Source organism: Chelmon rostratus, chromosome 7 (assembly GCF_017976325.1).
Source record: "Chelmon rostratus isolate fCheRos1 chromosome 7, fCheRos1.pri, whole genome shotgun sequence".
NCBI classification, from domain to species: domain Eukaryota; kingdom Metazoa; phylum Chordata; class Actinopteri; order Chaetodontiformes; family Chaetodontidae; genus Chelmon; species Chelmon rostratus.
In genome coordinates, this window is record NC_055664.1 from 24,838,992 (window position 1) to 24,897,985 (window position 58,994).

Here is a 58,994-nt window from a genome sequence, read left to right on the forward strand (position 1 = left end):
ATTAGGGTAATGTTTAGCTGGGTAGCTGGGTAGTGAGTAAGTGATCATCACACTGACAGCAGAGCATTCATGAAATCACTAACACAAAGGTTTAAATTTTAATTGGGATGGGAGTGAATGGAGTGGTTTTACACATCTCAATACAACAACTAAAGCTAATTGCAAAAAATGAAATAAATCCAATTTTCACCTTTCAGAAAAGCATGATCAGCTCCACGAACTGAAAGATCTGCAAGAGTACTGAGTACGTTGAGCAGGGACAGCGTGCTTAGCAGCAGCTCCAGAGTGACTTAGCTGAACACAAAGCAGAATTAACAGCAGTCCACCACAGGATGTTGACACTACCCAGATGTTAGAGTCTGGTTTTAGATTAACTCCAAGTTTGTACAGAAATAGCTGCTCAGCACTCTTAAATATGATTGCAGTCAGTTTAAAATACTCCACAACACATTATAAAATGTGCCCACTTTTCTGTCATTGTGGAGAATCAGAGCAGACAGTAGATGGCAGTAGAGTTACTCTGATGAATTTTAATCATTGTCACTCACCATTCCCCCCCATCAGAGACAGCCAGTGCTGAGCACAAACACAGGTATGACTCACTGAAAGGCTGAAGAAGAAGAAAACATTGGTGAAGATTTTTTTCATCAGACTCCAGATGTCTTTCAAAAGCAGGCAAATGCCAGATTTTGTATAAACTGCCATTTGGGTGGCATGTTGGCAGTCGGACCCAGCACAAAATTGTTTAGTCTTATGTTAGTGCTCGAACATATTTCTCCTCTGTGGCTAAATCCAATAGCTCGTCCACAAAAACATAAAATATTCAATTAATATCAGCATTAAATCATTTTAGAACAACCTAAGTGAAAAGGTGAAACATTTGTAAAATCAACAAGTTATAATTAGGATGGACGAACACTGATGCTAAACACAACAAGAAATGGAATAAAGTGGAAGAGCGAGAGAAGGAAAAGATTAAAAGTATGAAGTACCGACAGTATAAACGTCATCCTGTCCTCTATAATCAACAGGTTTAATGGCAGATACTGCATAGTTGATTTGGAGGTGTGTTTATCATTTATATTAACTAATCACACTAATAAATTGTTTCATTTGAACTCAGTTCACATTAATCTGACTAATCTGATGCTTCATGTAAGATATTGTACAATGAGTTGTGACAAGTGTGTGTGTTTACACTCTGAGGGTAACAGGAGACACAGAGCAGACCCTGCCTATGCGGTTTAATGGGGCCACATGAGGTGAGGTCCTGCACTATTTGTGAATTGTAGCTTGACCCTAAAAAGGTTATGAGGACTGGAGGTGTTGCTGTGACCTTTAGTAAAGCTCTGAACGCCTGCCCCCGCCCACTCAGCTCTCCCACAAACACAGCCAGTGTCGATGTACGTACATATGGCAGCGTCTCCCTTTGAAACGGCGAGAGCTCAAAACAGTCTGGATCCTATTAAATCCTTTTGTCTTTCTCCCATTCTCCCCTCCTGGTCGTGCTGTCTGTTTTTACTTTGTGTTATTCATATTCATTGCGTTACGACCCTCCTCCCCTCTTTCTTAAGCATCCCACAATGCATTTCGTTGAGGCTGCTGGGCAGATGTTTTCACGGTGCTGAACCATGTGAATTCTGGGTACAGAAATGTACAAACGTGGGCATTGAACCCAAAGCTGGGAAATTATCCTAAAAATGTAAATAGTTAACATGTTTTTTGAGATTTTTTAGACTATAAAACTACACAGAGACGTAAAGGAGACAACCAGCACATTCTATTGATCCTCGGAGAGATCCTTGCCCCAGCCCACATGACAGAGCAGCTGTCTGAGCGTGGCCTCATCTGGAACTGCCATCAGTCGCTTGTTAAATGCAGTGTGCGAGTGGGGCGGGAACATGGCAGCATGTGGTCTCAGCCAATCCATAACCAGACACTGGGAACTGTGCACACAGGCTGCAGGTCACAGAGCAGTTTGTTTAGTGTGTGTGTGTGTGTGCGTATGTATGTGGGCTACATGCCTGCGCTGGACCAGACCATGATATAGAATGTGCGCTCCCCCCTCCTCTCTCTCTGAATCCTGTCTGTGTAATTGATCCCAGACTGGACATTTGAGTTGCCAGCAGCGATTCATATCGTTTTTATCTTTTAGACAAGCCCTCTACTGCTTCCAGATGGGGAAGGCACTCCAGGGTTCAAGTTTGTTTTTGAAAAAAATGTAATGCTTTAATGTCTTTACCTTACAAAAGCCACGCAGCATGAAAGGAAACCTGCATGACAGCGATGCAGACTGGTGTCACTCTGTGAAACTCAGAGGCCATGTGGTGTAGATAGTTTGTTGTTTGCATCTGTTGCTGTTTGTTTGCATGGCTGCTGTTTGTGTGAATGGAATAGTCAGGGCTTTAATGTTAAATGTAAAAGGTATGAGCTTGTGGAAATGCACAGATGTCCTGAGTATGACTTCATCTTGTCATACGTGTGCAATCGTGAGCCGGTGATGAAATTACTTCCACAGTAACCACATCTATTACATCTTTTATATTTCACCTTTAGGGCACTTTCAACACAGAAGATGACACCCAGTCAGTCCAGTGTGCATGTCTGTATTTATTGTGCTGCCACCATGTATGATTTTAACTCCATCGTTCTTAATTTAACACTTCATACATGGCTAACATCACATAACACATCTACATGTAATCCACACTGGGAAACACTGATGTTATCTATAGATCTTCCTTATGTTCGGTCTTTAAAAGAGCTAATACACAGAGTTTATTTTTCAACTGTGCCGACACACGTCTCTTTCGACTCATAATATTCATAGGGTCCAAATAATGAGAGGAGGAACAAAAGCAACAGTTACTTGGACAAAATTACAGACCTCTTTACAGTCACCTTTCCCACCTTAAAAGCTCTCATGACCTCCTTCACATAAATGGCAGAAAGCACTTCAGAATGAGCGAGTATCCGTTTAAGTAGCTTGTAAAGTAGCTGAAGGGAACTGAAAGACGGGAAGAATTAGTCTCATGCTGGTGGTGGGCTTTACCGTTGTCTTACCTGGAAACATCTGTCACATGTTACGCTGGAGTGTTTGAGATTACAAGAAACCGTCCAGCCACGTCATAAAAGTTTGCAATAAAGTTTGTTGTTCGTCATTTTTTAAAGTATAAAGAACCCTTTTGTAATGCAAACCTAAATGATTATTCTCAGGCCATTTATTGTGTACAGGTCTTGAGTAAGATCACAGTCTCCTGTTCTCCTGTGTGCTGGCAAGATTTCTTAGAAACGTGGTGTGTGTTCTTCATCCTGCCTTCACTGCTCATTCAAAGTGACTCTGAAGCTTCAAAGTTAAAGATCCTTTTCTTTTGTCCCCTCTGTTCCACAGAAGTGATTTCATCAGCTGCCTTTCGTGAATACGTGTGCATGACAGCAGTTGTAGTGGTTCGGGCCGAGCCAACAGACTGGTAATAGACGATAATTCAGATTAGCAGCTAGCAGCATAGTAGCTATGATCTGACTTGATGTTAACTGAGATCATACTTGGTTCCAAGAAGTCACTTCAGATTATAGATATGTTTATCCCTCTGAGGTTTTTGCACTTTCTGGCCTGAAGACTTGCTGTTAGGTCCAGAAACTCACATGAACCCACAATTAGTGTGAATTTGAATGTGGCATCCTACTTATTCCATTTAAGAGAATGGAATAAGTTTTTATGATCTTCATTGATCCTGATCAGGGCTACGAAACTGCTGGAAGGACTATGAGACTTCCTCTCCAGCTGTGATCTCTGCCACTCTTGAAGGAGCGAATGCCAACCGGCATCATGCACGTCACACCCCCGCTCGCACAAACTAGTGTCGCTCATAAATTACACACAGGATGTGTTTTTTTTTCTAGTGGACGAAGGAGTTAAACCATGTTTGACAACTCCATTACACCAGTGGAAACAAAATAGTAATTTCACTGTCATGTCTGAAGCATTTTTGAAGCTAATTTCTGGTTTTAGGGAAACGTCTCAACATTTAAATTGTCGACATGCCACAGCGTTGGCTTCTGTTGAGAGAGTAAGATAATTTACTGTCACACATCTGGTGATAAATTGGATAATACGAAGTGCTCCCCAAATGCTGCAGTATAAACAGTTTTAAAACAAGGGTCAACAAAACCATGTCGGCATCTGCCCGAAGCAGTTTAAACACCTGTGTTTCTGTATGTTTCAGCCCATTTTCTACCCATCACATTCTGCACACTTCAGAGCATGGTGAAACTCAATATGCAAAGGCTTTTAACTCCCCAACAACCATGGTATGGCCCTTTAAATGACCCTCATACCCACCTGACTCGGGACAGTTCAGCATCAAGGTGCTTCACTATATTAAAACAGAATAAGTAGTCTTTTGTGTCAACCTGGTCTGGCTCAAATCCAAACGACAACATTTGTGACACAAAAAAAAAAAAAAAGGTAAATAACTGATGTTCATCTGATTCTTTAACATCTTGTGATGATGCACAGGTATTTGGTGTCTGAGACATAATTAAGAGTTTTTCGAGCTCCTTGAAACTGACCTATGAACCATAAAACCCTAAAATGACAGCTGTTACAGAACATGCTCAAAGATCATGAGGAATATGTTAAAATCAGTTGTGTTGTCCCTTTTTACAAAACATTCGCTTGATTTTGTCGGAGCGAAGCAGAACTTTATAAAACAAGTATGCAAATGGAATATTTATTGAGCAAACCACTGTGTCGGCCTCACTCTCCCAACCTGATTTGATGATATACTCATGAAGTAAATCAAACCAGAGAAAGCACAGCCAAAAAGGCCTAAAGAGCTGGATTATTGCATGCTCCTCCTGTTCTGTGCCCTCAGCTGCCATGGGGAGACTCTGCAAAACAAAGAGGCCTATGACAGACCACCTGCTCAGAGAGGATTGTGGGTATGAGCTACTGTACACTAAACAGCTGAACCAGGAGCAGTGTAAGGGTCCCATGGGGAGAAAGGCTGGAGAAGGGGGCGGTGCTGGGGGAGGCTGGGGGTAGGCTGGTCCAGACGAGGTGGTCTTGTGGAAGTGGTTGCAAAGCTGGTGGCTGTATGTGGCATATCTGTTTCCCGGATCCTGATGGACAGTGGTCAAGTCAGCACTCAGTACATAAATACTTCATGCTACATTAGCCACCAAAGCCTTTCCATATGTTGTTTGCAGAAGGCCTCTGTGGTGCTTAAACCCCAATCCCCATCTGGTTCTTTCCAGGTCAGCTCGTCCAGGACTTCACACACGTTCCCTGACATGGACCTGTTTTCTGCCAGGCCTCCTGTGTACTCCTGTGGTTTACATACCCAACCTAGCATGTCGCAAGCTCCTCTCAGACCAACACACAGTAAAAAATGACCACAGTCAGACCCTGTTTAACATTACACTGAGTCTGAACATCGTATCCTTCTGAAACCAAAATAAAACCTCTGTCAGTGGACTGAGACGCTCCTGTTCGATCCAGTGCGGGTTCTCTCGTTACAGGACTCTGTGAGTGTAAACATCTTGAAACAAGGCAGAATAAGCAGATCTTTCCACTAGTCTCAAGAGAACAACACTTGATTCAAGTAAATTGTTTACACAAGTTGATTTTAATTGGGAACAAGTTAAATAATCTTGCGCCACTGTCAGGTTTCCTTCTGGTTTTAAGAAAAACAAGATGTCAACAATAAATATGAAACTAAAAGACTTGCTATAATGTAAGTTTTGTGCAGTGGAAGTGATCATCGAATCCTCTGTAGTTTGGCTGTGAGAGCAAATGTATCTACAGGGCTGTGAAAAGCAGTTCAGCTCATCCATTCAAAGCCTTCTCAGTTATTATAAAGTCATTTAATAATGTACAGAGCAGCATTTTACTTTTCAGCCATTAACATGTATCTTATTATTTCGAGTGTTTGATGTCTGTCACCTTTCTGCATTCTTTATTTGGGCACTAATTAAAGGATGATTTACATACAGACTGTCTGTCTTCATTGGAGGCCTCAGTCTCAAGGCCTGTATGGCAAATATGTAGCTATAGACAGCTAGCTTAGTTTAGGATAAAGACAGGAAGTTATCAGATATACCATTGTCACAATATCATATAGAACAACTATCATTGAGCTTTAGAAGTGGTGGTAGGCGGATTTTTGTACCATTGGATTAGTCCAGGCTAGCTGTCCCCTCCATTTCCAGTGTTTATGCTAAGCTAAGCTAACCGGCTGCTGGTTGTAGCTATAAATTTATTGGACAGAGAGTGATATCAATCTTCTTATCAAAGTCTCTGCAACAAAGCAATTAAGCATGTTTAACAAATGCTGAACTATCTTTAACCATATGAGTGCGTGAAGCTCTACTTTGGATACTTGCCTCCACTCGCAGTACCACACTAAAACTACATTATATATCAGGAAAACAATGTGTGCACGGCTGCAGGACTGCAAAGGTTTTCTGTAGCTTTTCCGGAAAACAATATTTTGTGCCTGTGTCCTCCTGGGGCCCAGCTGAGGACAGGGGCCCCATCCTGCTGCCCTTGTCCCAAGGCCAGTCATCTGTGGCTGTGCTCTGCGTTTCAGGTAGAGGCCCAACAGGGAGCCCTCTGCAGAGGGGGCCAGCATGGTGAGGTCTGAGGCTATGAGATGAGTGAGCCAGGAGGGAAATGGAGGTCATGCGGGTGGGCCCCTGTGCTTTACGAGCACCAGCCTCTGCACAGCCTAGCTTACCTCCGTTCTGCCTGCCTGGCAGATAAATGATGATAGAGCAGAAATATACGGTAGGCTGGCTAATATATGTTAGCCTGTCTACCAGAATAGCACAACAGCCTTGCTCCACCTCCTCAATGTGTGGTCCCTGACACAACTGTCAACTGAAGAAAAAGCAGGGAGGAGGAGGAGGAGGAGAAAACCTCCCAGCTGCAGCCAGCTTGGGATGTAAGGGACTAAAATCTGTGGACACCAGGGTACAGAGGACAACAACACATAAAAATAAGAGGAAGTCAACAATGCTGGACTCTGGACAACTCTGATAACACCTGAGAAAAAACAGACACAGTGGCTGTACAGCATTGTGAAAATAAAGCGAAAGAAAAGAAAATCAGAATCTCATTAGATGATAAGTGGAAACACACATCCTCGCTGTATGCCAACACATACTATTTTTCTCATCCAGAGACTGAATCATCTGCTGTTAAGCTTAAGTAACACATTCCAATACAGGTGGTCCTCGAAATGAGAGGTTAGCTTTGCTTTCAACAATGCCAGTGGTAATGACTGATCTAATCATAGGGCACGCTCGCGGAAACCCACCTGTTTTGCTAGCTTTACTCTCACATAAAGTGTAGCGTTGCCAAGTGCTCTGTCTGGGCGGGTGGCACATGTTGGGGTGGCAGTAATGTGTTACCCAGATCCCTGTATAGTCCTAGCTATCTGGGTCTGATTCTGTTCTTTCATCTGCTGCCAAGAACAAAAAAAGTTGCTCGAGCTTGGCCTGGCCGGATCTGCTCTATGGGGCACTGCACCTGCAAGCTTTTACAGGGCTAAGAGGGTCCAGATAAGATGCAACCTTCCCTTTGTCGCTAACTCTCCCTCACGCTGACCACCATCCAAAACATTTCGTTTTTCAGCGACTCACATTTTCCAGTCGCCTGGTCTTCTTCCTTCCCAACTTTTTTTTTTTTTTAAACGTTGCAAGCAGCCAGGCAGCAAATCAGGCAGGCAGCCAGCAGATGTGGCAGGCCCTTGTGTGCAGGACTGCAGTGCTTAGAAAGGATGTGCTTCACCAGTAAAGAATTTGGTCAGTTCTTACTCCAACAGAACAGGACTTACTGGTCCCATTAATGACAAATCACAATCCCTCTCTCCGTAGCTTGGACATTATGGCTTGGTGGAGCAGCTGCAGGACGGTTGTCTCATGGCTGTGTCAGCGGTCGAGTTGCACTGGCATGGGCTTCAGTTCTTACTGTGCACAAAATGAATGTATTATATTGAAGACAATTATATTGCTTTAAGGCCTAATTCAGATCAGATACAATATACTCACTGTGCTGACGTGACAAATGCAAAAACTAAACAAATTTCTGTCCATAATGCAAGATCAACTTACTTAGCTATTCCCAGAGCTTTCGATTATATTTAATATCCCTCTTAAGCCAATGAGACTTTTGCAGGCATAGTCACATGACCTCGGATAACAGGTGGTTGTGGTATAAAACTTAGTTGCTTTCTTTTGTCAGTTTAAAAATATGATACTATTTTTGTACTGTTTTCAAGTTATAAAGGAGAGACACATTTTTATTCTTCTCTGGCATTTCTAATGGATTTCTGGCCTAATGCTGCCCCTTTGACAGTTAATGCATGTATTGTGAGCCATGCCTATTATGTAACAACTGGCGTGCCAGTAACTTCAAACTGCCTTCCAACAAGATGATGGCTCTTTCCAAAAGAATGAATTTTCATCTCCTCATACACTTGTCTTTCTTTGCTCTGTTTTGCTGCACACTGATTGGACTACCACAGTGGTACACACCGCTCTTAACCTCTCCTCTCCTGACTACCTCTCTTCTGTCTTTGGTGCTGTCATGCAAACATTTTGGTCTTCACGTCAATACTTTCCATTGCAATATATTTCTTGGCGCTTTTTCCAGAAACACCGTTGTGCAATGTGTTTACTGGCTCGTCAGTGTTTCTCTGACACATCTTTGAACTTCATCTGCCAGTCCGCTCTGCCCTCAGAAACCATGTTGTTTTATACTGCATTTTTATTACATCTGTCTGTCTTCCAGCAGCCGTCTAAATATAGTTTACCACTCCCCCCCAAAAGAGCTGAACACTAAGTCCTTACTAATTAGAGCCTTCTCTTCAGTCTGAGGCTGCCTCCAGTAAGAGCAGGTTTATGGGCTGCTTGCAGGGCAGCGCTGCTCAGCTTCAGCCTCTTCTGTTGCAGCTAGCAGGCCCAAATATCAGCCAGAGGCTCTGGGAAGCAGACTTTTTACTGGCAGCTGCTGCGTGGCACTACTAATGATGCTCACTGTTTGTCTCATCTTGAATCTAGTCTAAACAGATCCGTTTTTGTTAGAACAGAGAAACCTGTCTGAGTGTCCTACTTCTACAAGCATTTAAGGATTTTGGGACCGATATCTATGCATGAATTATGTAAAAACCCATGCATTTTTAAGTGTCCATGTGCACTGCTTCCATGATTCACACTGTCTTTAGCTTGGAGATGACACAATGCTCTCCACTGAGTCATGAGAAAACTAGTTATCAGGCGATGACATGAATCAGCTCATTCTGGCTGCATGCCTCTCATAGGATAAATAATAACATGCAGGTGTTAGCGTGGGAGCATCTGTGCTGATTTTCCGACCTTGCCGATCCCAGGTTTTCATTTCTCATTGGCAGTGATGGAATTTCTAAAAAGGCTGTCTCCACCGGTTGATTCAATAATATATGAAGCGATGGCATCATCCTGACACCCTACACCTTTCATTCTCAGGTCCAGCCATTAGCCCAGTCATGAGCGGAGAGCTGGAGAGACAGGCAAAATGGAGCGACACTGGGGAGGTGGAAGCATCGATGAATAATTCAAAGTGAATCCAGTGTAGTTTGAAAGAAATCTCCCTGTCAGTCCTCCAGCCTCGCTCAGTCACTCTCAGAGTGTACAGCAGACGGGAGAGGAGACACGCTTTCACCACTGTACAGGCTTTAAATAGCTTCTTGACTTGAGATTTCCAGCTGAAGCTCTGTGGCACCGCAGGGAGTCTGAGGATGACTCCTTTTTTCTGCTTGCTCCTCTGCTGGCTGGCTCTCCCTCTACAAGGTAAAGACTCGTTGCACTTTAGCTTATTTTAACAACAAACATGTTGAGTTGGAGACAAGTTGGGGCGAGTCGACCTTCTCTTTATCACAAACTGCTGTCATTATTATGTCAAACTGCTAACGCAGCCAGAGCTAGGTCTATAAAATTTGATCCATCAAATAGGCCAGAGGAAGATAAACTACGAGTGTGTTTAATTATATGTTGTTCATGCTGAAGAGCTGACGCGGTCCTTTCCCAACAAACTGTGAGGTCTTATAAAACTTTTCTGAAGACATTTCCTAATAAACATCTGTCAATAATTTTTTAGGCCGATGCGCAGAAGAAGTTTTCTCTCCTTACAGTAATAGCAACTGACTTCAGCAGTCTTGTGTTACAGGTCTGGAGATAATTGACCCCGAGGAGGTGGAGTACATTCTCTCCCATGCTACAGTGACAGCAGGAGGCTCAGTCACCTTGGACTGTGGTTCCACCATGCCCACCATCTTCATCTGGGGCTTCACCAAACCAGGAACTGATAACAATGTACCAGTGGCTTACAACTATGGACAGGGCCCGAAGGTGCATTCTCAGTCCAGCAGCCTGAGCCATATGCTGGTCCCCGTCAACACCTCTGCTTTAGTCATAGAGGAGCTCCAGAAGGACGCAGAGGGGATGTACACCTGCCAGGCTTTGTATGATACAGACGATGGAAACCGGATAACTTTCTACTTCACCCGGCTGGATGTGGAGGACTGATGATCACTTTCAGTCTCATCACTACAGAAGTGTCCTGCATTAATGTCTACTTATAAAATTCATAACCACGGTGTGCATCTTCAAACTATCTGCTTTAAAGAGTTGCTTCATACAAATAACATCCTCTCAAACTTATCTCTAAAAGCATCCAGCCATGCAGATCTTTTTGGTTTTATTTACCCAATGATTTGAGATATCTGTTTCTAAGTTTTCCCCCCACCACAGCACAGTGAAGGCGAATGGGAAAATGTAGCTGTCACCTGTCACCTGAGAAAATGTGCAGTTAAATAGAAACGTCACCAATCTGACACACGTGTTGACTCGTCCTGGGAAGTGCTGCTCAACCTGTAAACAGCTGTCACATGACTCTGAGGGGAGATTTATCAAGTCTGAGAGAGTCCGAGCGATAGCTAACTCGGGAAAGATGGGGGTGAGTGTGCTACTGAGTTTCATTATGGGAAGTGTAGGATCAAGCATTCTTCATAGTTTTGCCCATAAAAGGGACTAAAAATGGGGTTATTTCAGCCTCTGCTGCATTGATTTTGACCCTTTCTTCCACCAACCTTACAGACAAAGTTGCTGGAGCGCCTACATATGAACCTGGCAACAAAGTTCTGGTCTGTGGATGATCCGGTGTAACAGGGAGGCTGAGACCGGACTGGCACCTTGCTGAACATTTTCTAAATGTGTTTTTTTTAATTCTGTAAGCATCACAAATACAGCTCCTCTCACCTCCATTGCATTGGTGTGGAGGCAGAAAACTCAGGTCACAGGTCACTCACAGCCTGGGCAAATAAACCACAAATTACCGGGCTAAAAACCAGAAGAGTCAAGTGAGACATTATGTTTCGGTTGAATGGACTCTTCAGCAGCAGACTGGACTGTAATGCACACTCAAACGCTTTGATCACTGAAAGACTGCTATTGTGTCCTGCAATCTTTGCAGCCATATAAACTTATGAAGCGTGACACAATGCAGACCTGAGGTTGTGGTTTCCATTTCAAATACTTAACCAGCCTTGTGTTGTGTTAATTATTAAAGCCATCTGGATAGCGGGTTCATCAGACAAGACTATTTTTTTGTTTGTTTTTCTTGAAATATATTGTTCATTACTGTTTCTGTTTAATTCTAATTGCCACCCTGCTGTGTTGTTTTTCTTTCGTGCATTAGACTGCACTCATTACTGAACTACTGTGTGTTGTCACTTTGGATGGAGAGAGAGACATGCCGACATTTTAAAGCACATCACTGGAGACCACGAGCTCTCATTCCTGAATCACTTCTTTGAACTGACAGACACCTTGACAGAAATCCTTGCACATTCAACAAATGTCCCTGAAATTGATGTAAATAAACTGAACATTACCCATATCCGTGCACTGATATCCTCGAGTGATTGGTGAATAAAAACGACTGCATAGCTGATTTATTTATCAGAAAGTGTGGCTCTCAGAATATCTTCTGACTCATGTGAATACCGGTAACGTCTGTCTGAAAGTTTGATTCTATTGACGGGGAGAAAATGGGGCAGTTAAATGGATGCAGCTGGTTTAAAGGCCAGACAGTGTTTCTGTTTTTCCCCTGATTATATCCAACAGGTGCAGTGTACAAATATTACGGTTACATCAGCATGAAAACCTGAAAGCTGAATGTTTGCTGTGTGACATCTTCATGCATCAAGACTTGAGCCTGCTAATAAATAAATAAATAAATAAATAAATAAATAAATAAATAAATGGTGGATATACTTCAGCGAACATATAGATTGTTAGTCGTATGAGCTCATCTTTTGCAGGGACCCACTGGAATGCTGTTGGAGTTCATCCAACCACAACATGCTTCACTTGTGGTTTGTGACATCTCAAGGATAAAACCGCCCGGGGCTGAATCAAGCGAGTTAACAACACACTGCCCGATTCATAAGAATTGCATTCATTCAGGGTGTGCTGGAGAGGGGAGAGAGAGGAAGAATGGTGGGCGGAGGGGAGAGGGACTGGCGTTAACAGGTCGGCTCTGCAGCAAGGGGCAGAAATTCCAGGGCGGACAATGAGCTTTCTTGTTCCCATGGGCTCCTTAATGAAGGGGTGTAGCTGCGTGGGTAGAGGGTGCAGGGCAGGGCTGAGGGAGAGTGCCGACTGATAGACGTGGGAGATGGAGAAGCAGCTCATTTAGAGACAACCCTGCCCTTATCTTCTCCTCATCAGCCCAGCCTGCATCTGTCAGCATCCCCTCTTCCTCCCCGGACCATTTCTCTTTCGTTTCCAGCTTCATTTCCTCCCCATTGTTTTGCTCCTTTCTCTTCCTAATGGCAGCGAGGGAATCATAGCGGACAGTCGAATGACACAAAATAAAAGATGAAAGGAAACTTAATGAGATCGTGCAGAGAATGGCCGGTTCTTCCACTAATTCAGCAGTCAAGACACTTTTTGTTTTGGATTCACACATCAGAAACAAAATCATCTAAAACATTTCAATGTTTCAAGGCTGCGAAACACAGGCAGGCTATTCCTGGAAAAGAACCGAGTTTGAGTCAAGTCAACTGAGCGAATGCCGCCAGTCTCCATCGAGACTAAAAATAACAGCCGGAAGAGGCTGTGCCACGCCTCAGCAGCAGGCGAGTAAATCCGGGTGCCAGGAATATCCCGTATACCATCAGGGGGAGGAGAGATGCCAGGCGAGCCGGGGCCTGAGGACTGGCAGCCGACTCTGGCACAAACACAGGCAGACAGGCACCAGGCATGGAAAGCCTGTACCAGTCATCCTCAGCGAAGCACGGCCAGCCCTGTCATCTGCCCGCTGCAATCCTATCAACTCCAATCAGCCAGCACACCATGGAGATTATTTTAAAACCAACGGAGGGTTTAAGGCTTCAGAAGAAGGGTTTGGCCAGCAAAGACTGAAACCTGAGATGTATTACAAGTGTTTTACAGAGGAGTTATCTGCAGAGTGCTCACACATCAGGAGCATCACACAACAACTCCTGATGACAGAACTTCTCGTTTTCACTTCTAACTTCTAACATACCGCTTTCCATTTCGCTCTATACAGTTAGATATAAAGCTACACCAGACTACTTTGCATATTAGCAGCTCCATCTGGCAATTCAACCCTCAGTTCCCAGAAATCATGGACTGTAATGTCATTAACTGAGACAACTTTTACCAACTTTCCTACATTGTGATCACAAAATAATCACAAAATAATATATTTTCCCTCTTGGCCCCGGCGGTACCCAGCTTTGCAGTTTCGGTCTCATGTGATTAAGTTTTGAGTTTCTGAGATTTCTCCTCCAAGCTTGAGTGAAACAGCCTTGTGTCTCTCTGGAAACAATGTCCCTCAAAGTAATGTTCACTACGATGAAATGAAACAATCTACTTGTGAAAAATGTTTTCTTATCTGACTCTTACATACCATGCATGCCATATTGATGTGCGAGGATGAAGTTTTCTCTGGATGGAGCATTAATTATGCAAAGATTTGTGTGAGAGGGCTGCTCATGCTTAACAATTTTTGTTCCGATGTAACTACTCCGCTTCTCCAGCAGATTGGGGCCAGTAGGTCAACAGTGCTCTCAAAGCGACGGTGCGTTCTGCGCAAAGCGACAAGCTATCAAGTATTCACTGAAGCAAAGAGCAGCAGCCTTAATCTGAACAGTGCAGGGAGTGTTCACCCCGTTCAGGGGTCACTGCAGTGGAACAGCCCATCACAGAGCCACATCAAAGGCCTGCCAGAAATATCGATGGGTTTGGACCGGGGCTGGGAAATTCACTACGGCAATCACTCATTGGGCCCATGAAGGAGGGCAGGAAAGACATTGGAAATAGACTGCTGTTTACTCTTCCATAGCTTCTCTTTATATTATTACAAAACTTTACACGGACAATTGCTAAGGGACAAAACAACAAAAAATAAAAAGTATTTCTCATCCAAAAGGCATAAATAATATAAAAGACAAACTTTTTTTCCTTTAAAAACAGATACATTCATATGAAATAATATTTTACTACTACAAAAAATAAATAAGTCATCTAAAGAGTTTTTGATCTTTTACAAGAGTCTTCCCTCCAGTGGGATACAGTTTCTGTCTTCGAGCAACGTTTCTTTTGCTCTTTGTGTTTCGCTCCATCTGGCTTTGTTCTCAGTCTCTTGTGGTCGCTCGCTTGTCCCACGCCGCTCTTCTCAGCTCAGTCCATCGAGAGTTTTGTGTCCTTGTCACCGTAGCTTGCAGTGTCTCTGACTATCCCGTCGCAGGAACTCTTCCTTCCTCTGTCACATTTCCACCAGTCTCTCAGTCGGTCTCCTCGTTTCGCTAAACTCTCCAAGCTGCAGGAGAGCCTGTTTGTGTGTGGGCTGCGTTCAGACCTCCTGTGGGCTGGGCTGGATCAGCTCTCCCGCCAGGCTGCTGCTGGAGATCCACCCAGGCTTTTCGTCACAGTCCAAGTCTGGCAGGCCGAGACTCTCCCAGCACACCACAGGCCCCTCCGTGTCCACGCACTCCAGCTCCTCCTCAGCTGCATGGGGGGAGAGAGAGAGGAGAGAGTCTTTGGTTTATACTTCATATTAAGAAAGACAAGAACAGATTCTGCAGAGGCCCACAGTGTAATTTGTGGTGATGCTGCATAGCCGTCTGCATACAACATGCGGATCGGTAATGATATAAAAACTTACACATAAGAAGAACTGTCAGAGTTTGAGTTTACAATAGTTTGTAACCATCAGGGTTTGTACATGAATATAGTCACTAATTCTCTGGGAATTTGTTTTATGGCTCTGAAAGAAGTAGTTTGACATTCTGGGAAAATATACTTATTCGCTTTCTTGCCCAGAGTTGGGTGAAAAGGTTGATGTCATGCAGGTGCTGTAAATATGAAGCTATAGCCAGGCGCAGGCTAGCTTAGCTTAGCTTAGCACAGAGACAGGAAACAGAGGCGAACAGCTAGCCTGCTTCTATCACTGATGTTATATTTGTTTAATCTGGACAAAAAAACAAAGTTTAAAAATGGCACTTGCTGGTTGTAGCCTTATATTTCCTGGACAGATGTGAGAGTGGTGTCAATCTTCTCAACTGTGTTTTGCCAAGAAAGCATATAAGCATACTTCCCAAAATGCTGAAGTATGCCTGTAATTGCCAGGGCTGAATGTGCCAGTATACTCATATAGATTGCTGTGGAGGCGATCTGATGTAATTATGTCATTCTCTGTTACTCCTACATTTATCATGAAATACTTCACTGGCCACAAGCCACAACTAAAAGATGCTACTATCATCTTACCGTTAAAAGGCGTCTTAAATTGACAAAGATTTAAAAACATTATGTAGGTATTACTGCATGAGCTTTTCTATGATCATATTCCATTCTCATATTGAATAGTATCACTCTACTGGTTCTGTGTAACAGAGAAGTGAGAGAACAGCAGAAAGAGAGAGGAGGAAGAGAAAGAATAAAGTGGAAAATACTTGGAAAGATTTTGTGGGCATTCAGTATAAAAATGTGTCTCACCAGTGTTGTCTGCTGGACAGTTTTCATTGTTCCCGACCAGACAGCAGGAATGCTGTGAGGGCGAGGACTCCTTGTGCTCGTCTGGCCGGTACCCTGCGTCGGCCCCCTGGTCACCAGAGTGCATCTGGCCGTCGGGGCCGTGGCACTGGGATGAAACCTGGCCCAGAGGCACCATCTCCAGGCCGTCCTGCTGGCAAGGCGCCACGCGATGCATTAGAGGCAGAGTGCCGCTGGAGAAAGTGCCATTGGTCTTGTTGTAACATCTGCACAGAGACAGAGGGAGACGGAAAGAAAAGCGGGACACGTTCGTTTATAAGGTGCCCGTTCGCTGCTGAGTGCTCACCCACTGACAACTCTCAGCATGGCGCTTCACATACCACGCTGGTTCTTCCTCTCTACAGATATCTGTGGGTTTCCACCAGACACAGAAAAGCCTTGTCTTAATACTCCTAACAGCGTACAAAACAATGACAGCTCCAACACAACTGGAGCACTCTAGCACAGCTGCAAAAAGCGTTTTCAACAGTTGAGCTGCAGATGAAAGGTCCAGCCTCGCTGCCTCTGACTAACTCTGACACATTGTGGTTTTTCTCTCCAGTGGAGTTCCCAAACGCAGACAGTTGCATGTAGCGAGCTTCCCCATGTTTCTCTGAACTCAGCTTCCCTCCATCGGTACATGATTGGATTGTGACCACGCCCCCTCTTTTCCCAGCAGCCGGAGGTAAATAAACACAGGGCTCATTAGGTCTGCTGGCTGGGTGCACACAGGGTAAACTGTGATGCTGGAGACCCTTAAGTACATAAACAGGAGTAGCAGGAGGGGGAATGTGTGTGTGCTTGTGTGTGTGTGTGCGTGTGTTTTGCTCAGCTGCATCTGATGAAACGGGAATAATCTGCATTTCCTTGTGATACTCATAAGGCGTTTGTTTTTCCGTGTTTTCCAATTTTCACCCCAAGAAATGCAGATTTTTTTAAGAGGAGCAGGTTGATTTGCAACACGTTTCACCAAGAAGTTATGTTTATGTCATGTAACCTAAAAGTTCAGGTGCTTCAGGAAGACACTAACAGTAACAGACACTAACAGTAAATTCTCTGGAGTGAAACAGCTCAGAAAATCTTCTGATAATAGATATCAAGGTGCGGATCACACACCAGAATCCCTTTCAAAAAAGGATAAATTATTCAAAGGTAGATTATCAGGCGTCTTCTCTTACCTGTTGTTGTTGCAGAGGTTCTGACAGCTCATACAGTCAGATGAGTCTGTTTGGGGAAGAGCTGTGTACAAGCCTCCACCCTGACAAGAGAACACAAGAGAACAAGAGAATCATTTAATACTTGAACATCATGGTGTCCAGTGTAGGTTTTCCAGAATACTGTGTCTGCGTCTGGGCTGCAGGACTCACGTTATGGTGGTGGTGTGGGTGCGAGTGCTCGCAGTCCCGGGTGCTGTGGGGCAGGGTGCCATCGTGGCTGTGCGGGTGTCCGGGTGAGAACAGGCTGCCGGTGCCGTTGAGCAGGGCCAAGCCGTTGGGGAGCTTGTGATGGAGGTGATGGCACCCCTGGGGTAAGATGGGACCACTGTGTCCGTAGCCGCCGTGGACGCCGCCGTTGATGCGGCTGGAGCCGGGCAACGTTGTGTACTCGAGAACATGGCCGTTCATCTCTGCTGGCTGGTACAGGTAGCCGGGGGGGTCGTACTCTACAGAGACAGAGGAGGCGATGGAGAGGCAGGTGAGGATAAAGGTAGAAACCAGCCTGATCTAGTTTATCTAAATGAATAATTCATCACAACAAGAAAAAATACTTATTTTAGACACAGAATTAAGTGGTAAACGTATCTGACAATGTTCCTATGAACAAATTGTCCACTTGTTTTTTCCACACTTTTTAACCGGTTGGATAGGAAATAAACATATTTCTTTTGTGCATCAGAAGAGCCACTTTAACTATTTGTCAGTGTGAAGCCTTTTTATGTATCAAGTACTGAAATTTTGCACTGGAACAACTGTATATATATATTTTTTTTATCTTTATCAAATATTTTAGTTGGCTCTCTATATATCAGAATTTCACAAAAACTACAAAAACAATTACTGTAGAAATGCTCTCATTAGCAGCTTGTGTTAAGAATCATCGTGGTGTCAGTGCTGAAACTCATTTTGCAGAAAAAAAGAAAATCACTCTGAATCATCTCACAGAGAGTTAGCACCTGTGACTCGATCAGCTTTTCCACAAAACCTATAAGCTATAAAACCTCAACTATTTACAGATCCAAAAGCTCTGGAAAAGAGTCCATCCAACAAACATTTTTGCAAGCGCTGTGGGATCGGTGTATGCACTACGAACACTTGGAATATGCTGCACAAGCTGTCTTGGGGCCAACTAGCTTTATATATGAGACAGCTAAAATGGAGTTAACTCTTTGTGTGTGTGCCTGTGCTACAGATTCATTTTGATGTGAACTACAGTAAAAGTTGGTTCGAAGACAACATGCACGATATGATGGATGGTTTTCAAACACATTATCCCAAACCTCACAGCAGCTACACTTCTTCTTTATGCTAGCTCTGGGTTTAGCTCGTCTCCAGACTCACTGTGCATGTTGTTCTGCTGCCGATTCCTCCACAGGCACATGGCGATAAAAGCCAGCAGGATGAGCACCATCACTCCCAAAACACAGCCCACAATCAGGTACAGCAGTCCTCCAGGTGGGCTGGGCGGCTCCTGCGGGTGGGGGCCGGGTGGGGTGATGGGGTGCTGGCTGGGCGCCCCCGGGGACTGACGTGCTGCAGCAGAGGGAGGAGGAACAGCTTTTTACTCGCTAGCAACAAAAAAAATAAGCAAACTATAAAATGCAAACCATTGTTGTTAGCCTCATAAAACTCAGTCCATTTATGCTGTGTAATTATGGCGATCATACCCGTCATTAAAGCTACAGCCTTGGCAGAAACATGCCTGGACTTCTGATGAAGTGGAGGTTTGCTCGATGCATGAGTCATGTCTTATGCAGCGCAGTTTGTGTTTTCTTACCTCTGGTCTCACAGATCATGACGTTACTGTATTCGCTCTCTCCGCCATCATTAAAGCACTGCATCTTGATATCATAGGAGGTCTCGGGCTGGAGATGTCCAATCATGTGCCAGTGTTTCACACCTGAGAATGCGAGAGAGAGGAGGGAGGAGGAGAAAGAAGCGTGAGAAATCACTTCCTCTCGGAGCCGGCGTTGATCGCGCTGCTTTAAATCCTGTGTAAACCCACTTCTCCTCCTTCTCTTCGTGTCTCACACTTTCGTGGAGGTCATGTTCCTTCATGCTCGCTCTCTCATTCACCCCCCCCCCCCCTCTCTCTCTCTGCTTCAGCCCACCCCACACCCTCCTCTCTTACTCCGTCAGCCCCACGAGGCTCCAGACAGTTGCTTTACTCTAGACGAGCTCCATATATGGCAGCTTCATGTTTGTCCTGGCTTGCCTCCAGTATTCACACACACACACACACACACACACACACACACACACACACACACACACACACACACACACACACACACACACACACACACACACACCACTGCCGCACTACCACACACAATCACACTGCTACGTGCTCTGAAATCACAGATGAGACGACAATCTACGACATGGAAATGCTACATTTCCAACAAATGAGGCTGAAACGAGCTGCTGCTCTTGCTGTGTTTTGTTCAGTATGAAGTAGAATAAATCACGGCACGTGTGCTACGTGGATGTTGTTGTTGTGAGTGCGAACGACGAAAGAAAGATGCTGCTGAAGTTAAAGCTACGCGCTGCTATGATTCAGAAGCTCAAATGCGCAGTTTTAAACAAGACACATGAAGATTATCTGAAGGGAAAGTGACTCCAGCAGGCATGTAGGGCAGCTATTGAACCTCAGGACGACGCACTGAGAATCAAACCGCTGGCTCCTGATAGTTTGTCTTGTATGATAAGCTCTTATACGGATACGATTGTTAAGACAATAGATTGTGATGCATTTGGAAACTTTCATCTATACACGAACATAAAAAGTAAATCGTGTTGGTAGTGAAACTTAGGTACCATACCGGCACTTATATAGGATAAAATAAGCACAGATTTGGTGATTTGCAGGCAAAAAAAAAACATCTGGACTTTTATTATTATCATCAAATCATACGTTTTAGTTGGATAATTGTTGGATAGTTCGTCATAATTGGTAAATTTTACAAAGTTTATCTCACACTGGACTAGTTAACATGTTTCTAGATGTCTAAGTTACTTATTACTGTTTTTTCAATGGTACCTAAATACTATCAAATCATAAATACTATTGAAATACAATCATTTTTAACCAAGATGTGGGACATATTTGACCTTGGAATCACCGTAACACCGCTCGCTGGGTGCTGGCTCTGCAGACGTGTGTCCCTGACAGTGAGGAGTTTGAGGAAATGTAGATGCTCAGATGTTAAAGAGCTGGGCGGAGTGAAAGGACGTCCCGCCTTCCCTTCCTGTACCAGGCTCCACTGTTAGCATTCCACGCAGCAACCTGAGCCCCTCTCCTCTGGCCGGCCTCATATTTCAGCTCTGGCAACCATTTATTAAAAACAGATTTCAGAAAGCCCTGCTGCCCAGCGACGGCACTCTCTATAAATCAAACGGCAGAAACGTCCCTCTTCACTACACCCCACTCTTGACACTGAGTATCCATTACCCTCCCAGCTCCTAGTTTATCTGCAGAGCGCGAGCTTGACGTCGGGGACAGGACGGGGCTGTCGACAAACAATCTACACACTCAATCTGCAGAGGAAACACAAACACACAAACATAAAAATCCGCATCTCCACTCACCTTCGACCACGTCTCTTTTGTAGTCGCTGTCGTTGTCGCTGTCTGTGGGCCGGTAGTAAATGTAGAAGCCCTGGATTGGAGTGTTGTTGTTACTCGAGGGACTATACTGGAAGGGGGTGGAAAAAAGATTACGTTAGCTGCGATCTGGTGGGCAATTATTATACAAAGAGAGGAAATTTTCCAGCAACTAATGGCAGGGCTTGTTATCAGCAGATGTGCAGGACTGGAAGTAAGACTGTGATTGCACTGTCCGTCTGAAGTTCAGGAAATAATGAGCCTGTCTGAGGTGAGGTAAATGTGGGGAACTATCGGCATCCATCTGAGGCCCAAACTGCCGTGAGGAGGAGAAACAGCTTTGAAGAGAGGCGAATCAAAAACCGAGAAGGACAGGGCCTCTTAGTCTCTGTTACAGCAGAGCTCCAATCAGCACAGGCGCTCAATTAAAGGGCTGATTGAGTCTCAAGCGGCCAAAGAACCACCAGAAGTGAGCGCACCCACATGTCTGTAATAATCCCTCATTGCACAGGAAAGCAACTGCGACTCATGTGGGTTTGGGTTTTCTTTCTCCTCCAAATAAGTGTGACTGCTCATGTCTGTTTTTTACAGGTGCAGCAGTGAAGTAGATGAGCAGCAGAGGACATAAAATGACATTCTGCTGCATGAAAGTCTTCCTCCACTGGTGCTACGGCTGTTGCACTGCATGTCAGCGGCGTACTCACAGTCCAGCGCAGCATGATCTGCGTGTCGCTGATGGCGTCTGTGGATGAGATGTGAGGTCCGACCACAGGGCGGTCTGCGATACGCGGGCTGGCCTGAGGCACCTGGTACAGCTTCGAGGGGATGCTGTGAGGACTCTCGCCGTACATGTTCATGGCCACGACGCGAAACTTGTAGGTGGAGCCTGAGACAGAAACGCAATGTTACAGTACAGTGGTGGTGAGCAGCGGCCGAATATCACCCTGTGCCATCAATTTCATCAAATCTGTGTTTCTAATGATTCATTTTTAGTCTGAGCTCAAGCAGCCTTATTTTATTTAATAGAATGTTTTATTCTATTAGAGGTTTATTCTATATGTTATCTACTTTTTTTCAAATATTATGATACAGTAATTACCAAGTTGCAAAAAATCTATTATTGTTGTACCACAAAACAATGATCGCATGTCTTTAACACTTTGGGCCAAACACACTTATACTGCAAGTGTTGCTGGAGACTTTTTCCTTCTCCATGCATCGTGCAGCATCATGCTTCGGCTACTAAATAAACTAAAATAATCAAATATTATCAGTCTGGATTAAGGTCAACTGGTAACACTCTTTAGAAAAATACAGCTAAGACAAATAAGCAGTGAGCTGTGTGTTTTTTCCAGGATCAGGAGACCCTTATCTGAGCGGAGGAATCGCGTTCTGCTTCAGCGGACTGAAGAGAAGAGTTTTGATCTGTGTGAAAGCTCACCGGGCTCCAGATTGCGAACTTCCACGGACAGTTTGAGAGGTGAGATATTATCCGCAGCAACGACCCACTCTGCGCTGCGGCCACGCCTGTACTCCACACGGAACGCTGTGATCGGAGAGCCGCCGTTGGCTCTCGGGATCCAGGTGACGTACACCGAACTTTCAGTCGCCATGGAGATGGTGGGGCGATCGGGAGCCTCGGGGACTGGGACGGAAACAAATGAGGGAATAAACGTTTGGTTCGTGCGAAGGGGCAGAGAGAGCCAGTCATCGCTGCATCCCGACTCATGTACGAGTGGAACAAGTTCACAGAGGAAGCAAAAAACGAAAAGAATACACATCACAGTGAAGCAGCATGCCATGGTGTAATGTGTACTTACTGCCTGGGCTCTTAGCCACAAAGTTAGAGAGGGCAGGAGAGAGCGAGAGAGAAAAGAGGGTTAGTAAAAACACACACACACACACACACACACACACACACACACAGGTCTGACCCGAAAGCCGTGCGCAATCTCACAGTTTTCTGCTTACAGCATTCTTCATCCAGAGAGTCATTACAGGGTGTCAACTATCGTTTCACTGTTTGTACTCCGAGGCAGAAAGAAGCAAAGCAGACCACATCTAAACATTAAGCTCTGAGATCTATTCAGCACGGCCCGGTCATGAACCCCACAGTAACCACCTCCACGACAGGACGCCTCATAACTTCCACGACGTCCCGCCATCGGCGTCTGCACAGCAGCTGCAGCAGACGCCCGGGGGGGCGCGTCTACACCTACCTCTGTCATGTATGACGACGCCAAAGTGCGTGTTGGGGGTTTTGTCCTCCGGAGCCTTCGGGGGCACGGAGATGACGGGAGGCTTGGACGGATTCTTGTTGGAGGTGGTGCTCTTCTCTGAGGGAGGACAAAGAAACACTGGGAATCAGAAAAAAACAAGGTCCAACAGGTCTTCAGGGCTATCAGTTCCACCAACAGCACACGGAGCAGCTCCGGATGGGATGGTGGCTCTGAAATCTTACGTTTCCTCCTGGTTTCCGGAGCTGTTCGGGTTTTATCAGGGTGGGTTTCAGGTTTCCATCTGACAGCTCCGCACTTACACAGAACAACACACTCGTCCTGTGCTGCTGCTCAGATGAAACCTCAGGCTAACTGCATTACATTGAAGCTTAAACAATAATTGTGTGGTTTCTATGTTTCTAAAGAAGGATGCAGCCGTCGCTGAGGTCTGTTATGTCTTTCAGGTTACTGAAGGTTAGGTGATTTTGATATATTTTGGACTCTCTATGCCTTTGAATTAAGTATTTTTTCTCACCAGAATAATATTTCTAGCAGTGTGGAGGAAGGAGGTACTTTTTACATATAATTCAAACATGACTGAACAGTTAAATGAATAAATAAGAAGATTCCCAGACATTGAGAGGAAGTCAAATATTCCTCAGGGAGGTGGCGATGTTTTGGTGAGTTTGGAGCTGTAACTGGACATAAGTTGGAACATAAGTTGGCATTTTTTGGTCCGGGATCATTTTGTGAAGGAACCACCCTTTGGATACAGTCATCTGTGTGGGTTTTGGCAGTATTTCACATATTTCTGACCGGGAACATTTTGTCAACCCTGCTGTGGTAGAGCATTATTGTTAGTTTTTGGAACAGTTGCGGTTGTTCTTATTTTTATTTGTCTCAAAAACCCAGAAAACATGCTCACAGTCATTCACTGTGATTATGATACCGATCATTATGATGGTACGTAGGATTATAATTGGACGATGTGGTAAAAGCAGTCATTTAAAGGAATAATCCACCCTCAGGAGAGTGAATGGCTGTATAGGAAACATTTTTAATATCCAGCACGTTAATGAAGCGTCATCACTTCATGTTCTGGTGTATTCACTTATCCTCAGTCTGTCTCGTCTGCTTTTACTTCAGTTATTAATTCCACACATCCCACACAAACTGAACTCATTTAATTCTGCTGGAGCCAAAACTTTGCTTGGTTGGAAATACTTCTTCTTCCAGAAATCACAAACATAATGTGATTACATGGGTTCGCTCTGAAGGTAGAAACACAGATATCACCACAGAAAGCCGTAGTGCATTTTCTTACACCCCGACTCGAAAACACAGTGTGCTTTGCATTCTTTTTAGCTCCCACGAGACGACGGAGAAAGAGATGCATGTGTCTGCTTCTTCTTTCCGACTGTCTGTTGAATGTCAGAGCAAAATCTCCAGTCCAGAAACAAGCAGATGCTCTTTAACTCAGAGGAGCTGACACCAAGACCTGACATTTACTGCTGATGCTTTAGGCAGCTGAAAACGTTCCTCTTTCTATTCTTGCTGATGCAAAATGGGGTAAAGTGATGTCTTCCAGTGGTCAATTATTCCCACGAATATGACAAGAAACACTAAACAGCATAATAGACATAGCTAACAACAACTGTTGAACAGGCGGAGGTTGGACTGACCCTTGCCGGTGCGGAAGGTGAGCATGGCTGGCTGGCCCTCGCCCGCTGAACTTCGAGCCACCATCAGCACCTCATAGAGACTGGAGGACTCCAGCTCCGACAGCCGCAGGGTCTTCTCACTGCCAGGGACACGAACCGTATGCCAGCTCCCCACCACTGTTCCCATTTCATCGACCTGACGCACAAACAGACAGGCCACACACACAGACAAACACAAACACATGACTAAGAGTGACGGAGAGAAAAACCGAATCATCTGTCTGTCTACCGTCCCTCATCGCTCAGCGTCTTTCCGGGTCTGACTAACGACAGGGAACGGCCTCGGAAACGATCCCTGCGAGATTTCTGTCACAATTTCCAACTCCAGCGAAACTCAATCCTGCTGCCAACAGTCTTAACTAGTACCGCTGCAGTTTTATAGTCAGAGTGAGCTTATTACTGAAGCAAACACAGGAAAATCACCAACCTTTGAGTGAGTTCAGGTCCTGGCCTGAACTTCTTTAAGTAATGAGCAAATTAAATTCACCCATTCTCAGTTGGTTTAGGCCTTTTTACGACAATGGCAAGAAAGAAGTGAAACATGGCAGCCTGTTTTTTTTCCCCTCACCTTACGGTATTTGACAAAATAGGCGTTGATTGGACTCCCTCCATCGCGGCCAGCCCTCCACTCCAGGTCGTACATGTCGGGCTTGTGGGTCTGAGGCGGGCTGATGATGATCGGCGCCTCTGGAGTAGGACGGTCAGCGCCTCTATCGGCCGGCAGGTTGACCGCGCCGCCTTCGTCTTCGGTCAGGAAGCGCTCGTGGCCCTCGTCGCTCTGCATGGGGTTGAGCGATGGTGAGGCCTCCAGCAGCACACCGGCAGTGGAGCCCAGCTGAGGATCTGTCATGGAGAGAAAATCTTTTAACATTAAGTCACTTTTATACTTAAATTAGAAAAAAAAATTCTATGTGTGAACTTCGTTGCCTCCAAGCTACTTTACTTTAGATTTCCATTTCTTTTTAAACTTAATCTCAAAATTTTCAGGCAGCAGCTCAGACTTCAGAAAGCCATTTCATTTTTGGGATTATGCAAACAAAACTTACTGCCTTTAGGGAGTCACACCCAATCAGATTTAGCGAATACTGTAATCAATTTTTCAGCTCTAAATTCATATTGTCACCTTTTTGCAACACAATACATTGCACTATAATATGTTGTTGCATTCCTACGTGTAGTCAATCAAATATGAACACTGAAAGATAAAAGAAAATACTCTAATTAACATACTGCACTTCCAGTATAAGATGACAGCATGCATTGGTATATTTTGGTTTTCAGATTTTATGGTGTATATGTAGTTTCTTAATTAAAAGCCCGGATCTAAGCTGTGCACAATGTAATAGAAGCTGAAGCAATGGCAACACTGATGAGTGGCCAACAGAGGTGGCCCTACAAATTCACAGAGGACAACCAGCGCTGGAAAGTTCTACATTTTAAAGAAGCCTTTTAATCTACATAAAATAACATGAAAGACCTGGATCTCTGCAGCACTGCACAATCACGCTTTGTTTGTTTTTTTCATTAAATCTTTGCCAGGGCCAGAGCAGTCCACCTGGACAAATCATGCACGCTGGGAGCCTTATTATGGTTGACACCGGCTTGGCAGAGCCTGGGCGGAATATTTCACAGACATTTGGAGGACACTGGGCACAGCCCACAAGAGCAGGAACCGCTCGACTCTGAGCCACACCACTGAGGTCAAAGAGCTCCATAATTGAATATAAAAACCTAAACAAGTGGATGGGGAGGTTAAAGCAGCGAGGCTTGCCACAGGGGCACGCTGTAGGGTATTGGGTCCAGTTTCGGCCTGTTTAGTGTGCGGCACCGGTTCATTTTGTAAAACAAACAAGCCCGGAGCTGGTAACACTAAACCTGATCCTGGGACTGTGGCCAGCTGCCACACATTCCACACGCCAACCATTAAAATACCGGAGAGAATCAGACCCCAGCACTACATCCAGTCCTACTCACTCTCCTGTGTTCCCTCCCTCTGCCCTTCACCACCCTCCACAGCTCTGACTCAGAGTTTAACCACAGCCGCAGCTCCTCCTCCAACACGCCGCTACTGGAGGAGGCAATTCAGGCCACAGCGGCCTCGCCATCCTGATGGAGAGGAGTCAGTGATATATCTTCAGTAAGTGCTCCTACACCTGGACAGAGACTCGCTGCCAGGGCCTTCCCAGAAAAAGGTCGCTCCATTAGAAGGATGGATCAACACCTGGGAGTAAATGTGACAGTAAATCACAAAGGATTACCAGCAGAGACGAGAGCCTCACTTTGGACAGAGCCCAGCTTACTGGAGGACAAGTGAATGTCTTTTTTAATCCTAACTGACTGCCTTGACGTCACAATAGCTCCTTCCTGATGTGGCAGTTGTGAGTTGGGCTGCAACTAACGATTATTTTCATTACCGTCATTTATCTGCTGGCTGTTTTTCGTTTAATATGTGAATCATTTACTTTATAAAATGGCAGACACTAGTAAGAAAAGTGCAAGGCAGCGTCTCACTCCTTAAATAACACATTAATGAGCAGCGGAGCACAGTGGCCGCCGATGGGAACGACACGAGGAAACAGCCAATCGCATGACAGAATAAGGACACCACGTCTCCCACGTGGTACATCCCACTTAACAGATGAAAGCAGGGAGTTGTCATGGCGATGCAAACAACGATACCAAACCAAAAACCAAACATATAGATTGCTCTCTGCGCTGGATTACAATAGCAGCCTACACACATCAATGACTCTGTTTACCGTGAAGGCAAAAGGCATTCGATAAGCTCCCGTTCCTGGTACCTAAAAAAACAAGTGAACACAAACTGACCTCAGAGTGTTTACCTCTGCTGGGCATATCCCGCTTATCACCTTATCATTATGTTCTGTGTGGAAACATGGTCTGCGGCAAAAGATATTAAATCTCATTCTTCTTCCCGTGGTCTGAGGAAGGGGAGCAAACGTTTCGCAGTGAACTCTCCTGATCCTGTCTGATTTGTACTCCCAATGTACGGAACGGGGCTGTATTAATCATTCTGCAGATAGAGGGGTGAGCTGAGGAATGGGGCCATGGCGTACAGCGGCTGGGGAGGGAGAAGAGGGGAGGCCTGGGGGAGAGTGGTGGAGGAGGGGGAGGGTTGTGATGTGTTAATAAATAAAAGGCAGTTGTGTATGATGTTGACAGCTGGGTGGTCTGGTCCTCGTCATAACCCTCCGCGGCTACTCCTTACATTCCAGCGTCCGGGGGCTTATCCCCGACGGCGTGCACAAAGCTCACTCTCACGCTCAAGCTCAGTTCAAGGCTCAGGAGGAGGGCGGCCTTGGCTAAGCCTCTCCTACCAGCTCTCAGAAAAACACACGCACACATTCACACTCAGAGCGAGGACTCCCTGCAGATACTGTATGTGCAGGCCCTCAGAGATCCCGCCCGGTAAGATGCCTTTACCCTTTCCAACACCAGCAAGATTTTTTTTTGTAACAGCTTGCAGTAATGTGGCATTTCTCAAACTGCTCCCTTTTGTATCTATAAACTCCGGAGCTCTGCGAGCCCTCCAGTGTCACCATACAAACTCATGTTGTTAGGGTAGTCATGATCTAAAAGTGCTGCACAGCGGCGATGCAGCACTAGACCCAGTTCTATCTTGCTTCAAGTGTTCTGAAAGGGAAATGTTGGGAACAGCAGGGATGAATAACTCATTTTATCAAGCAAAATAGCCACATATTCTCCGGTTCCAGCAGCTCAAATGTGAGGATTTGCTGATTTTCTGAGTTTTATATCGCTGTAATTTGAGTAGCTGAATGGTTACAGTGCAGGCCACATGGTTGCAAAAGACGCATTTCATTCTTTGTTGCCTGCACTCATTGGGTTTGAGCCATTCAGATATTTACTCATACACGCTGTGCTGAAATAGCTCCATATTAAGGCCAAGAAGCATTAGTTTAACTGAGACACACCTGACTGCGTCGTAAGTATCCCGTATGACTGTGCAGAGCTGATCCCATTGTCCAGCAGACACTGAAACACGCCCTCATCCTGTGGTGTCACGTCTGTAATAACGAGTGAGGATCCAGAGATCTGAACACGATGCGACGGGGTGACGGGGTTAGCGTTGAACAGCCAGGTGATGTTTGGGGAAGGGTTTCCTTTCGCTGCGCAGGTAAAACGCACGGAGGAGCCAGGAGGGATATGCTGGTTGGTCGGACCCTCTGTTATAGACACAGGCTCTGTGGGGGAGAGGCCGAAAGGTTAACATCGCCATCAGGTCTGCTGCAGGCAGTCCCCACACCCCCAACAGCCTTTCATGCCCTTTTCTTACCAAGAACTTTCACAGTATAGTTAGCGGAGGTCACAGTGCCCTGCTCGCTCCCAGCAGCACAGGTGTAGCTCCCTTCATCTCCCCTCGCCACCGCGCCAAAGGCCAGGTTGTTGTGCCGTCGCTGGTGAGAAGGCCCCGGCGTGACCTCCTTACCGTTCTTAAACCATCTGGCTGCCGGTGCAGGACTACCAGACACAGCGCACTCCAGTATCAGCGGCTGTGACTGCTGCACCAAAACAGTCCTTGGGGCGGTGGGGTAAACTATCCGCACAGGGGCCGAGGAGTCCGAATCTAAACAAACAAGTCAACCAAATTACATAACAGAAAACACAGCGTGCATTCACAAAAAAATAATGCTGAATCTTAAATTAAGTGTCACCAGACTTACGCTTCACTGAAAGTTTAGTGCCATGAGGCTGCATGACGGTTTCCCCGGTAACAGGGTTGAACGCACCACATTTATACATGCCCTGGTTTTGGGCCGACACAGAGATAATCTGAAGATTTCCAGATGGAAGAACTAAATATTCATCTGAAAAGAGACGGAAGCGACATTATGAAAGTCACCACTCAACATACAGAAGGAACCCTTCACATGTATTTGCTGGTTGGAAACAAACCTGTGGACACTTCTATCCGCTCCCCTCGAACTCTTAGTCTGGGAAGGGCTGGAGGGACGCTGTGCGGCAGAGGACACTCTATAAGAACAGTGCTGCCTTCCTGCACTGATAACGACCGCCGTCTGCCATCTCCATACTCTGAGATTTCTGCAGTGACAGAGAACAAGAAGTTAAAATCACTTTCACATGTGCTGAGTATCGCAGTGAAGAATGAAGGCGAACCGCGCTACTTGAGTCGAGCTGTTTGTGTTGGATCACTGGGTTTGTTTATTGTTGCACTGAGTGATTCTATTCATGCCTGATACAGTTCCAGATCAGGGTCAACCACTTAGTGTAGTGTCCAACAGCAAGCAGCATCCCAGCAGGAACATAACACACTACACAGGAAAGCCCAAGGCTCATTAAGGATACCGGTCAAGAGGCATCTGGAAGGGCGCCCGAGTAAAAACTCCTACTGCTTCCTTCCCCTCCGCCACTCAGCAGCAGGCCGCCGAGGACAGGCATTCTTTCTAAGTGTTCAACATTCACAAAATGGCCTTCCGTTTCTCAAGGCAACTTCCGCTCTTTCTCTACCCCCTGCTTTGAAATGAGCAGAAGTATGCACAGAGGGGTAATTCTCCGTATCCGTACCTGCTATGGCCACGCGTGCGAGGCGGCTGGCGATGGCCAGCCCGCGGTCGGACTGTGCCACACACTGATAGACGCCTGCATGGCTGGGCTTAAGGGAGGAGATGGTGAGGGAGCCCTCGCTGAGCTCCACACCAGGCAGGGCGTCCTGATCCAGGGGAAGACCTCTAAAGCGCCAGGAAACCACTGCTGACGGAGGACTTACTAAGCAGTGCAGACGAGCGACGGAGCCTCGACTCTGAACCAGGGAGGCGGGTTCAGAGCGGAAATAAGGATACTGAGCTGTGAGGAGACAGGAGCAGAGGACAGCAGGGTCAGAAATCTAAATCACTAACTTTGTTACAGGTGGCTGTTTTACAAAATCAGAAAAATACATGAAGAGTACTTTGCCAGCAGACAAATATGTCCTAGACTAAAAACTGCACGGCTTTGAGGTTTGTCTGGATCCATTATCAGTGCATCCATGTGACGAGCGCTGACGTCTTCATCCTTTTTCCCGAGGCACAAAGCCTTGTGTTGCCTGCTGCGCTGGTTATCATCTGCTTCTTTAGCATTCTAGTGTATGAAAGGACAGACCTACCCCAGCTCCAGATGTTTCAAACCAACAAGAGTCCTAAAAAGCTCCCAAATTATTACTTTAAAGTTGCAATAATCTAATTTTTTGGACACTCTGGAGCAGGAAGCTCAAAGACAAGCGAGAAACATCACGCTAACACATTCAGCAGACATGAATCATGTTTAAGTTTTATAATATTTAACCTCCTTTTTGCTCTGTTCTGGTCTCCAACATCTCTAAATTAAAAAAATCTGTCTCTTCAGGTTGTCTGCTGTTTGGTGCTGGGCAGGTAACGTACATTAGATTTATCAGAGATTTTTTTGCTAAGAACAGCTGCCGCGCTGCTCAGTAAAGCTGCAGAGTTGGAAATCTTTGCATGTCATCACTATAAGGGACACTTGGTGGTTTGTGGTTTCTCGCCACCTCTATCAGTGTTAAGCTGAGAGGAGGACAACAACTTACATGAGCAGCTGATAATCAGGGACTGGCTGAGACACAGCACAGTGGACAGGAGGACCCTTAGGCCACTGTCCATGGTGCACTTTGACCCCTGCCAGCAGCCGTGTTGCCCAGCGCAAACACTCCCGTCTGTTCAGCAAACCTGCAACACAGAGGAGAGAGGAAAAACACATCAGACCAGAGCTCTGCATGGAAACACGACAGCATCTGCACGAGCAAAAGAAGTGACAAAAGAAGCTGGAGGACGATCTCAGAGGTGGATCTGAGTGGGAAAAATAATCTATTAGCTTCCAAATGAATCCTGTACGACAATCCTTCTAATCTTCATGACACATCCTCTTTACACACTCCTTGATCTCCACGTCTCCACCCTCTCCTCTGACCCCTCTTCTCACCCACTTCAGGGTCTCCACGGAGGCTGGAATGTCCAGCCTCTTTGCCCCCCTGCCTCTCTCTCCCACTGGGCCGCTGAGATCTCCCGCTAATGGAGTGGCTGTGGAGAGACTGTCGCCTCACTCTTAATATCACTCTCTTGTCACACTGTGTTGCTTCCTCATAGGTTCACTGTAGCCTGAAGTGCAGGCCCAGACACACTGGAGGGCACGTAATTAGGAGCATTCCTCTATCCTTTTCAACTCGACCCCCTCCGACTGCGGCACCTCCTCCTCCTTTTTCTAAGAGTAATCCGGGCCAGCTTTGATCCCAGGTTCCTGGTTTGGTAACCAGGGTTTGAGCCTGAGGCCGGAGGGACAATGGCCGTCCAGCTGTGATATTCACACTAGCGCTTCGGTGGCTCGCAGACGTTAGCGGAAGGGCCGACCGGGGCTGAAGGGTGGGTCAAATTAAAAGGATGATGTCTGGGTGGGATCGGTGAAGCTGAACAGGTTTCTAACCCTCACTCTCCAACCTAAACATTGTTTGACACTCAAGCAGGTCAATTTGTTTCGCCTCCTCTCGAGGTGGTAATATGGCAAGAAAGTGACAAGCAGGTGGTTACAGTTCTCTCTAGTGTTGCAATGAACAATTATTTTCATCTGTTGATTAATTCTGTAAAGATAATTGCTCATCACAATTTCTTAGATTCCAGGGTGACCTCTTCAAATTGCTGTTTTGTTGTCCAACAGTTATGAACTCAATTTCATTCATTCATTCATTTCTGCTGACTAATTCTTTCAGAAGCAGCTGTGAGTGATGCTGGTGGGACGTTTGTTCCTCTGAGATCTAACCAATGAGACACAGATGCTTTAGATGTACTCATTCTAGCTTTCTTCATCTTCCTCTCTCTCTCTCAGAGGGCATCCTGAGAGGAAGAGGAGGAGGAGAGAAGAGGCAGGAAATAATAAACTCTCCCAGCTCCTGGCTCACGCCCCCTTCTCACCCCGAGGTCAAAGGTCAGGGAAGAGCAGAGAGAGAGGGTGAACCAGCGGGTGTCTGGTGGCCCTGGACCAGCCCCCAGAGGTCACCTCCAGCTCTCTGTGTCACACACACACACACACACACACACACACACACACACACACACACACACAGCTTAATGTGTGTCTTAATGCTGCTTTTTCAATACTTCAAATTTGCTTGATTCTGACAGAACTGCGACAACAATAAACACAACCTGTGCTTGTGACTTTAGGACTGAATGTAATATATTATGTACGCAGCGTTCCCCCTGCATCTCAGGCTCCAGTTTAAGCGCATGCATGCTCATTCAGGCAGATCAAACCCACATCGTGCCGGCTAGCGTTTCTCCATCCCACGAGTTGCAACAGGCTCTGCACACTGCCCCCATGTCATCAGTGGAAACTATCTTTCTCTCTCTGCCGGAATAATGATATATAATTACAATAATAACAACAGCGCTATAAAAACGCACAGCCAAGCGCAGGCACATTGGCACACGGTATGATGAGAAACCCGAGCCGATTCTGTAACTCGCTCTGCATCCACCTTTGTTTCTCCTTCTTATTTTAACCAATTACTTCCTCCAAGTGGGCGTAGCAGTCGGGCACTACAGCTCCGACTGGTTGCCCTTGTGTAAACACACACACACACACACACACACACACACACACACACACGGCTGCCTATCTGGCCCATCGATAGGAAACACAGGGGCATCATTCCTGTTTCTTATCTGTTTGGCTTTCCTCTGACATCCGCCACCATGAAGCCGCCTCAGTGGAGACAGACACTGTGAGGATATCGTGTATCCCTCATCACAGAGAGCCATCCTGATGCTGGCAGCACCGGCTGCCTGGAAAGGCAAGTCCTGCTTCCTCCCGAGCAGACGCCCAGACAAAAGCCGGAGTGGCCCTTTGACGGAGGGGAAGTCCCTGTCAAATGAAGCCTGATCGGCCTGAGAGCCGTCTCCTCTGGTCCAGTGTGGATCTGTGGCCAGCCCACTCCTTCACTCCACTCCAGACTGTACTACTTAAAGGAAAAAATCCTGTGTTCCAGATTTCCTCCTCCTATCCCAAATCTGATCTTGTGTTACTCTGTTTTTGCACTTATGTTGTGGATGCGTGGCCATTCTCAAGGCGGGATCACCCGGCTATAAATTGAAGAGACATCCTGCACAGAAAACAGGCTCTCTGCCGTTGAAAGCTGATATACAGACACTGAGAGACAGTCTATGAAAATAAATGAGGTTAGTGTCAGTGAGTTCAAGTGGAAAACTTCCTCTTTTTTGGGGCGTGGGGGTTGACCCGTGCAGGTTCGGGAGATGTTTGACTGACACGCGGCTTAAGTGTGTGAACCCAAGAAAAAAAAAGGCAATCTTCTTCGACAGCTCATGTCCTTCACGCAGCCTTTGAAACTCACTTATTTTGTATTTTTTGTCTTCCATCTGTCAAGCTCCCCTCCAGAGGAATCCATCGTAGAGATGCGTTCACTGTTGAGAGGCAGCATCTTTATTTATCCATCATGGAAGTAATACAAAACTCAGACACAGGAATAGCACCATATATCCCCTAGCAGGACAAGAGGGATCCCTGGTGATGACACAGGAGAAAATAAACACACTGACAGGCTGCCCTCAGGGAAGGAAAGGGTTCGACTTCCAGGGGGGTTAGCACCTGCACTGCCTTTGGCCTCCTCTCTGCAGGAACTACTCAAAGCCCCATCTGCCCGCATGTGGGGCTGGCCCATATCCCTGTCATATTGGGTAAACAGGGACAAAAGCAATGCGGCGAAGCATCAAAGACCTGGAGGGCAGAGGAAGAACAGGTCACAACTGGTGCTGCTGACTGAGGCGGGGGCCTCTCCACTTCATGAGACTGCACAGCTGAATAAAACGACAGCAAACATCATGAGGCAGCTCGAACGCTGATTCAAAAACAGGAGCCGGTCGCAACTGACGCAGCATTAATGCAACAAATCAGAGAAGAGAACTGGAACTGAATGAAGCTCAGAGTTCGAGATAAAGACGTTAAGGGTGAGGGAGCAGTGGGGTGAAAGAGACAGAGCAAGTCTTTTCTGGTATGATGGTCTAATCTGACCTGTGCGCTGAAGCTGATTCACATGCTATACCCCAAACCTGTCTGCACTCGCCCCACATCTCATGGACAGAGGATCTGCAGCACACATTCCTCAGCTCCACACAGAGAGAGAGCGACGGATAGACAGAAAGAGATGAAGAAACACACACACACACACATGCAGGAGATGGTAGATAAATTCAAAACAAGAAGATGAGAGGCAACGGGGGGAGGAGGTATACGAGGAAAAAAACAGAGAAAAACTGTCTGAGAGAGGAGTAAAAGGAGCCGGGGGTATAAAGAGGTGAAACATTCACCAGGAGGTGAGAAGTTGCCGAGCACCACTCATTTCTCCTCCCTCTTTTTTGGCCGGAGATAGAGACGCACAGATAATGGCTGAGCGCACACCCACGTCTGCCAAAACTGACTGATGATTCAGCCTAACTGCATTCAGCTCGGCCCAGAAACTTGGGAAGAGCCTCCCAGGAGAAGAGACTCTAGGGGACCATTATGGGCTTCTTCTATTGGTCTGGGTGAGCCCACTGAGGCAGCCCGGGGCCACAGAGGAAACTAATGAGTGGAAACACTGGGCCTCTGGTATGGCCTAACTCCGTCTGATTAAAGACTGAGACGTTATTAAAAGTGGGACAGGCTCAGAAGAGGGGAGTGAGCTAAAGAAAGAGAGGAAAAGAAAGAGAGACATGATTTGGAATCAAATAAGGGTATTAGGAGGGGAAAGAAGAGGGGTCCTTTTCATTTTACAACCAGACGCAAGGAGACAATCCCATTGGAGCGGTTTAGCCGATCAATAATACAAAATGACTGCCCTTGTCTGAACCTGACATCCTGCAGAAAGTTAATGCAAGTCTCCTTAATAAATCATTTAAACTGAGTGAGACTGCAGAAGACAAACGAGACACATGTTCAAGGACAGTCTGCTGTTCTGACTCCGTCTCTCTGTGCATGTCTGCGCAAGGACGGAGCACAAGCAACCCGGGAGGCGCGGGGTGACGGCGAGGCCACGCGGGTCCCGGAAGGCTGGGCCCTGACGGCAACGCCGTGCTGTGGGATCAGACGAGAGTGGGAATGAAAGGAGAGGCCCCCAGGGATCAGACAGTCACATCCCACAAAGCCCTGTTTACCAAGGACAGACACACACACCCTCCCTTCACCTCCTCCCCCCGACATCCCCGTTCACCAAAGCCCGACCCTGCCGAAGTGCCAGGGCCGGGACCTGGGAGACAGCGCTAATTCTACCCCCAGGCCTGTTGGCCGAGGACACAAACAGAGAGCTGAGAGGGGAGAGAGCGGGAGGGAGGGAGAGACTGAGACAGAGGGGAGAGAGTGAGGACTGAATGGTACAGTATGTAAGACCCATCTTAATTGGAGATTGTTCTGCAATGTCTTGTTTTTTCCTGGGAATCTGTGAGGGGGAGGAGGGTGGGGAGGTACGGTTGTTTCCCAAGGTCCTGAACAGCGGGATTAACCGCAGGAGCGAAACTCAATAGCGGCCTCGGACACTGGAAACAGATCCCCGGGTATCGCCACCATACAAGGCCACCTCGAGACCTTTTGCAAAGCGCATGTAACTAACAACCCTTCTCCATTGTCAGAGCTCTCTGGGCCCTTCCGGCTGATTTCACAGGCCTTTCAGCCCACAGGGGAACGTCTGCTCGGACGAAAAGGTAATTCTGATGGAAAGGAGGAATGCACAAGAGGGCCGTCTTGCCCGCAGGGTGTGTTATAACACTGATCTGCAACATGTGCCAAGAGTCTGATTCATCACACCAGGCGAGAGAGGAGCTGGGATTGTGCAGCCGTGGCACCGAGGCAGAGGAGGCCACTGATTCACATTCCTCCATATCAGCCTTGATTAGAGAGATGATGGGAAAACATGCAGGGGAGGAAGAAATGATCAAGTTTGCCAAATGCCTTGAAAATGTCCACCTTCTCTGGGGGAGTCAAGACACTATCTGTGTTTTTAAATGCTGTTGTGTGGGCTGTGAAATATGGGCACACAGTGATCTGATCCAGCTGTCCCCACCCCTTCTCCCCTCAGCGCAGTCCCTCGTCCCTCCCCGACTCTCCTGGATTCCATCACAGCCTGTGTCTCTACGGCAACAAGCAGCAAAGACGCACACAACAGTTTCTGTTCAGTCTCCTCCTGATAGGTCCCTGGCCGCCGACCAGAAGTACTTTCAAACTAAAACATATATTAAATAATGTTGCTTCAAACATGTGCAGCAAAAACAAAATGACAAGGTGGCCGAGTAGATGCTGGAAAGAAACAAAGTTTTTGCAAAGTCGAAACCAACCAGAAATAAAACTGCTTTGAGGGTGTTTGCCTCTTCTTTGTTTGTCACTTGAGAGGCGTGAGAAAGCAAGTACACACAGAGTATTTTCATTTCTCAGGATGACAAATTGACTCTGCAAATGTAACGGAGCGATGGCGGCGCACAGCACGGGGTGGTGGGGGGGCCGAGCGTCACAGCCAGCCGGCAGAACAAAAACAAACACATGTAAAACGGCTAAAGTATAATTAGTCATCTTCACCAATTCCACAAATCTCTTGCAAAAAAAACCAAACAAACAAACCAGCTCGCCTGTACGTACAAGTTCGAGGACCCAAAGATAAATATACAGTCCCAAAAAGAGCGTGTCGGGGCTTTATTTAGTTTGTCTAAATGTTTATCCGTCTCGGCTTGTAACACTCCACGCTTGTTGTACGGCAATCGAGTGATCACAAAACAAACTCGGTGGCGATACGTCAACACACAGATCATCCGAGTTTCCACTTTTGGCTCTGGGTCAAATCGTAAAAACCTCTCCAACATATTTAGGGTCCAGGCTGCTCTTCGCTGCGGCGCTGGAGGTGAGAGGAGCTTTCTCCAGATGACGTAGTGCCCTGATTGCGCCAAGACAAACACCACCTCATGACAACAGCAAAACATAGCATAATACAGAAACCGTGGTGTACGCTACCTCAGTGCATTCTTTGTGTACGTTTGCTACTGTGTAAGAGCACCACAAAGACATGACAGTGATTTATGTTACTTGATAAACGTCAGTCAAACCATGTGTTTGAATCTATCACAATGCAAGAATACATCCCGCAGCAAGCCGGGTATCGGCTCCCAAAACAGAACAAAGCACAAGGCTGCACCAACCATGTGTTTCACCCTCCTGACTTAAATCCCACCGCTCACTTTCTATATCTTTGATAAATGAGGGGTTGCATTGCTCCCTGAGGGGCTACATCTTTGAGCAGGGAAGGCCCAAAATGGCACCCACAACCACAGGGCTGGAGGCAGGCAGCAGCAGTACCCACACCGCCTCACACTCTGATCTGGGAGAAAAACAGCCCTTCAAACAAGTAGCCTGTTTGTCAGCCGGAGGGGAGTGCCAGCCGCTAGTTTTGCCTTAATATAGTCTTGCTGATCCTTGCGCTGGCTTTTCAACAGCGCACACATTCTGGTTCGCAGAAAACCCATGTCAGATGTGACTTATTGGTTCAACATTTGAAATAGAAAGCTGCGGTTGCTCACAGTTTCAAGAAGACTCTAACTCTTGGGGCCCGCGCTCAGGCGACGGACTAAGTCGGGCATATTTAGTAGGGTCAGTTTCAGGAAGGGAAAAAGAAATGAATCTTGCAAACAGGAAGACGCTGAGGATGCAAAAAAAAAATCCCCTCGCATGTTCGTCGCTGTGAGAGCTGACAGCAAGGGTTCGGTTCAGGAGTTCACTCCCTGAAATCTTCCCTGGGGCTGAGGAATCATTAAGGAAACTACACAAGACAAGGCTTGGAACAATAGCTCTCATCGTGTATTTGCTTGACAATTGTGAGAAAAATTGTTGTTATTGGCGAGAGGTGAGGACTGTGCAAAATGCCACGTCAAACCCTGCTGGGGAACTCTTTGTTCTCCCTCATACATGTGGTGTTAAAGGCACATATAATGCATAGCTGCACAAGCCAAAAAGCACTCCTTCGAACAATTATGAGCACATAATAAAAGGCATCTACAGAAAGTAACAAACGGCTTCAAACGGCTCAGGATCGACAAAGTATTTCGCAGTCTGTCAACGTCTTTTGGTCTTTTCATCAAGCCTACATATAATATTTGATCTGAGCCCGGAGTGCAGACTTTTTCCTACAGTAAAAATCATGGTCTCTATCAAAGTGCGTCCCACAAACTGCTCTCTCATCTGCTGCTGAGGTATTTTCATGAACTGGACCTGCCTGGACAGCGTGTTCTTCCTCAAAGCGTCGTGTGTGGGATTGGTTTACATTCTCTTATCATATCGAGAACACAGACATATATATTTAGTTGAGGCCTGTATTTCCATTGCATTAACAGGAAACAAACCATCCACAGAGAAGAAGCAGACCTCCCCGGCCTGCCTATCTCCAGCCTGCACGGCCTCGTCCTGCAGCACTTCGGTGGCTGGCTGGAACATCTGTTTCTGCTGCTCCAAAAACTGTTTGTTTGTCTTAACAATTACGGCCCGATGTTTCTCGTTTCATTTCTTAAATCGCTCGAAAGTCATTATCCAGTTTCAGGTCTTTCAAGGTTCTGGATTTGTAGAAACTCAACACGACCATCTGTTGAAAGCTGGTGTATACACCCGGCTACAGTCAGCTCACCTTTGACATTTCAGAGGAGATGTGGCGGAGGAAGCATGCGGCCTATCTGTAAGCTGCTAGAGGAACATGCTTGCATAGGAAAGCGAGTCAGTGCCGGGCTGTTTGGATCATCTGTCAGAGTGAGGGGGACATGTAAGAAACGGGGAGGGGGTCTCACTGAGAGACGTATGCATTGTGTACGTAAAATAATGACTGAGCCTGAGCTCAGAGGAGATAAGAAGTGCTACTAATGACAGCCTCGTATAAACACAAGTGACACCTTCGGCTACTGCGTTTGCCTTCATGGCTGCTTCAATTCATCCAGTTCTACTCACAGCCTTTCCCTAGAATAAATTTAGCGGGTGAGACGGAGGTTGGAAGGTATTTTTTGTTAGCGCTGCAGCTGCAGGGCGCACTCACCAAACCAGCAGTGACAAGAACTCAAACTCCTTCCCTGACCTGCCCATCTTTCCCATCGACCCCTGCTCATGGCTGCTGGGTGTTGTCAATCAGCACCCCCCGGCTCCTTGAACATGGTCGCTCTTTGGCATGCTGCCTGAAACTCCCCTCTGTCCACCTAATGAGGCCTGAGCTCTGGGTCTGTCCTTGACGAATGGGAGCTGAAGCTCGCAGAGCAAAGGCCAGCATTAGAAAATGGGAAAAATGCTGCAGTATGACACAATCCCTGAGCAATGAGAGTAAAAGGAGGGCCATGTGTCACCAGTTCAAAACAAGCCAGGTTTTAGTTTGGGAATAGTTGCCTGGAGGGTCAAACGTCAACCACACAACAGTTCAGTAAATTCTACTTTATTATACTAAGAAGCTGAAATGGATTAGCCATCCGATTCTGAAAATGAGTAAGACTTAATTCTAGCTGTCAAAATATTGTGATGGTGATGAAAAATAAGGTGGCTGCTCAAAATTCAGATTTTTCTCCCGTTTTATGACTCTAAAAACAATTTTCCCGGCCAAAGGTTGATCCTTTGGAGCAATAAAATGATAGATCACAGCGTGAAACCAAATAAACAACCACACCACATTGTGATTTAGGTTTTAAATTCACTTCCATTCGCTTTAGGGCCAGGGCTGAGGTTTGCTGCCTGGCCTCAAAACTGTACGGCCTAGAAAACAGGAGAATGTGGGAGGCGGCCAAAATATACTTTAGTCACCCTTTAAGACACACCCTCTCCCACCACACTCACCTCTGATAGACGTTCATCCACTGAAAATCCTTAACAGCTGACAGTAGAGCTGCAACTGACTTTCATCTGTCATCATTTCTTTTACTTTAATTGTGAGAAACTGTGAGAAAATAGTGAAAAATGCCAATCACAAAGCCTTCAAATGTTTCATTCAATCCAGAATCATATCAGAACTAACAAAGACTTCCTTCAGTTTAATGCCAAAACTAAAAGATTTTAACTCTTCTACCACCTCACTTCCTCGTTTCAGCTTCAACGAAACCTCAAACCCAAGTTTTCAACTGCTACCTTTCAACAATCACTTGTCCTTGTTGGAGCGTACGTGGCTGTGTGATTATAATAGATCAGAAAAATCAAGAGAGCCATTATGAGAGCAGGGGCTGGTATCATTACACATGCTTACATTCAAATTGCCCACTTAACATAGTTCTCCTACAGCAACATGTGTTTATCATTAGCGAGCACCCTAATGGCTCAACATTATTTAAACTCGCTTAATGGCAAAGCTGCGCTTTGTTCGGGTCTGTCTGATAAGAGCCAGGCCGCTAATGGTTTATTAATCTCCCTGCAAGTCACAGAAAACACACTACGAAAACAAAAAATAAATGATTTTGAGGCTCTGCCGTCTGATTCAGTCTCATATCCGACACGTAGCAACTTCGGGGAAAATCCCACACAATGACAACATGGTCACTTGTACTAAAAATACTCCTTTTGCTCAGCTTGAAATCCACCAGCTCTTGCTAATGAAGCTTGGATTTCTGGGTCTATTTTGTTGTTCAAATTGTGATGTTTTTATTTTCTATTTAAAAAAAAACCTTAATGACGCCGTGATGAAATGTTTCCAGCAACAATGGACGACCAGTTTCTCCACAGGCTGACCAGAAGGCAGCCAGAGCAGCGGCGAGGGAGAAACGCACTCAAGGAAATGTGGGAAATCATGGCGTGAATTAAGCTAAAATGAGGCAGGTTGAAGGAAAGTGGCCACAGAGAAATAAATGACACCTTACTGCAAAAAAGTCCTGGAGCAGACACAGCATCAGAACCTGAGGGAGGATTTCTGCCTCCGAGTGAACGCCGTCAGCGTCCGAGCCTGAACACAAAGAGCAGATCTCCCTCTGCCCCTGTCAAAAGCTCACCCAATATTGGGGAGCACTGAAAGGATTTGAAAGGCATCGGAAGTGTCTTCTTGTCCCCCACTGCCGCAACAATGCTCGAGCAACTGTTTGAACTTGAAAGTGTTTTATCCGAGAGCAGCCATGTGTGTCCCCCTGACTGGATGTCATGCATTCGACAGGGACTCCAGACTTTGTTCTCCATAACTTTTAAGTGTTCAGTTTTCTGAGAGTTACCCGTATGTAACAAAAGTCCCTGTGAAGCCCTGATGATAGGGGTGAACGGCAGACAGAGGAAATTACTTGAGGGGAAAAAAAGCGAGGAACTTGTCCCAGCAGACACATCATTACTATCTGTTTTACTCCGTCTTCCTTTTTATTTGTGCTCTAAAAGACTGATCTTGCATTATCTCTGATACTATAGTCACAAGCCTCAATATTTATGGTACCTCTTCCATTTCTATCTGCATGTACAGTGCATGATGAAAAGAAGCTTTTAGCAACATTCATGCAACTTCATTCATGTGTCATAAAAAAAGAGAAATTCTAACAATGTGAATTAATGTCCAAAGCATCAAAAAGTGTAACGTTCTGAGTTGTCATCCTCAAAGTTCCTGAAGTGCAGCGGTGCACATCACAACACAGCAAGCCCCGAGGAGAAAAAGCTCACGCACATTCAGTTCACGCTCAGCCCGGAGCCGCTCGCCAAGGCTTTTTACAGACAAATTCATGGCTTTGGAACATTTGAAAGAGGAGTGAGATCATGAGGAACAAAGCAAAAGCTGTTTGATGATCTCTATCAGACTGCGTTCACACGTCTGCAGTGTTTCTCTCTCCAGGTAAGATTACCTCTTTGCCTCTAGTGTTTTTATCACCGGTGTAACTAAGCTTACGCTTTATCCTCATTTAAAAATGCACGTTCCCAATCAGCAAACAAAGACACCTTCATTCCAGCAGGCCGGGGCAGTTGTTTTTGTATGCTATGCACAGTGATTTGCCCACTTGCCAAATTTTAGTCCTAACACAGATTTACCAAAGCCACATTTATGACACCCTCAGGGGATGATCTAAAACGATAAAGGCTCTCTGTCTTTGGAGAGAGGAAAAAGAAGGACAACTTCAAATATTAGTCTAAGCCACCGTGTTTCTGCACAGGGGGAAATGTGGCAGAAAGTTGGCTCCTCGAGTGGATCCATAATAAATGTATAACTTCAGAGCACAGCAATGTTTCACATACCCCTCAGTGCATTTTCACCTTTTATGACTGTGACGCTGATGTGTCAACGGAGGGACATATTTGCTAAAAATGTTCTTTCATCTTTCAAAGCAGAAACGCAGCCTGCAGGCCATCTGTTTTCAACTGGGATGTTAAGTGAAGTGTTGCTGCCTTCCAGAGCTGCCAGAGCTGTTTACCAAACAAATATTTCTGCCTCTCCTTGTGTTTCATTCACCTCAGAGCCAACAGAGCTGAGCTGTGCCAGAATGCAGCAAGATAACAGATAACTGCTGAACAATAATAGTGATCTGACTGCTTCTGTAGCAAAACACAAAGCGTGGCTTCACACTCAAGTGCTTCTGCATGTGCAATCTAGCAAAAAAAATGTAGCCTGAAGTCAACAAAGTCCAAATTATTGTGCAACATCATATTATGATACTTGATGCAAACTAATCAAAATAAACTAATTTTCAATAATCAAAGTGTTCTCACTGTAATGAGGTCAAATGACCGTCAAGCAGCAAATATAACGTGCAAAAGTAATTATTTGGAATAAAAATGTGTGCTGTGCATGTAACTGCACATATAATCTATAACGTGGACAGTTAATTCACGGATAAACACATAATATTAGTGTCCGTACACGGGCGCCCCCGCTCACCACACGGCGCATGCACTGCCGCTGCGCGCCGCCGCTCTGCACTTCCACCACAGCGCAAAGTTAAGAAAACACCGACTAAAGCGACACTCTGCACCTTTCTGATTCTTTCAAACTCATTTTTTTCTTTTGTGATTTCCAGAGAAGCCCAGCTGGCCTCCCCCAACCCGCTCCAACCCAGCCAGGCAGCCAGGCAGGCAGGCAGCCGGCCCGGACTCCCCTCTCTGCCTCCCCTCCGTCCGTCCTTACCTCTCTTGCAGGAGGGCAAAAGCTGCGAGCCGTCGGGTGAATTAGCAGCAAAACGCATTCTTCTGGAGGCAAATCCGTACGGGGCCCTCCATTAGACACGGGCTCAAAGTGCGAGACGACGGGTGGAACATGAAAACAGCCGGAGGTGGAGGGGGAAGGAGACTTTTCAGAGCCGCGGAGCTGCGCAGGCTTCGGGGCCAAGGTGCGACAACTCCCCCTGGTCTACAGCGGAGTTGAGGTAGCGGAGAGTTTTCTCGGGGGAAGTTTGGAGTCCGCGTGTTTGGATAAAAGCGTTCCGTCCCGGTGCGCACACACTCTGTCCGCCTGTGTGTGTCCCACCCGTTATTGTAACTTCTCCTCCGTCCTCGGTCTCCGTCTCTCTACCGCTGCCTCCTCCACACACGCATCTTTGAAGCCAGTGTCGAGTTGCTCAGCAAATCATGGCAGCGGCGGAGCTGGTCGTCAAACCAGGAATGTCCCAACCCCACAGCTCAATACGGCTCCTGGAGAGGGGAGGGAGGGAAGGAGGGAGAGAGGAGGGGGTGTTACCCGTATAGACTGTGCATTAACAAGTTTTACAATCCACGAGAAAAAAAAAACAAAAAAAAAAAAAACTTCCTCCTTCCTCCTCTGCGCACACTCACCTGTGTGACTTCATAACAGGATGCGAAGGTGAACCCACCTGAGGACTTCCAAGACCAACTCGATGATGCACAATGACATCACAACGGAGACAGACAAATATGTGAAACCATACAGGCCTAATAAAAATCTTTCAAACCCAAATTACAGGAGTGCACACTGACTCCAAAATAAACATTACGATAAAATACAAAAACACAGCTGCTTTTTCAGTGTTGTAACGAACTGTTTCACCTGTGTGACTGTTATTTGTAAGTTTTAGCAACCATCATAAGCAGCGAAGACAAAGAATAAAAAGGTTTTATTTGTGATCTACAATAAACTGAATAAAGACGACCCAGCGACCATGAAACAAACAAGTTAAACATGTTCCAGCCTTCAAAACTGACCAGATTCATGCTGTGAAAATTACCGTCTGACCGAAAATGAACATTCGAATTGAACTGAGGTTTGATTTTACCCTCCACAACATGCATGAAGGTTAGTATTTACGCAGCTTTACTGCTTTAAGAATGTGTTACAGTTATTTCTCTGTTTGCTGGAAGAAAGATTTTTTTTTAATCAGTCAGATCAGAATCAGAGTGTCCACACAAGCTTATGTTGTTTATAATTTCATGTAGTTCACAAACAGGCCAACACTGCCTCAGAGCCACAACGGCAGGTCTCTTTTTTCACTCATACACTGTGCCTTGTAGAATAAACCGGCTCTCACTGGGCCCATTGAATTGAATTAAAGTTATGTGGGAGGGGGATGTTTGAACAGCTAATAGCTACGGGTCATTTCTGGCATCAGACCTGCTAGTTGGATGGGCTGAATGTTGGTTGGCTGCAGCTATTTCCTCATCACTAGGTGAAACGCCTTCGCAGAGAGGCGGGGGAGAGGGAGCTGCATGTGTGAAACAGTCATCTGTTGTGCGTATGGGCATGAGTAAACAGCATAATAATCTTGGAGGCAGTAATTATGTGCTCCAGCGTTGGCTGGGCGGTGGCGGCGGCGGCAGCGGCGGCGGGCCCACCCTGCTTCAGACAGCAGGTGCAGCTCACCATCTGACAGCTGACTCCTATGGAAGGTGTGATCCAATCCTCCCGAGGCCGGGTCGACCCGGTGCGGGCCTTCAGGCAGTCAGGGCCAAAGCCAACAAACCAGCAAACCTCTGACACAGGAGGAGAGGGAAAACAACGTGGAGGAGGTGGTGGAGACAGGGCCGATGAAGGATGGATGCCTCCACTGTGCTTTCGCTCACAGGAGTTGGACAGACCTGCTGTCTTTTCTTCTTTTGTTGTCTGTAGGTGCCAGTTTTCTGTCACTGTGAAGAATGAATATTTTTTTTTCTCTTCATGCTGTCAAGTCACTTGTCCGCACCACTTTCTGATGTCTTACAGACTAAAAGCTTTGTAAGTCGTAACACTGTCATAAATATTTTATTATTACTGCCTGTAGATCCGTAATAAGCCATTAACATTTGGGGGTTCTGCAAGATTTTTTTCACTTCAGACTGTAATGAGTCTTTAATTCATCATGCAGAAAAACTGCTGCAACAGTTCAAGCTCGCCCTCCAAATTATTAAACCGCAGACTTGATGGATAATTGTGGTGGAGGAACTCTTTATTAATGATTCATTAACATGTATAACTGCAGGCCTGCTGTCTAAAGTGTTAATAAATGACTTATTAACCATCGATGAGCAACATAAACTCTGTTTAAAGTGTGTCTCAGGAGACAGCACACCCACTTTTTAATACAAGGGATTCATTTTCTTCAAGTCAGTGATAACCATTTCTGTCTCTCCCTCAGGGTCAGGAGCTGGTTGGAGATGGAGACGGAGGCTCTGGGTTCAGAGGGGGGTGAGCAGGGTGATTGGACACAGTCGCATGTGAAAGGCCAGAGAGCGGCGAGTCCACAGGGAGCAGGGTCCACACACAAAGGGCCGGTGGGGGGGACCTCGGTGGGGGCGGGAGGGCCGACCGAGGAGGAGAGGCCACGATGGGAACCAAAGCTGACAGCACAGACACTTCTCATCCACCGAGGGTTCGGCTGTCTCTGGCCCCCTGGGGTATACACTCACTTATCTGTGCGGAGCTGCCAGCTCCACACTGTCGAGCCACGGCGGCTTCAGCGAGCCGCTCGCTGAGAGCAGAAGCGGCAAAAACACTGAGCACACAAAGCAGCAGTGACCTCTGGCCCACATTTAACTGATATGAAGCCTGTTTCCTTAATCATGTCAGCAATGATCCAATATCAGTAGATTCTAAGACATTTAGCTAGTGCAAGATTGCTTGTTGATGATGATGCAGAGGCTTTAAATAATGGCGGTTCACACCTTATACATGAAAATACTTTAATTTCTCGTGTGACGCCCTGATTGCGCTTACAGGAGGTGAAATGGCAGGAGACTTGTTAACAAGGGCTTTGTGCTCTAAATCCGAAGGCTGGGATTGTTTGCTGTTGATACTTCCAGCTTGCTGAGGATAATAAGCCTCCGACCACTGTCAACAGAGTGTTTATGACCTGCAAAGCAGCCCTGGGTTGTGTTGACTCTGTCAGCAGGGGCCTGCGGGACCCCTCACTCCCAGTGCTATTAAAAGGCACTTTCAGATAACAGGAGTACCATCCCTCTGTGTGAGGCTGTCGATTCATCGGCGGGACGCATACCAAAGCTTAATGATTAGGCATCAGATCTGACTCACACTTTTAGGTAATTTCCTGAAAATCGGATTTAAACTTTAGAGTAACAGAGAGTAATGTCATGAATGAATGCTTGTTCCCTTTAGAGTGATTAGACATGAAGTAGGACGATAACAAGAAAGCCATTTTTTTCCACAAAATGAACTAAGCTAAGGACATTTATTTGCAGCTTTTTATAAGACAAGGAAAACTTTGTGCAGGTGAAGAAATATATGTACAAGGGTGAGAAAAATCACAATATTTTACCACACAGACTAAATGGATTTCCCCTCAGAGGGCTGTATATCTCATGACTCGGACAGGTGTGTGTGCTGAGTGTGTGCTGTGTCTTTCTGTGGGTATTGTGTGTGTGTGTGTCAAAGACAGAGAGAAAGAGAAATCTGAAGGCACCCCTCTCCATCTGGTTTCTGCATCACTGTGGTGGGATCACACTGTCCATCGCAGGCTCTCTGGGAATTTCATCAGTCTGTAACATCTCACTTATTCACACGTCTCCCTGAGCTTTGCCATGTAGAACAATCCTGAGTGTCCCCTCCGGCGCTGCAGTGACCCTGCACATCCTCTGGCCATCTTTGAAGCTTACTGTCTGCTATCCGGTCTCTGTGAGAACTACACAGGGCATAAAACTGTCCAAACTCCAGTTTTCACTCACTCTACGATACAGCATATTGAGTCACAGCTGCTGCTTTGCCTACAGGGATGAAACTAAAGACAGCAAGGAGAGAGCAAAGTTAAACACAAACTTCAACACAAGCTCATGACCTGTTATTTCTGTCTTTTAGATTCCTTTGTCATATGTAAAAGCTAAAGGTCGCAAAGCAAGAAAAAGAAAACATTTTTACAGGTTGATATAAAAAGAAATAAAAGTAGGATTTGCTGATGTGGAGATTTTTTGATTGACAGGTGGGACACAGAGGGAGATGTAAGGTTAAGGGAAAAAATGATGACATTTCCAGCCGAGTGGATCCAAAGCTAAACGATATTAAAGGCATGGAATTATTCAATTAGCCGTTGCTGTACAAAGATTAGCGATGTTACAATTTTACAAAAAGTATGATTTTTTTTAAAGCATAGTTATTTGCAAATCTGTGACGCATCATGAGAGACTTAGAATGTGTGAAGCTATTTCTTCACACTTCTGTGCATAAAAAACACTTTTTTTCCTGTGTCACAATGTAAAAATGGCATTTCTGATGTTAACAGAGTAAAAGTGATCCAAACAGGGCGACAAATTCTCTAAACAGTCCATATTTTTAATAAAGGGTACTCATGATGTGAAGCCATGAAAACTATTCTGCTCCTCTGCACTGCTGCACTACACTTCAGCCCAGCGCAGATTTATAATGGACTCCCAAATCGTGCGGGACGTGTTGTTCCGGTTTCATCCCCAGCAACCGAATCAGCACTGATGTGAAGCCGTCATGATAAAGCATTCGGGGGTTGGTTGTAGTGAGCGTCTGGGGAGTAGAGGAGCAGGAAGAGGCTGAAGTGAAATATCATTCTTGTTTAACACTGATGTTTCCTCTGGTCCCACGGGCTCATGGTGACCCTGTGATTTATGGTACAGAGCAGGAGGAGCAGCTCAGACAAACATGTGTATACCAGACTCATGCATAACCTTAACTCTCATATGTAGTCGCTGCTAGTCTCGGTCTGCACTCACATCAACGCAGGATTGGACTGGATGTTTTGCAGCTGTTAAATAAAACAAATGGATCCGCGTTCATTTTTCTTTTGTGTGTATTTGCTCCTGTGCGTGAATTCGGGGATTATGCGCGTAAAAACGTGACGCTTGTTGTGGCTAACTGGCTTCTGCAGCTCATTTTGAATGGCATGAAGTGATGCAGAAAATGAGCTAGATGAAGAGGATTAGGACCGGAGACTGCTAGTGCTTATCATCTCCCGTGGCACTGGAGTGTAGCCATGGAAACAGGAAGTGAGAGGCAAGCTTCCAAGATGGCCACCAGCTTGTGAATGGGTGCATTCCTCAACGGCAGGGTGTCTGCTGGAGGGAGGAGGGGCGAGCGAGTGTGTTTACTCCAAAAAGGGACTATATAAATAGTAACTGCTGCTGTTTTAAGGACTTCCTGTCACTAGGTATTCCATAAAACAGTAGTTAAATAAACAATCAGTTTCCCATTGGGGCTGCCTTGTCTATACTGAAGTGAGGTCTGCTGTGGGTTCAATCCAGGACCCCGGCGTGTGGATTTTAAAGCCCCAGACTGGAGTCATGGAGCTGTTACAGGTCACCACACTCTCTTTCACTCGCACACCGTCTGGTCATATAGCCTCCACACACACAAACTGAGCCTGAATTCCACATTCAGCATGTTTTTTTCTCTGCCAAGTAACTTCTAGACTGACTTTTCAATGAGCTCTCTTCATTGTTTTGTTATGCAAGCTGTGCATGTGGTGCTCCTCTTTTTGCCATTATAGTGCAAGGAGTCAGGGCTCTGTGCTCAAGATGTGAGTGGGCCATCGTTCATAGTATTATAAACACAAAAGTGGAGGCTAAGAAAGATTTGATCTTTTTGGGTACTGGGTTTCCCAGTACATTCGATTTGAAATAAAACAATTACTAAAACAATTAAAAGGTTAAATGGTCAACTTTCAGCCTTAATTTGCGAGTGATACACAATATGCATAGTCCTCCTAACCTTTAAACAAAGTGTAATTTAACATTTTAATCCAACAATCTAACAAATCTCTCTCAAAACAAAACTGACATACATATATAAAATGCATATGGAAAATAGTTTTGGCTGTTTCTCTTCTCAATTTCAATATAAGTGATAGGGGACAAAACCCACAGTACTCAAAGTTCACCAAAAGCAAACATGAGTCCTCAGCAATCAAATCAAGTGGATATCTGATAAAGTTGGAGTTGGAGCAAAATTTTATCTTTGTGTCACTGTCAATCTCAGCAAGCAAACACTGTCCACTGAAGCACACAGAAGAAATCCGAAGCCAAAAAGACAAGAACTCTGGAAAAGTCTGACTTAACTGGTCCAACTCAGACTGCTGAAGCCTCATATCAGCTTCATCTTACATTGATATCTCTTTAAGAAGGGATTTCAATGTGGCCAACGTGGACAGAGGCAGCAGTCACAGCAAACAATAACCCCTTCAACCCCCTTTGAATATTGTTTTCAGATATGATTAAAACATGTGAATCTAACCTTTAAGGTGCTCTTGAGGACAGAAAAACTGCTCATTAAAAATAGATATTCTTAACAGGAAGGAGAAACAAACAGCGAAAACATACTTCCACTGTAAATGTGTGGATGTGCTCAGCTCTTGGGAATGCATCAGAAATCTGTTGAGAAGAGGTCAGAGACAAGGACACACACACACACACACACACACACATAGATATAGATGTCAATACGCAAGTACACAAACATCTACCAGCTGGCACTGACAAGAAGGACACCATCCGTCATGCCGCCTCTGTTTTAGACAAGGCCATGAAGCTGTCAGCATGCATTCCTGAATGCAGCTTTTGCAGAGCGCATTCGTCAACCTCGAGGAGAGCGCATGCCCGACATGTTTGGATGTTTAAACTTATCTTATTATGGCCTCTGGAAGTTATTGGCATTCATGCAGGTGCTAAAATAATCCACAAATAGAGCACTTTGGTATCAGCAGAGGACTCTTGAGTTATGGTGCAATCCTCGAGAGGATATTTCACCATGCAATTATGCTTGTTTGTTTTCAGGGATTTGAGCTGCAGAGATAAGATTTAGACAAGTTGAATGTGGGGACAGGATGTCAGGGTGTGACCGAGAGTCCCCCGTCCTCGTCTTTTTTCTTTTCTTTTCTTTTTTTGCTTGTCTCTCCCGACAAAGAAGTATCACTTTTGTTTGTGTGTTGCACTGGTCAAACACACCATCCAGGAAGATACCATCTATTTCTCTTCCGCTTTTTCAGATGTGGAGCCTCACGGCCCCCACCGGGGGCCAGGCGCGCAATCACTGCAGAGTATCAGCAGATAATCAGTGTGGAGCCACAGGAAAATGTACCAAGAGTAAACAAAGAAGGCGCGTTGAGCATGTTTGTGTGTGCCTGTGTGCTGTCTGCGCTTTCCTGTGTCTGTTTGTTTCTACATGTAGCCATATGCGTGTTTTGTCTCTCCAACCACATGGCAGTGATGACCGCTATCTAATCAGAGAGATTTGGTGGGTTCAGTCGAACCCCAGAGGAGCGACTTTCCCCCGAAACAAGATGAGCTGCGGGGAAGTCTCGGGCAGATGTGAAGTGAAGACACTGATGTCTTCATAATGATCTCTGTTTTTTCTCTTCCTATAAGTCATGTTTTTTCGGCCAGCTCCCCCCCTCATGCCATAGAGACAAGCTAGATCCGTGAACAATCTGGTCCATCCCGCAGGCTGCGCGCCCCTCTCTGCTCCATAAATCGCAGCTCCCAGGGGGCAGCTGCAAAGACGGTACAAGTGGGAGTCAGATAGAGCTGTCTGAAAAGGCTCCTGTTTCAAAGTAGACCTACTGGACAAAAGTCCCCTCAACCCCAAAGTTGAATTCACTTCTACTTCCTGTACCCCGCTTCGTCCAGCGCTGTGAACACTCACTGGAAGGTGTTCGGGCTGATGAGGCTGGTGTCACCGTGCCTGTGGTCTCCTGATCAGAGCACTGAGAGGCAGTTTACAGGCCTGTTAAAGGCGAATAAAAAGCTCTCTCTAAAGAGGCATATATTTCATGGCCTGTGTGCTCCCACAGTTAATGTCCCAGCCCAGCATGAGCTCGCTGGACTTCCTCCCTCGTTCTGCCGCTGTGCCCTGATGGACTGAGATCACTGCAGAGTTGTGTACTCAGAGTGAAATGGAGTGCAGTGGAATGGAGAAACGGAATATGGCGTGTCCACACATGACAAACTGCAGGTTATAATCCAAATGAAGGCCTGAATACTGTTTTAAATGCTGCAGACTGTGCAGACTGGCCACTCAGTGTGACTGAAAGTCTTTTGGGCCAAAATTAATTTCTTGTCCTGAAGAGTCACGTCTCCTTCAAATTATAAATCCAACATATAAACAAAGAGGTCATTTTCATTGTCTTCAAGTCTTTTAAATTACGTTGTTCCGAGGCTGTTATAGTCTGCTAACATCATAAATATTTCTCAACACACACACTGTGAAACAGGCCTGTGTACTGATGATCATGCCTATTTTCTAACTCTAATTCTTTAGTTAAGCTAACATACGGTAGTCATGTATGATCAAACAATCCAGACTGGGCTGTGTATTATAAGTGAGCAGGGGGCAAACCAGAAAAGATGAAATAATCAAATGAAGCGAAGGTGTGTGCAGATTTATAGACAGACTACGGGAACCTGAGAAAGAAGCCAAGAAGATATAATTCGTTTTGTTTTGAGTGTCAGCTATGAAGGAAAACTGAGCAGCCAGGACAAATTGGTTGAAGGAGAGATGGGCAGGTGAAGTCTCCGGCTCTCAGGGTGGATTAATGGCACAACAGGGAGCAGTGAGGCGGTTCAGGTTCGCCTCTGTGATGCTGGACCGTTTGAGGTCAGGGGGAGATGGATTCAGCACAGAGTGAGGGACAGCTGATGGTGATGCAGGTACAGCCTCCAGAGTCCGGACATGGCCGCTTTGATAATGACTGATCTCACCCCAGGTGCTCATGGGTAGATGTACTCACAGGTCAGGGCCGCAGAGGAGCGTGGCTAACACGACCCTGACCTCTGGAAGAACCACTTTCCCCCATTGTGATGTCAAAACAAGCGTCATGTGAGGTCGGTGGTTCGACCGCCTGCCTTCTGCTCCACTACTCACTTTAAGACCATTATTTTTGCTAAATCTTACCTAAAATGTTCTGGTCAGTACTGATGCTGTTTCAAAGCAGCTTAGATATGTTATCGAATTGACTAAAATGTGTTGGAAACTCTCATTTCTTTTAAAAAAGATGGAAAATGGATGTGGCACCATTCTGTTGTATTCTGTTTTATAACAATATATTAATGATACAGGAATATATGAATGGGTTGAAATATTTCCCTGACATTTAACATAACACATGCTTGTTCTAGTTTGTAGTTTTGGACTGCTGTTCATAAAAACAAGCACTTTAAAGATGTCAACTTGGCCTTGTGATCAACACATTTCACTGCATTTCTTTTTTTTTTTTTTTTTTTTGCTGTTTTCCAAACTAGACAGCAAACAATTAGAAAACTAAGCAAAAATGAATGTGAACTTGAGATTCATGTCACCATTCTGTTGTCTTCTTCTTTAAATTTCTTATCATTTTAATCGTTGTGTGATGTCTTTGGGTTGTTATAACTATATTGGGAAGCTGTTGTCTCGGCAGGTCTTACTTGTAAATGAGATTTAGTCTCCATGAATGCTGAAACTCCACTGAGGTTCATCGGCCCAAACAGCCAAATCATCCCTCACTTGTTCTGTCCTGTTCACACCTATTGAGGACAGCAAGATCACCCATTTAGAATTTATGGAAATGAAGCTAAAATGAAAGTATTCAATGTCTCCGGACAACTTGTGCTGCATAATACAAACATTTAGCAGCCACACAACTGCACTAACTCTATTTACTCATTATGCTGTGGTTGCACACATATATTTACTCAAATTAAAGACTCGCCTGCTACTGTATGATCTGTTTGTTATTAGGGAGCTGTCAAGTCAGGAAAATTTAGGAGACATTGAGATAAATACTTGTCTTTTGGACCCAATGTAATCGGTTGGCTGCAGAGGAAGGTGATTATGCTGCATGTTTGTTGACAGAAATATTTTTGCTTTTTGTAAAATGACTATGCCTTTTGCTCAAGAAGGTGAGAGGATCAACATCATCATCATCATCATCATCATCAGTCCCACGTCTTACTTCAGCATCCTGCATTGATCAATCTCATTATTTTTATGTTGCTGTTTTTTTGTATACACACACACGCACACACACAGTCTGCAGAGGTGGATACTTGTCAACTTGTCCTAGAACGAGCATTTTGGTTTTGAGGAATTCTCTGAGACTACACACTGATGGAGCTAATCTCTTCTGTTTTAATCTGGCTCATGGATATTAAGACCAGGCTCTGCTGCCCAGGTCCCCTCACCTCTGACCCGCTCTGTAATCCGCCTCTCCCATCAGCTCATTAAGCCCGAGGAGTTCACACCTCTCGCCATGTTGGGCCCAGCTGTGTCTCCCCGGCGTACAGGCCAGCCTGGGGTGTCAGGAAAGGCTGCCGGCTTCACGAGCGCGCAACAGGCCCGGGCCTCTGATCTCTGCTAAAAATGCTATAAATCACAGAGTGGAGGTGATGGTCCTAAGTGCTCATTAAAGTAGCCAATAATAAATATGGAGAGAATGAAAGGCTCTCTCTACCTGTCAGCCTTGGCTGCTTAATGAGAGGAGCCTGTTGGACTTTACTAATGACTGATGATTAGGAAAAGGGTAGATGGAGTGTTAACAAACGTTTAACTGCAGAGCAGCGGTCATAAATGTTTCACAGCGACAATAGGCTCCACAGTGCTTCCTCTGACTGCATGCAAACACCTTGTCTGATGTATTCATAATCACAATTTCCTCAGTTTCAACTTTGTTCAAACAGATGTTCACATCATGTCTGATTCACTGGAGTTTCTACAGCATTTAAGCTTTTAAATGTCACACTGAACCACAGCAGCGCTGTCGTTTTAAGAGGATTTTGGCTTTGTTTGCTCGACTTTGATAGACATTTGCTAATGGACAAGCAGTCTCTGTATCTATCAGCCTGACAAATAAATCCTCTTACATTCATATTCATACCAAAGAAGGTGTCCGCTGTAAAAATGTCTTTGTACGCTGAGTCACACAGTGAAAAGCTCTGATGCAGCCAAAACGAAAACTGAGGTCATAGCCACACTAATGCAATTCACTTGTTTTTCTTTGTTTCTAGGGGGCTGACATTCAGGCTAAGCTTGCATGTTTTTTAATATTATTTCCAAAAGTCTTCCCAAAAACATTGTCCAAAGTTTTCCTGAAGTAATCAGTTGATTAACCGACAAGCTGATTGACAGAAAAAAGTAATATTTTTGATGGTTTAAAACATTTGCCTGACATTTAACATAACGTGCTTGTTCCAGCTTCTCAAATCTGAACGTTTGCCACTTTTCTCTGTTTCATGTCACTTTGAAGAAGTCAACTCGGCCTTGTGATGAACATTTTTCACTGTTTGTTGCTCTTTTCAACACTGAACAATCAGTTAATCAAACAAATAATCGATAAATACAGAATATAATAATTGAGTGGTGCAAAGACAGCAAAACTATGCAAAAATGAGTGAGAACGGGAAACTTTTTGCAATTATCAAATGTGCATCAGAGTATAGACAGAGCTACTACACACGCAATCAAACAAACATGCTCATTTTCACTGCTGGGATGGGCCAGCTGCAGGAAATCTAATATTGGGTTTGGTGGTTTGGGTGGCGCGGTGTGGATTAGGAAGCAGCGTGGGTGTGAAAGAGTTTTCTTCAGCGTGTTATCACCCTGCAGACTGAACCCCCCGCTGCAGGAAAACCTTCAGAGTCAAGACCGCTTTCACTGTGTAACCAGGTGGGATGTAACATAACTGAGGGGTCAGTCTATGTAGTCCTGAACAAAGGTTCAGGACAACAAATCCCACCTGGTTCATTTGTATTTCATGATCTGGAGTCTGATCAGTTTCTCCCGTTTAGATAACCAGGATTAAATATTTCAAAATTCTCATAAAATTAACTGAAATCTCTATGGGGATTTGGGTTCATACCAATCAAAGGGAGAAATAAGATTAAAGCCTTGCTCTTGATTTTTGGAGGAAAATTAGTGAAATTTATTTGATGTTGTTGTGAGTCCAGTTTTAAGCTCAGTACAGCTACACACCAGCTATACATCATCATTCTGATTGCATGCTGCTTGTGCGTGGAAGCAACTCAGTTTGACAACTGTTTTCTGTCTTGAAAATGAAATAGAAAGAGAGAAAGGGGGAAGGAGGAAAGAAAAAGAGAAGTGCAGGCCTGACTGGATTAGGAGAGGGCCTGTTTTTCCTCTCATGTCAATGCATTCCTGCACCAGGATAGATAGATAGTGACGGCCTGCCAGTTGGTTTTCATTACGTCCTTTGCACTTCAGACCTACACACAAAAAAAAACAGCATCCCTCCCTTCCTCCTGCCCCGTCTCAACTGAACACACTTTTCCCTCCGAAGGAAAGGTATAAAATTGTTCCTGAAAGTGAAAAAAAAAATTGCCAGAGGGGACCTTTTTCAATGTATTTTTCTAATATCCTCTTCAGACTTCAAGTCTCCCCCTGCATGCCTTTTTCTTTTAAGTAAAAGCCTGTCATCTACCCTGTGGGGGCTACGCTGGAATGCTGCTTCAATATAAGATCTGTACCTTTGCATTCTCTGTAATGCATGCTATGTGTATCCGAATGGGTCTCCACACGGGGGGAGAGAGGAAGGTAGAGGGGGGGAGGCAGGGAGGTTCCAGTCGGGTATATGGGAACAAGGTGGAACTGTGCTTTGTTTGTTGCCCTCTACGCATACCGAAGCTAAATTGAACAGCAATAAAATAAGGCACAGATGTGCATAACTGGCTCAGACTTCAATTGTCCACAACATGGGTGCAGGCCTGGTCACATTGTATTAAAAGGTGGATGGTCTGACTCTCTCTCCCCCGCTCTCCTGAAGGCCTGTTATCTCTCCAACATGCTGTGCTGCCTGGATGCCAGCATAGCACGCCGATAACCACAACCAGAACATCTCCCCCCATAGGTCTCCTCACCCTGTTCGGCTCGAGTCACGCCATGCTATACCTACGGGAGCGCCAAGCTTCAAAGAGAGCGAACGAGCACACGCAGCAGAGCCGCAGCTGGCTGATTTTTAGCGGATAAGACAACTCTTGTCTGTTCTCGGAGAAGCATTGCCCTTTGACCCTTTGGCTTTAAGGTTGACAAACTGAACTGTTCATTATTTCAATCAATCAGAAATTCCTTCCCATGTGCGCCTCCTGCTTTAAGTCACTCAGCCTTAGCTGCTTGTCTCTGCATGATTCGGAACTGCAGGAAAATCAAAAGCATGCAATGTAATGTGGAAAAAACACACATTTTGATCAAAGGACGTGGAGCAGCAGCTATTCCATGCAGAAAAATGACAGTGGAAACAAATGGAATAATCTTAAATGACCCTTAAACATCGGCCCCAGCTCTCAGGGCCCGGGGCCTTTGTATGGTTCTGATGAACATACCTACTGTAGTCATGAGAAATGTCCTGCCAAACTGCGCTGCTGCTCTTCATTTTTGGTGGCAGCTATCCAGGCTCAGGCCAAAAGGTTTTCAGCTTGCGGGGCCTTATTGTCAATAAAACCTTTGCTATCATGATAGCCTTACATCTGTTTTGTTTCTGTGTAAGAAAATGCAACTCTAAATTGACCCATAAATCTCTGGAGATGTTCATTTAAACCGCCTCTGTTGGCTTTCCAAATGTTGTGATTTGTGTTGTGTGTGAACTACGTCCACATTTACATGCACACTTTTACTCATGACCTTCTGCCAGAACCGTAAATGCAGGTCCCAGCAAGATGAAACCAGAAACTAAAACTGTATTCTTTTTTATTAGAAATTAGAAATGAAAAGTGCCTTGTGGAGATTTATAAGTCATGTCCTGATTTAACCTGCTACTGATGATTAAAGTCAATCTAGACTTCTTTCAGGTCACCATTAAAATGAATTGTTGGAGGTCCTCTTTCCATTGCTTATTTGCTTAAATCTCCATTTCTATATTTCTTTATTTATGTATGTGTTTGTTGTTGTTGTGTATAAAAACACATGTCAGGAAAAGAAAGGGAAAACCAGACGCAGTCCAAATGGCCACTTACTCTGCAGCTTTAGCCAAGCTGAGGAGGGACAGTATGGGAACTGTTTTCAGCTCCAGAGCCTGCAGATTTTTCCAGATAGCATATCTGCCTCTTAACTCTGCCAGAAAGGGTTTGTGAGGGACCCAGACCCTTCAGCAAGCATCAGTCTGTTGATGCAAACCAGAGCAATTACTATTCCTGCCCAGATTGCAGAACTCATTGCCTCTCCAAGCTGAGGCTTCAGTGGGTTAGACTCTGCATCACAAGACTACTATGTACTCTTATCTGCTGGAGCAGAGGAGCTAAAGATAGGGATAAAGCGCTACAGAGCTACCGGGACGGGAAACACGACCACTCAAACGACACACAGACGAGTAATCTCTACACTAATCACACTAATTAGTTCACTGAAAGTGGGGGTAGTTCTGAATATTAGCCTTGAGGCATCTTTTTCCTTTTATCTGTGGGCAGTTAGCTCTGTTAGCAGGAAAAAAAAGAAAGCAATACCTGAACTTGACTGAAAAGACTAAAATCAAAACAAACCTCTGTTTATGTTACTTTATATTAAGATATTTCTAAAGTGAAACACATGTCACATCTAATTTCTTTGGATGGTGTAAATGTGCAGACCTAAACGGTGACTTGTCCAGCACATAGCCAGCACCCCATGAAGGACATCCTTCACTTCTGTGGGAGCAAATAAACTGTCCTGTTTTTGGCGTTCTCTCAATTCTTCTTCACTAAAATAACAAACAAACAGTAGAAGCTTTAGCTCTTCATTTTCTGTTCAAGTAGCAGCTCACAGGAGCCTTAAGACATTCAGACTA

General features: G+C 45.5%; 1 protein-coding gene across 2 annotated transcripts; it reads right to left on the minus strand.

The window, feature by feature from the left end:
* Positions 1-14,407: 14,407 nt before the first annotated feature.
* Positions 14,408-44,437, minus strand: cdon (cell adhesion associated, oncogene regulated). 2 transcript variants are annotated; one of them, XM_041940552.1, is made up of 19 exons: positions 43,982-44,437; positions 31,451-31,589; positions 30,436-30,714; positions 29,806-29,952; positions 29,574-29,717; positions 29,186-29,476; positions 28,824-29,093; positions 25,439-25,713; positions 24,832-25,006; positions 23,150-23,266; positions 22,372-22,575; positions 21,635-21,816; positions 20,916-21,021; positions 19,102-19,224; positions 18,666-18,857; positions 17,475-17,770; positions 17,286-17,365; positions 16,072-16,334; positions 14,408-15,081 (listed from the first exon to the last, which is right to left on the minus strand). In XM_041940552.1, exons 2-19 carry the CDS (start codon positions 31,521-31,523, stop codon positions 14,927-14,929), a joined length of 3,372 nt encoding a protein of 1,123 aa, XP_041796486.1. In that variant the 5' UTR covers positions 31,524-31,589; positions 43,982-44,437; the 3' UTR covers positions 14,408-14,926. The 2 variants fall into 2 exon arrangements, with proteins under 2 accessions (XP_041796486.1, XP_041796487.1); XM_041940553.1 differs by lacking the exon at positions 43,982-44,437 and adding an exon at positions 34,519-34,596.
* Between the last annotated feature and the right edge of the window lie 14,557 nt (positions 44,438-58,994).

What these genes read in the sequence shown, in the direction of transcription:
- cdon (XM_041940552.1), bottom strand. Translation starts at nt 31,523, where the DNA reads ATGGACAGTGGCCTAAGGGTCCTCCTGTCCACTGTGCTGTGTCTCAGC. An exon ending in CACTAAACTTTCAGTGAAGC is followed by an intron (nt 29,477 to 29,573) that starts GTAAGTCTGGTG and finishes TTGTTTGTTTAG; the next exon opens with ATTCGGACTCCTCGGCCCCT. An exon ending in AACCTCTGCAACAACAACAG is followed by an intron (nt 16,335 to 17,285) that starts GTAAGAGAAGAC and finishes GTCTCTGTGCAG; the next exon opens with ATGTTACAACAAGACCAATG.